The sequence below is a fragment of the Scyliorhinus torazame genome, chromosome 16, assembly GCF_047496885.1.
Source record: "Scyliorhinus torazame isolate Kashiwa2021f chromosome 16, sScyTor2.1, whole genome shotgun sequence".
Taxonomy (NCBI): Eukaryota; Metazoa; Chordata; class Chondrichthyes; order Carcharhiniformes; family Scyliorhinidae; genus Scyliorhinus; species Scyliorhinus torazame.
Window position 1 is genome coordinate 145,960,295 of NC_092722.1, and position 72,089 is coordinate 146,032,383.

General features: G+C 47.2%; 1 long non-coding RNA gene across 1 annotated transcript; it reads left to right on the plus strand.

The window, feature by feature from the left end:
• Positions 1 to 13,367: 13,367 nt before the first annotated feature.
• Positions 13,368 to 32,597, plus strand: LOC140392431 (uncharacterized). The gene is made up of 3 exons (XR_011935349.1): positions 13,368 to 13,516; positions 28,049 to 28,138; positions 31,115 to 32,597. It is a non-coding gene; the product is annotated as an uncharacterized lncRNA (long non-coding RNA).
• Positions 32,598 to 72,089: the final 39,492 nt, after the last annotated feature.

Consider the following 72,089-nt stretch of genomic DNA (forward strand, 5'->3'; position numbering starts at 1 on the left):
AACAGCGCTACGCGCAAATCGAAAAAGAATGCCTGGGCTTGTTAACTGAACTGGACAAGTTCCACGACTATGTGTATGGCCTGCCACGATTTACGGTCGAAACTGACCACCGCCCCCTGGTCAACATCATTAACAAAGACCTGAACGACATGACTCCTCGCCTCCAGCGCATCTTACTTAAACTCAGGAGGTACGATTTTGAACTGATCTACACTCCGGGGAAGGAACTCATCGTGGCGGACACTCTTTCCCGAGCAGTGAGCACACCACCAGATGCGGAGGGGTTCGTGCGTCAAATTGAGGCACACGTAACTCTGACAGCAGCAAATCTGCCAGCTGATGATCCTAGTCTGGCCCACATACGCGCAGAGACGGCGACTGACCCCCTTCTGCAGCGAGTGATGCGCCACATGACGGAAGGGTGGCTAAAAGGGCAGTGCCCCCAGTTTTATAATGTGCGAGATGATCTCACCAACATAGACGGGGTCCTTATGAAATCACACAGGATCGTTATTCCGCACAGCGTGCGCCAGATGATTCTTCATCAACTACACGAAGGCTACTTGGGCGTCGAAAAATGCAGACGAAGGGCCCGGAAGGCGGTATATTGGCCGGGTATTAATGAAGACATAGCCAACATGGTGCTCAACTGCACAACCTGTCAGAGGTTTCAGCCGGCGCAACCTCCGGAAACACTTCTACCACACGAGATGGTGACGTCCCCCTGGGCGAAGGTGGGTGTTGACCTATTTCACGCGCTCGGCAGAGATTACATTGTTATTATAGACTACTTCTCAAACTACCCGGAAGTCATGCCTCTCCATGATCTGACGTCGTCCGCAGTCATTGGGGCCTGCAAGGAAACATTTGCTCGCTATGGCATTCCAAGGACTGTCATGTCAGACAATGGACCTTGTTTTGCCAGCCGTGAATGGTCGTCCTTTGCCGCAGCATATGGTTTCACTCATGTGACGTCCAGCCCTCTGCATCCACAATCGAACGGGAAGGCTGAAAAGGGTGTCCACATCGCCAAGCGGCTCCTGTGCAAGGCGGCTGCTGCCGGATCGGACTTTAACCTTGCCTTGCTGGCCTATCGATCGGCCCCGTTATCCACGGGTCTCTCGCCAGCGCAGCTACTAATGGGTCGCTCCCTCAGGACGACGGTACCGTCCATCCTGGCACCAACGACAGACCATGAGGCGGTTCTTCGGAACATGCAACTGCAGCGTGATCGCCAGAAAAGTCGGTACGACACACGAGCGACGGACCTGCCCCCCCTGTCCTCCGGAGACAAAGTACGCGTCCATCAACCGTATGGTGGCTGGTCAGCACCGGCCGAAGTCCTCCGACAAGTGGCTCCCCGCTCGTTCCTGGTTCGCATGCCGGATGGTTCCGTGCGTCGCCGCAATCGGCGCGCCCTTCGCCGACTTCCACGCTCACAGCCACACAGCACGCACACGGCAGATCCTCAACAGGCTTCCGAGGATGACTTTGTGGAGCTGCCGCACATCACGCCCTTTCCGTCGCCGCCCATGGCCAGGCCTGCACAGCAGCCGGTGGTTCTTGATCCGCCCTTGAGGCGGTCAACCCGAACTCGTCGCAAGCCCATTAGACTGGACTTATAATACCGTTCATATGTTTAACAAGTTGCACAATTTTACATGATAACCTGTTGTTGTTTATCGTTCCAGAGGTCGTCTGACTGGACAACTGTTCAAGTTTTTTTTCTTCTTCTCTCGTTCGCATTTATGTTATGTTATGGTACAACTTGGCTCATGTGATGCACCCGACATCGCCCCATGTACATAGTTCCGTCATATGCACATGCTGCACACGACACACACACACTCCTAGATGCACTCACGACACGATCATATTTATCACCACGTAGGCACATATCTTTGTAAAAAAGGGGGGATGTCATGATATTCAAACACACACATCATGATGGACACACTAACAGGCAAATCAGAGTACACAACACCACAACCAATCACAGACAAGAACACCAACCATATAAAAAGCACGAGCACGACACCTGGTGGTCAGTAGGTCTGGGGAGAAGGGAACAAGAAAGAGCTGTTAAAACACCACAAGCAGGGAACCCCCCACGTGCAGAGTGCAAAGACCAAACTGTAAATAGTAAGTTTAAATAAAGAAGCGTTGTACCATATGCAACTGTGTTGGCTCATCTGTGTGTCAGAACACCCAACACCACATTCACGAAGAAAACAGCAGGGACACCACCCCTTCTCACTTTTTCACCGAAGCTGATGAAAAAAACAGCCTATCCACTGTCCTTTCATCGTCAACTGCATTGCATTGTGGACAGTGTATTATTCGGGCCAGTTGGCTTCCTAACAAGTTTAATTGCCCTTTAATCAGTTGTTTAAAATGGTGGACAGGCTGCCGATTTCAGTGCCTGCTCAAATTCTGTAAAATGGGAAACCAGCATCTTGACTTGAGGCATGCACAGGATTGCAACAGTCCCGATTTCCATACATAAAATTCACCTCCTAGTACCAAATCCCATTCCCGGCACAGAGAACAACATTGCGAAGACATGGAAATTTGGTCCTGTTGAACAAGCTGATCTCAGTTAGGGGCAACATTAACGGTGCTGCCAAGGACCTCGTTGCACCTGGGCTGGTGAGGAGAATAATCAGCCAATGATCATGGCCCCATTCATTGAATGACCCTTGCTGAAGTATATATGTTCTCTTTGTGTGACTACTGAATGAAGATAGTGGTTCAGCTGTGTGCTACCATGATGAAATAGTTTCTGAAGCAGTCAATCTAGGCTCACACATGAAGAATGTTGCTTAGGCAAGGTGCCATATGGTTACTGCTGAACATCAAATTATGTTTTTTCAAGGGTCACTGCTGTCAGGAGAGGGAAAAGCTATTGGCATTTTCTAATGTTTTTGACAGGAAAAGGTCGTAAATTCCATATAGGTTACTTTTCAAAGCTTATTTTTTTACTGTTTTTTAGAACTAGTAATCCTATATGCACTTTCCTAACAGAAATTTATACGGCCCATTTCAAAATATGCTGTGACTTTCTGTTCCATCATATCGGCCGATAAACTATTCCACAATTCTATCACCTATTACGTGTCCCTTTTTCATCTTTTAACTTTCAGTTGTGCTTACCATGCCTTGAAGTCTTTGCCTGACCTTTCGAGATTCAAGTAGTCTATAACTGGGAGAATGGTTAGTTCAGTTGGCTGGGCGGCTGGTTTGTGATGAAGAGCAATGCCAACAGCACTGGTTCAATTCCCATATCGGCTGAGGTTACCATGATGGCCCCACCGACTCAACCTTGTCCCTCACCTGAGGTGCGGTGACCTAAGGTTAAATCACCACCAGTCAGCTCTCTCTCTCTCTCTCTCTCAAAGCAGAGAGCAGCCTATGGTCTTCTGGGACTGTGGCGACTTTCACCACTGTAAAATCTGAAACTTCTATCAAGTCTCCACTTCATCCTTCTTGATGGAGCATTCCTCATATCTCAGGATATAATTTCAGTAATCAATCTCAGCTCAACTCTAGACTCCTTGACCAGAGTTCTACATTCTTCACCTTTACCAACGTCAGCATCACCTCCTTTGGCTTACATGTTGCATCCTTCTCCATACATTCTGGCATTTTATTTGCTTTCTTCACCACCTGTGAGCAATGAACCAACATTTTAACAATCCGGTAAAAAATGATTTACAGCATCTGCAGTGTTTAGCTTTAGTTTTAACAACCTATTCGCCAAAATACCAAGAATGTTTTCACAAGAACAAAGCAATTTAATGTGTAATCCACACACTCTCTTTCACTCTCCTATTCTCTGACTTTACACCTATCTATATTCAACTCCATCTGTCCAGTTCCCTCTGGATTACCACTCACATGGTGGTATCTTTGGCCATTGAACTTGATTTTATGTCATCTGCAAACACATTCTGTTGGCTAAATAATTTATAAAAATTCTATACTGCAGCCTCAACACTAACCTCTATGACACTCTGGCAACCCTCATTCCACCATCTCGCCTATCACACTTGGTTATCTATCCTTCAGCTATGTGTCAACCCAGTTCATTATTATAAATATTCCATGGGAAGCATGCAGCTGTAGTCTCTCTGTTATGAGAGCATTAATTGAAATCTCGATATTTATCGTCATTCGCCATATCTGTTACCTCCTCAAAGAGCGCTAACAAATTAGCCATGGCCTGTAAGTTCTGAACCAATGTTGACTATTTCTAATCAGACTCTGTCCCAGCAAAATATTCCTTACGTTATCCCTTATAAATGTCTAAAATCACATCCGGTGGCGTTATTTAGGGGATTACTGCATGAGGTGGCTCCCGCTAGGATACTGTTCTTTTAGTTCTTTTCGCCCAGTTTTGTGGAGTATTTCTGTTTAAAAATCCCCTTGTGTAATGGAATAATGTCAACATAGAGAAAATGCCCAGGAAGACCGGGGGGGGGGGGGGGGGGGAGCAGCTTCTGTGACTCTTTCCACTCCACTAACGGCCGAGCAGCAAAATTTTAGAAGCAATGGTGAGTAGTGCTGGTGGACCTCTGCAAGCCAATGGAAGAAGCCCTGGCTCCCATTTGGTTAGCGTTGGAGAAGACAATGAGACAGTAAATGTGTATGGCTCCGATATACAAGGCGTCAAGGTGCCTCAGAGACACAGCGACCAGTTTGCCTCTCTGGAAACGGAGATGTCTCTGATGGCTGAGGCAAATAAAGCGCTGAAGACCAAAGTGAATATGTAGATAAGGGACTCGATTGTGCAGATAAGGCAGTCTGGCTTCTGCACTGCTTAAAGTCAATGCGGATTTTGAAACATTTTATGGGAATCTCTATAGATCGGAGCCCCCGGCAGAGAGTTTGGCCATGCCTGATTTTTTGGATGGGTTATCCATCCCAGACGTGGAGAGGGAGAGGCTGGAATCCCCGTTGGGCCCAGAGGAAATTCAGAAATGTATTGGGTTGATGCAGCTCCTGGCCCTGGTGGCTTCCCCATTGAGTTTTATAAGAAGTTTGCAGAACAATAGATCCCTCTAATTTTTAAAAAATGTTTTCCAATTTTAAGGAGCAATTTAGCGTGGCCAATCCACCTACCCTGCACATCTTTTGGGTTGTGGGGGAGAGACCTACGCAGACACGGGGAGAATGTGAAGACTCCACACAGACAGTGACCCGGGACCGGGATCAAACCCGGGGCCTCAGCATCTTGAGGCAGTAGTGCTAACCACTGCGCCACCATGCCGCCCATATTATTTTATTTATAATGAAAAATGTTCAATAAAAATATTTTTAAAAAGTAATTATCTGAAACACTTTTGATATAATTCAACTAAAACCCACAGATCTGTAATTTGACGGTGTATTTCTTTCACCCTTTTAAATATGGCAATTACATTTACTAATTTTCAAATACTTTACCTAATTCCAATTAGTTTTGAAAGATATCAAGCAGAATCCCCCCCGAAATGGCAAGTGTCAGGTTCTGACTGGAAACCGGCATGTTTCAATCTAGAAACACAGCCAGGTTTTCTGACCAGATCTTCTGACACTCTATCAAAGAAAATTGGAGGGTGTGGTTCGCACCGTCACTCTGACGAGGCAGGGCCTGATAGACCTGGCAAGGCCAGCTCCACAGGAATCAGGGCGCCATCTTTAAAGAGGGCCCCAATCTGTAAAAAAAAAGAAACTCCCTTCCCCCCCCAACCTCTTCCCTCGGCCGTGGAGGACCCAGCCCCACAAACCTCTGGGCGACCCTCCCCCTACCACGGACATATCAAGGAGCACTCTCCCCTCTCTCCTCCACCCACACTGTTGTCGGTGGGCATCCCTCTACCCCCCACTACACATAAGATGAACCCCCTGTAGCGCACAATGACTTACGAGAGAGACGAGAAGTAATGAAGTCAATTCAGGCTTTATTAAGCGAGACTTGTCCCCAGCAGCTCAGCAACAGAATGAAGCTGCGGGGAGAAGCTCGGGTTCTTATACTCCGCCTTCAGGGCGGAGGCCAGGAGTCGGCAGCCAACCAGGACCCGGGATCTGTCAGCCAATAGCATCACGGCTTCACAGTCCCACATGACCCCTAATACATACCACCACATTCAACCCTTGTTAAAAAGGAACCCGGCGGGGTGATGGTTCGCATGGAGGTAGAGGTTTACAAGGCTGGCCCTGGAAGGAAAATTTCGGACATGTTACTATAGTTTTAGCCCTACACTGGGCTATGTACAAGTTTGTGAAAACTATTTACAATATTAGCAAAAAATCTTTTTTTGTTACAACAACATTCTTGGTGTCACGCGGATTCCACGAGTCGAGCGGGCGGTCTGGTCTTCCTCGTCGATCGCCTCAGCCCCGGTGGTGGTGCAGGTGCTTGTTCAGGCGTTGTCGTCTCCGGGAGCGTTTCGGTGTTTGTTCCTGTTTTACTCCTGGGCGGGCACGGGAGGAGGACCGATTCCCCCCGGGAAGGGGGCGGTCGCGGGGTGCGCCGGTGGCAGGGAGGGGATGATCGGTGTCAGGGGGGGTGGTGTGTTGCCGGCGGGCGCCAGGTCCCGCAGGGGGACCGTGTCCTGTCGGCCGTCGGGGTACGCCACGTAGGCGTACTGCGGGTTTACGTGGAGAAGGTGAACCCTCTCGACCAATGGGTCCGATTTGTGCGCCCGCACATGTTTCCGGAGCAAGATGGGTCCTGGGGCCGCCAGCCAGGTCGGCAGCGAGGTTCCGGAGGAGGACTTCCTGGGGAAGACAAGGAGGCGCTCATGAGGCGTTTGGTTAGTGGTGGTACACACCAGCGACCGGATGGAGTGGAGAGCGTCCGGGAGGACCTCCTGCCACCGGGAAACTGGGAGATCCCTGGACCATAGGGCCAGAAGGACGGTCTTCCAGACCGTGCCGTTCTCCCTCTCTACTTGCCCGTTCCCCCGGGGGTTGTAGCTGGTCGTCCTGCTCGAGGCTATGCCCTTGCTGAGCAGGAACTGGCGCAGCTCGTCACTCATGAAGGAGGACCCCCTGTCGCTATGGATATACGCGGGGCAACCGAACAGTGTGAATATGGTGCCAAGGGCTTTAATGACTGTGGCCGCTGTCATGTCGGGGCAGGGGATGGCGAAGGGGAAACGGGAGTACTCGTCCACCACGTTCAGGAAGTATGCGTTGCGGTCAGTGGAGGGGAGGGGCCCTTTGAAATCCAAACTGAGGCGTTCAAAGGGGCGGGAAGCCTTGATCAGGTGCGCTCTATCCGGCCTGAAAAAGTGCGGTTTGCACTCTGCGCAGATGTGGCAGTTCCTGGTGACTGTACGGACTTCCTCCACAGAGTAGGGGAGGTTGCGGGACTTTACGAAATGGTAGAATCGAGTGACCCCCGGGTGGCAGAGGTCCTCGTGGAGGGCTTGGAGGCGGTGTATTTGTGCGTTGGCACATGTGCCGCGGGATAGGGCATCGGACGGCTCGTTCAGCTTTCCAGGACGGTACAAGATCTCATAGTAGAAGGTGGAGAGCTCGATCCTCCACCTTAAGATCTTGTCATTTTAAATTTTGCCCCGCTGTGCATTATCGAACATGAAGGCTACCGACCATTGGTCGGTGAGGAGAGTGAATCTCCTGCCAGCCAGGTAATGCCTCCAATGTTGCACAGCTTCCACTATGGCTTGGGCTTCCTTTTCCACTGAGGAGTGGTGGATTTCTGAGGCGTGGAGGGTCCGGGAAAAAAAGGCCACGGGTCTGCCCGCTTGGTTAAGGGTGGCCGCCAGAGCTACGTCGGATGCGTCGCTCTCGACCTGGAAGGGGAGGGACTCATCAATGGCGCGCATTGTGGCCTTTGCGATATCCGCTTTGATGCGGCTGAAGGCCTGGCGAGCCCCTGTCGACAGGGGGAAGGTAGTGGACTGTATTAGCGGGCGGGCCTTGTCTGCATACTGGGGGACCCACTGGGCGTAATATGAAAAGAAACCCAGGCAACGTTTCAGGGCTTTGGAGCAGTGGGGGAGGGGAAATTCCATAAGGGGGCGCATGCGTTCGGGGTCGGGGCCTATTATCCCATTGCGCACTACGTATCCCAGGATGGCCAACCGGTTTGTGCTAAAAACGCACTTTTCCTCGTTGTATGTGAGGTTCAGGGCGTTAGCGGTCTGGAGGAACTTTTGGAGGTTGGCGTCACGGTCCTGCTGATCGTGGCCGCAGATGGTTACGTTGTCGTGATACGGGAACGTGGCCTGCAACCCGTGCTGGTCAACCATTCGGTCCATCTCCCGTTGGAAGACCGAGACCCCGTTTGTGACACCAAATGGGACCCTTAGGAAGTGGTATAGATGCCCGTCTGCCTCGAAGGCGGTGTACTTGCGGTCACCTGGGCGGATGGGGAGCTGGTGGTAGGCGGACCTGAGGTCCACGGTGGAGAAGACCTTATACTGGGCAATCCGATTGACCATGTCGGATATGCGGGGGAGAGGGTACGCATCTAGCTGCGTGTACCTGTTGATGGTCTGACTATAGTCTACGACCATCCTTTGCTTCTCCCCGGTCTTTACTACTACCACCTGGGCTCTCCAGGGACTATTGCTGGCCTGGATTATGCCTTCCTTCAGCAACCGCTGGACTTCAGACCGAATAAATATCCGGTCCTGGGCGCTGTACCGTCTGCTCCTAGTGGCGACGGGTTTGCAATCCAGGGTGAGGTTTGCAAACAAGGACGGAGGTTCAACCTTGAGAGTTGCGAGGCCGCAGATAGTGAGTGGGGGTATTGGGCCGCCGAATTGGAATGTTAGGCTCTGCAGGTTACACTGGAAATCTAATCCCAGTAATGTGGGCGCGCTGAGTTGGGGAAGGACGTAGAGCCTGTAGTTCTTAAACTCCCTCCCTTGCACCATTAGGTTCGCGATGCAGAACCCTTTGATCTCTACGGAGTGGGATCCTGCAGCTAGGGAAATCTTTTGCGTGCTTGGATGGATGGTCAGAAAACAGCGTCTTACCGTGTCTGGGTGAATAAAACTTTCAGTGCTCCCGGAGTCGATCAGGCATGGCGTCTCATATCCGTTGACCAGCACCGTTGTTGTCGTCGTCTGGAGCGTCCGGGGCTGCGATTGATCCATTGTCACCGAAGCCAGTCGTGATAGTAGTGTCGCGGCGTCTTCTTCGGACCGCGTGGAGCCGTCGATGCTGGGGTCCTTTGTTGTCAACCAAGATGGTGGCGTCCATGAATCGCACGCGGCCGGGGGTGGACAAAATGGCCACCCCCATGGATCGCACGTGGTCGTGGGTGGACAAAATGGCCGCCCCCATGAATCGCACGTGGCTGGGGGGTCACAAGATGGCGGCGCCCATCCTCCCCTCGTGGTGCCCGGGACTCAAAATGGCGGCACCAAAATGGTTGCACATGGGGCGCTGGGGGGGGGGGGTTGGGGAGCGTTTGTGATGTGCTGGGCTCGTTCTTCTCCGGGGATTGCGGCGACCCCCCGGGACTGGCACACTGCCGCGTAATGGCCCTTCTTGCCGCAGCTTTTACAAATAGCTGCGCGGGCCGGGCAGCACTGCCAGGGGTGTTTCGCTTGTCCGCAGAAATAGCAGCGGGCCCCCCCGGGATGGTGTGGTGCTTTAACCGCGCAAGCTTGCGATGGGGGGGTTTGTTGCGACGGGGGTCCACGGAGCCCAAGCGGCTGCCGCGTGGTCGGGGCCGTAGGCGCGGGCGTTTTGTGAGGCCACATCTAGGGAAGCTGCAAGGGCCCGTGCCTCTGAGAGTCCTAGCGACTCTCTTTCTAAAAGTCTTTGGCGGATTTGGGGAGAGTTCATACCTGCCACAAATGCATCGTGAATTAGCATGTCCGTGTGTTCGATCGCGTTCACCGGCGGGCAGCTGCAGCCCCGTCCCAAAATTAGCAGCACAGCGTAGAATTCTTCTAGCGATTCTCCGGGACTTTGCCGTCTCGTCGCGAGTTGGTGGCGCGCGTAGACCTGGTTAACGGGCCGAACGTAGATGCCCTTCAGCAATGCGAGCGCCGTCGGGAAATCCTCTGCGTCTTCTATGAGAGGGTAAATTTCCGGGCTTACCCTCGAATGCAGGACCTGCATTTTCTGGTCTTCTGTGATCCGGCCGGGGGCTGTTTGGAGGTAGCCTTCAAAGCATGCTTGCCAGTGTTTAAATACTGCTGCCGAGTTCGCTGCGTGGGGGCTGATCCGCAGGCATTCCGGAGCGATCCGGAGCTCCATAGTCTTTTAAGCTCGCTTAATAAATTGTAGCGCACAATGACTTACGAGAGAGACAAGAAGTGATGAAGTCGATTCAGGCTCTATTAAGCGAGACTTGTCCCCAGCAGCTCAGCAACAGAATGAAGCTGCGGGGAGAAGCTCGGGTTCTTATACTCCACCTTCAGGGCAGAGGCCAGGAGTCGGCAGCCAACCAGGACCCGGGATCTGTCAGCCAATAGCATCACGGCTTCACAGTCCCATATGACCCCTAATACATACCACCACACCCCCCTCCTCCAGTGGAGGAGGGTTATTCTCCTGATAGTGCCCACCTCAGTGCCCCCTGAGGCAATGCCCAGCCTTGGCCTTCAACCCCAGGGCCTCCAGGTACATCTGCACCACTTGCGTGGTCATTACGACTGGTTTACGTTTTTGAAAATGAGTAGTAATATTTGCTGGCATGACTTCACACTGCGAAGCAAAGCATTCCTCAGGGCTGGCCGCGCAACGTAAAGTCATTTATTTATATTTAAAGTGATGTAAATCCTCCCAAATTAGGTTCATGCCCTTTCTGGACTTGAATCTGATTACATCACCAGAGAGGGGTAGGGGAAATCTCAAACCAAGATGTCACCTGCGCAAATACCGTTATTGCCCTCCCGTGAAATTTAGCAGCCATGACATGGATTTGGGATTTGTGATCGCAGCTAATAGTCGCGCTAAATCCCACTCATCAACCACCAATGCCCTTGAAAGGAAATGATCAGTGTCTGAACCAGTCTACTTCTAAAATCTTTGTTCTATTCCTTCACTTGAGGTAACTAAAGTTTGCCAGCCTCCTCTTTCTCTCTCTGAACTTGGGCATCTTCTCCACCTTTCACAAAATGGTGATTTAATCATTCTGGTCCAGTTCTTTCTTCAGGTACCAGCTCTTCATTGTCACTGGTCAATAATTCAATGTCCCTTTGTAACCTTCATATATCCCTCATAATTGTAAAGTACACTTTGTTCTTGTCCTTTTATATTTTTGCCTGTAGCCTGGCATATTTTCGCTACCTATCTCATAATTTTTTGGCCTTTATCTATTTAATTTAATGGTTCTGCCCATTCAGTTCCTTCCCAGTGTGAAAATAATATGTGATTTCTTTATCACTCTTGCCTTCTATGACTTTTTTTTAAACCCATATCTGTTACTGTCCTGTGCGGTCCTTGACTTATTTCTCATTTCCTTATTTGCCACCAAACCCTTCGTGTTAAAATAATTCATCTTGTTTTACTCCTCTCAAAACATATTTCAACTTATCAAAGTGGGTTTTCCAAAAGGCAATGTTGCAGTAATTTTTTTATCTTCTCACTCTTAATTGCCATTTTAAAGTTAACAGTTTGATGATCGCTGAACCCCAAACATTTTCTTTAGCACCTGACCTATTGCTCCTTTCTCAGATGTTAGTAGCAAATCTAATATTGCCTTTTTCGTTATAGGTTAGATGTCATGGATAAGTCATTCAACCCTTTGAGTTTATGCTAATATTTAGCGAGATTATGGCTCATCCATATGAATTTGAATTTTTGTATTTTTAGAGAATAATATCTTGACCATATCTGCCTTGGTTCCATATCCATCAATCTCAGCTTTAAAAGTAGTTGAACTAGCAGCTCTATTTTTTGTGGTTCCACACTTCTACCATTCGTCGAATAAAAAGGTGTCTTCTAACTTCCCTCCTGAACGACCTGGCTCCGATTTTAAGGTTGTGTCTCTTTGCAATAGACTGCCAGCAGTAAAAAGTTCTCTCTCTATCTTCTTTCAAAATTCTAAAAACTCAATGAAATCACCCCTTAACCTTTTATAATCCAAAATATCTTCTAACCTAGCACCCGAGAGTCAGCTGTGGCAATCAAAATACCAGGTCAGAGGAGACTACCAAATGCAGATTAAGGGCTTACAGTAAATGCAACTCTGCAAGCTGATTTACAACACTGGCAGCAGGACAAAGGCATCCGTCATGACTCAGTGTTAGCACACTCCCTTTCAATCTGAAGGCTGTGGCTTCAAGACTTGAGTACAGAATCTAGGCTATCATTTTACTTCTGCACTATTGGAGGTGGGGTCTTTCAGATGAGACTGGGGGCCTACGCCGAAAGGCAACATATTGCAGTGCGATCGGTTAATCCCACTTCCGGGATCTACCTGGCTCACCACGTCTTGCGAGATCTAATGCGCTCCGACAAAACGTTGTGATGTTAATCCCACCCGCTCCGAGTGCCGGGAAACACCCGGCTAAACATGCTCACTACGGAACTCTATTCCCATTCGGGTAGATCGTGCCCTCTATCTCTCAGGTGGATATAACTGAACCAATTATATTCTTTTAACAAAAAGCAGCATTATTTTTCCTGGTGTCTTGACCAATATGCCTGAACCCACATCAGTAAAAACAGATCATTTGGTTGTTACGGCACTTCTGTCTCGACTCTTGCTTCATGCAAAATTTCTGCTGCGTTTCTTACATTATAACACTTCAAAAGTACTTTGTTGTGCTTTGGGACATCCTAAGATTTTGAAAGGTGCAATACAAATTAAAATCTTACATCCTTTCTAAAAGAAAAACACCAAATATTTCCAGACAACAAATATTTCCACTTGATGTGGAATCCAAACACTGTTGATTAACTTGGATCGTTACCTTTATTGTAAGACCTGAAGGTACATTCAGAGGGCTCTTCTGATTAGATGTTTTGGTCCGCCACCTCACCTGACTCCTGGGCACTAGACCAGAAAATGTCTCTGGCTTATGCCTCTTTATCACGCCCTTCTAGCGGTCACCTGGAAATGACTGCCCTGTAAAGTGAGGTCGCCTACACTCTCTTGCATTTAACATTCCAATTTCTCACCTTTGGCTCCTATTAAGAAACCCATTGATAACATAGTCTGTTCAGGTCCAGAGAATGCAAAGGTCAAAAATTCCCAATAGAGTTGTAAAAATGTCTTTTTTGCAGTACTGCGAGCTCAAGGTTGAGGTTGTTGTAAGGCTATAACAGGTTCTTGCACCATTTTGCAGAAATCTTTATGGTATGCTCCTTTTGTGGCAATGGACATTGTGTTCCCTGTCTGTATGTAGTGCCAAAGACAAGTTTCTACTGCATTGGCCTATATCTTCCAATCAGCGTTGGAACTGCTGCACCTGATCCTGATTAGACCAATAACTACCCACGTCCCGAGATACTTTTAAAAGGCCAGACTTCGGTACTGAAGAGCTTCCCCATTGCAGAAATTCCATGCAGAGAGCAGCAAAGAGAATCAGCGCAGAAGGTATGCTCCATTTTTACGACACTGCCTGATATAAGATAAGTTTAAATGTCTAGAATGAATGTTAGTAAATGGGTGAGTAGATGAATGAATGAATAGATAAGGTGGTCAGGTGGGTGAGCTAAGTGGACAAGGGTGAGTGATGTTTAATGGGGCGAATGGGTGAGGTAAGTGAGAATGGTGGTGAGTCAGGTAGTACTATAGTTAGGGAGGTGGGCTGGCAGGTGGATAGGGTTATAGGATGGTAATGTTGTAGGGAGGTAAAGTATGTAAGGTGGCAGATGAACTGGGTAGCAGTTGGGTAGGGTGGTGGAGTGGCAGATGGGTAGGGTGACTGGATGGAAGGTATGTAGGTCAGGGGATTCAGGTCAGGATGGATGTCAGTATGGGGGCAAGTCAAGTTGGGGTATTGTCAGATGGTGGGGGCGAGTCAGGTCTGGTCAGGTGGGTAGTTCGGTCGCCAGAGATTGTTGGATTGGGAGAGTCAAGTGTGTGGCGTGCGGTGAGTTCAGGGGGTCAGTGTGAGTGATTGGTAGTTCAGTTACCCAGTAGTTTGACGGGGACTCTTCTCACTAATATTTCCTGAGTAACTATCCAGATCAGTAAGTACGAGCTGTCTGAATCCTCCAACCCTAAATTAGAGTTGGAGACTTTCCATCGGGTCCGGGGAAATCCGAAGATCTGGCCCAATAGTTCTAAGTACTACCTTAAAAATGTGTGTACAATACATTATGCCAACTTGTGTTTTTGTTTTTATATCAATTATATTACCATTTGTTTATATTGATTTGTGTTTGCCATTAACTGGGCCAGTTTGTCAAAAATAAATCCCAATTTTTATAGAATCTAGTAACATAATTTATGATTATTTTCTCAACCTTTAAAGTGAATGAAATTCAAGTAATTTAGATCTTGACACCCAGTTCACTGATCTGCATTTATAAATAGAAGGGGCCTCAAGATTGACCTTTGGATTACCCCACTATTAAAGTGCTTTCTGGCTTGAAACAAAATTCAATTTTTGGCTCATTTCTGTTTTTTGTAAGCTAATTTTCTACTCAACACTTTGCCCCTTTTCTGTGGCTTTTTATCTTGCCCATTAATCTCCACAATGGAACTTTGTCAAAAGCAGTCTAGTAATCGAAGTAAAGCACATCCACTTTAGGAGCAATGCTTTCCCAAAACTTCAGCAAAGTGATCAAGTATGACCTGTGTTCCAGAGTACATGTTATCTGTCCTCTATCAAGCTGTACTTCTCCAGATGTATGCAAACGGATCAGTTTCAAAACTCTCCCATGACTGTTATTAAACTGACTGCTCCATGATTTTTAGGTCTTGGCCAGTTTTTAGTAATATGTATATTTTTGCCATACCTTTCCTATACCTAATGAATTTAGAACAATATCTTTTAAATTGCAATGCTTTTGTCCAGACTTTCTTTAAAACATCTACATTTTTAAAATAAATGTTTGTGTTGTATTCTACACACAATGGGCGGGATTCTGCGGGAATGGGTGGGGCGGGCAACCCCAGCGCGAAGGTGTGGCGTGAACCACTCTGGTGTCGGGCCGCCCCGAGGACCCTGGAGGCCAGGTCCCGCCAGTAAGTACCTGTTGTAATTTACGCCGGCGGGACAGACCTAAAAACGGGCGGCCACTCGGCCCATCGCGGGCTGGAGAATCACTGGGGGGGCCGCTGTCAGTGGCCGCCGACCGGTGTGGCGCGGTTCCTGCACCCGCCAAAACCCCAGCGCTGGAGAATTCGGCATCCTGCGGGAGCGGGATTCACACCGACCCCCGGCGTTTCTCCGACCTTGCGGGGGGGGGTCGGAGAATCCCGCCCACTATCTATATCCTCATGAACTATTTCTGGAACTCTGGCCCTGATTCATCCATGTACGTAGCTGTTCAGTATTTTACTATTGCTTTCTCCTCTGACATTTAGTTCATCGCTATTCGTTTTGAAAAAGCCAATGCTTTATTTCATCCTTCATCTTCTTGCATATGTATAATGTTACGTTCCCTGTGGAAACCAATAACTTTAGTAACCAAGAAATTGCACAATAAAAATTAAGATTTTTATTGTTACAAGCAAACTAAAAGCAACATTAGTTTCACATTACTTATCGTGGAACTAATGGTATAAACTACAGAAACATTACCAATTATTAACATCTTAAATTGACTGATGACCCAACACTACATATATATACTTTACAGCATGCTTTCTGCAGGATTAATGTCTTTATAGATCTACAGTCTATAGTCACTCCCAGATTCCAATGGGTTTGCTTCTCGCATTTTATCGAATCCTTACGCCCTGTACTTCCCTCAATTTTCAGAGAATTCCCAAACTGACTAGTAGCAGTCGGAGCTACTTTCTCCTGGCCATTCCACGCTAAATCTTCCAGAGTCTTTCGATTGCCATGGGACCAGAGACCTTCCTCCTTCTCGCATTTGCTGAGGACCTACAGTCTTGTCCTCTCTTCTGACCGTACCAACTGCAGCTTTTCTGTAAGATCTCTCTATCTCTCTCTATTTCTGTCCAAAAATACTGAAACAAAATGCCTGTCCACATACAGCCCAGTTGCTCCTGCCTTGCTTGTCAGCTGTGAACATTTTAAACTTCGCTCTCAGTAAGACTCAATCTACATGGTAACCAGACCACGCGGGCAGAATGCATAGAAAATCACATGATCCTCTTCAGTACTCGATTATACCTTAGAGACAATGTAAAACTTAATCATCTTGTAAAACCACGCACTCTGAGCATCTCCCCACAATGAATGAATAATTATTCCTGTTGTAATTTTTCCACAACGATACCAAAATATAACATTTGAGCACTTATAGTGACTAGCACATAATATTCTCCAATAACAACAGCAGAATACTGCGGATGCAATTGAAACATAAAATGCAGGATAAACTCAGCAGGTTTGACAGCAACTGTGGAGAGAGAAACAGAGTTAGATTTTTGAGTCCATGTGACTCTTCTTGAAGTTTTACACTACCTCCTTAGCTACTCTTGCATCGTGCCCAATAAAGGCATGTCATATTCCTAACTTTACACAAAAACTGAGCTTGTATGGAAGCTTCTGGAACTGTCCCTTATTTATTTAAAATGGATACTGATGAACTGTTAAGGAGTCATGTGACCTTTGCTGATTTAATACCGACTGTCAAGCTTCCAGAACGTTCTGCATTGAATAATCATGGCTGGGGGCCTCCCCCTTGAATGACGTGCCAAGAAGAATGTATCTGTGGAATTCACACTTGCCATTGTTTGAAGCTTTCTAGTAGACTCCTACATCCTATGTCTCCAGGTTTACAATTCAACAATGTAAAATTGGTGAGACCAGATATTCACAAGAGTGAAAGACCATGACCTAACCCCGGCTGTATAGCAATGGCCTTTAGACGAAAGCCACTCCGGGTGGACAATGCCCATTAACCATGTGACGGAAACTGGCTTCTGATACTGAGATCCTTTATTATCCCAAGTTCCAGAAGAGACTTGGGCAGACCGCAGAAGAACAGCAATTGTATAGAACGGTTGTGCCCATCTTTAACTTTAGAACCCATCAGTCATCAGCCAGTCTGAAACTAGCTGCAAGTCATAAAACACTCAAAGTAATTCACCTGAGAACCAACCTCTTAGATATCTGACTATAATAAACCTTGCAACCTGCTTCACAAGCCTGTCACTTCAACGTTGCGCTATCAAAATCCATTCAAGAAACCACCGGCCATATGGGTGATCAGAAATCATAAACCAGAGACTGAATTAACTGTAATCCGTAGAAGTACAGTATCTTTACCTGTATCCAATTGAGCGAGCGTGCACATGCGTATGTGACCAATTGTGTGACAATGCATTAATTTGGTGTAAATATGTGAGACTTAACAACCTTCCTTCATTAAAACTCATGAAAGCTTGGTACTGAATTGTTTAATTGAAATACACACTTCAATGGTAAGAAAGACACATAATTTTCCATGCGAAACATACTTATTATAGCAGTAAGGGATGAAATACAAAAGGCCACGTTGATGATGAGTCAAAAAGTCCTGATATTCTTTTTTTAGTCAGTTCACAAATTCTGTGAATTTGTTTTTATTTTCATTTTCTCGCTAAGCAGGAACTTTCTCCAATATTTCACTCGCAAAAGTAATTGCTTCATCATTTAGAAGTTTTAATTTGTGTTCAAGAACACAGGCCGGGATTCTGCAAAAACGCGGCTAAGTGTTGAGGCCGGCGTAAACACCGGAGTTTCACACGGGTGTCAACGGGCCTCTTGGCCTAGTGATTCTGAAGCCCACGGGGCACAGCGCCGATACTCGGCCCTGCACTGCCGGCCGTGGGTCAGCGCATGCATGCGCCGGCCAGCCGCGAGTCCGCACATGTGCGCGGCGGCCGCTTCCACGCCAGGCTCGCGCAACATGGCGGTGCCACACAGTGGGCCGGCACCGAAGAAGATGGGCCGTCCCGAATCGCGCATACCCACCGATCGGTAGCCCTCGATCGTGGGCCTGGAGAATTGCCGCGGGGATGTCTTTTAACGGCCCCTGACCGGCGCCGCATCGACCGCGCGCCAGAGAATCGCGTGCCAGCGTCGGACCCGATCGCAGGTCTGAGGCCCCCTCCGCCCCCATGCCGAGTGCAATTTCGGCGCGGAGGCTCGGAGAATCCCGGCCACAGTGTTTTCCTCATAGCTCCATTCGATTGTAAAGTGCGATTTTCCTTTGTGCCACCATCAGCTTTGAGTGCTGCTGTTATCTGCTTTGACAGTTGTTGCTCATGTTCTGCCAACAGGTTTAATTCAGACAGCTTCAATTTGTTCCATCTTATTTTAATTCTTTGTGGTCTACCGTAAATTCCAATGCCTCTTTAACCACAGCAATCTGATCTTTGATTCTTTGAACACACCCTTTAGTTGAAACAGTAATTTTCACAGCAGACTTACAGAGTTTCATGGATTTCTGTATGTAACTTGATTTTTCTTGTCTATTTTCAATTTCAACAGCGTGACTGGACTGGACTGCCCTGACATCAGGGAGACGGCAACATTTTATCTCCAGTGAGGTCATTTCCTAGCATAAAATCAACACCATTATTAGGGAACTTTGAAGTAATTCCCCCAACTACAATACTGGAAATTAACCCACATTTCAAATTATCTTTATGCAAAGGAGTAGCTGTACCTCCATTAATACCCTTAATCAATACTTTTTAAATAGCATACCCTCTTTAGGAAGTTTCCGTTCACCTACCGCCATCAGACATTGAGCTGACCCCGTATTTCTAAGATTATTAATTTGTTTTCCTGCTTTAACGGGCAACAATATGATGACTTCCCCATTGGACACAATAATCTTACGGTTCTCTATGCTCTGGTCTTTTCTGATAATAAGTACGTTCAAAGCTATTGGTTTGTCACAAGCTCCACCTACTGGTATAACATGTTCTGCTATCATCCATGCACACACACAAATGCTATGGTTTTGCCTTTCAATTTCCAACAATCTGCCTTCAGATGTCCTCTCTTATAATAAAAATAACATGTTGTTCCCGAGTATTTATTCTGCTGCCTGTTTTACTACCCTGAAGAATATATATCTTTTCATTTCTGCTATAGTCCTCAATTAACCAGTATTCTGCTCATTATCAGGACTCGTTTCTGTCTGGTGACTTGCAGAGGACACACAGCCTTCTCCTCTGTGGCTGACCACACCAGATGCACCCTTTGGTGAGACCTCGCTCTCTTTCACATGCTCTTTCTCTCTCCCCCTCTCTTTCTCTTGCTCAATTTCTGTCCAAAACCTCTGAGACAGGGACCGGGAATCTCCGACCCAGTGCCGGGTCGGAGAATCCCCGGGGGGCGCGCGAGAATCGCACCCCGACGCCGGCATCCCCAATCTCTGGCACCATTTGGGATCGGCGCCACGCCGGTCGGGGGCCATTGACAGCACCCCCACCCCCCCCCCCCCGGCGATTCTCCGGGCGCCGATGGGCCGAGTGGCTGACGGGTTTGGCCGAGTCTCGCCGGCATGGATTACTCAGCTCCCACACGGCGGGACTTGAAAGGTGAGTGTGCGGGGGCTGTCCTGGAGAGGGGGGGGATACGACCCCAGGGGGGAGCCCCCCCACGGTGGCCTGGCCCGCGATCAGGGCCTACCGATCGGCAGGCGGGCTGGTTCCGTGGGGCCTACTTTACTCCACACCGGGCCCTGTAGGGCTCCGCCATATTGCCCGGGGGGCTTGCGCGGAGAAGGGAACTCCCGTGCATGCGCAGAAATACGCCTGCCGTTCCGCGCATGCTTGGAAATGTGGCACAGTCCCACACATGCGCAGAAATATGCCGGCCTTTCCGGCGCATACGCGAGCTTGCGCCTGCTGGAGCTGTGGGCCTACTCCGGTGCCAACCTAGCCCCCGAGGATGGTGAGAATTCCTCACTTTCGGGAGCCGTTGACGCTGGAGTCGTTGGCGCCAGTTTTCACGCCAGCGTGCGGACATAACCCCATTATTAGAGAATCCCGCCCAAAATGTCTGTTCACAGTCGACCCAGACTTTGTTTTCAGATGTGAATATTTTGCACCCTGCATTCAATAAGCCTCAACCCTGGCCTCCAGTCTCCATGAAAATCAAGCCACATTGACTTGTTGTCAGGAAGAATACATTGCAGATTACATGACGCACTCACGAATTCATTTCATCTTCAATTAAAGAGAGTCAAAAACATAATTATCCAATGATACCTTACACTTGTAACAATTATGCATAAGATAAACAAATACTTGACATTATTTTGTGCAATTTGTTGTTTGTTCATTTATTCTGCTTACCTTGTTTTAGTAATTTTTTCACCTGTCCCCATGTTTGTTATTCTGCACCCCCCTTGCACTCTTGAAGTTACTACAGAATCACGTTGACTATTTTTTGCCACTTTTGCTTTACCGGATGAATCTTGATTGTAATTCCTCTTGCGTTTTAAGCCAATTTTTCAAAACTAACTTTGCATTCATTTCATGATTGCGGTTCTGAGGCCCCATAATTTTCTCCAACTATCCTTTCCAGCTATACTTGTGGGAATTTGAATTCCCATATGGCTACTGGATCCAAAATGTGCCACAGCTTAGCATAGATTTTTGCATCCTTCTTGGATAGCACTTGGGTTAGTACATTCCTGTAGCATTTAGTGTCATAGTGGGTGCTTAGCTATATTTTTAGCGCTTTGACTTCTAACCCAGTGCTGGAAGTTGAAGCCTCATTTCAACATTGTTTGATTCCTATTACTATCAGTAGGTTTTAATGGGGGATGGTAAAAGATCTTAGATGTGTCAAAAAGAAACTAGTACCATCCTGTTTGGGGTCATGGGTGGTCACCCTTTACAACCTTTCCAGTCCCACTGATTGTAAGATGATCCCTGTTGAGAATGTGAGGGTTTTTTTTTGCACCTAGGGAATGATGAGAAACTATACTGATAGACCTTTCCCACTTCCTGCTCATTTAAGGAACGCTCTTATAAAATCATGAGGAAATTCATTGCCATGTTCAATTTTATTCTTGTTCACACCCTACAGTCTCTCTGGATTCTTATCTCAGCCTAGAGCCTTAGCTATGACAGGTTGTTATTTGAAAGGCTATACAGAAAAGCACGATCTGAAACCGAATGTCTTGCTTGTTTGAGGTCCAAGATACATTTGAACTAGTATTTTGCTGACTGTTTCAACGGTTCAGCAACTGTTAATTTAGAATATGACACAGCATGATCATTTAAGATTTCTTCAATTTTCTTAATACTAATGCTGCAAATGGGAAGGTTATTGCAAATTTATGAGCACATAAACTTATAATTTACTTTATCTTTACTTCTACCACTCTTGTCTGCTTTCTCATCTATCTTTACTTCTCTCTTCCCATTCTGCTCCTGTCTCTCCACAGTGTGTACTCTCTCCTCCACAACATGATATTTTTCCATCCCAACTTGCTGTCTTATTCCCTGCTTCTCACATTTTCTCCTTCATTCCCCTCTCTTGTGCATTTTATCATAGAATTTACAGTGCAGAAGGAGGCCATTCGGCCCATCGAGTCTGCACCGGCTCTTGGAAAGAGCACCTACCCAAGGTCAACACCTCCACCCTATCCCCATAACCCAGTAACCCCACCCAACACTAAGGGCAATTTATCATGGTCAATCCACCTAACCTGCACATCATTGGACTGTGGGAGGAAACCGGAGCACCCGGAGGAAACTCACGCACACACGGGGAGGATGTGCAGACTCCACACAGACAGTGACTTTGCGGAGAAGACTTTGAGTCTCTTCTCCACCATGCGTGCATGCTCTCTACTGATCAACCACAAGCTCTTCTTCCATTTCTACGCGCTCCTTCTTAGACTTTCACAGTTCCGAAAATAGAATCAGTGAAGAAGGAGGCTATTCGGCCCATTGAGTCTACACCGACCCTCCGAAAGAGCACTCTACCTAGCCCCACTCCCCTGCCCTATCCCTGTAACCCCTGTAATTTATCATGGCAAATTCACATATCCCGCACATGTTGGACGGTGGGAGGAAACCGGAGCACCCGGAGGAAACCCACGCAGACACAGGGAGAATGTGCAAACTCCACAAACCAGTCACCCAAGACCAGAATTGAACCCGGTCCCTGGCGCTGTGAGGTAGCAGTGCTCACCGCTGTGCCACCGTTGATTTCTTCACTCGCTTTTTCTCTCTGCCACATTTGTGTTTTCTTGCTCAGTTAATCTCAGTCCCTCACATATTTGTTTGTACTCTTGTACATTCATTTTCTTATGCATTCCACTGTGCTACCGTGCTGCATTGGGACATGGTAGCACAGTGGTTAGCACTGTTGCTTCACAGTTCCGGGTCCCAGGTTCGATTCCCGGCTTGGATCACTGTCTGTGCTGAGTCTGCACGTTCTCCCCGTGTCTACGTGGGTTTCCTCCGGGTGCTCCGGTTTCCTCCCACAGTCCAAAGATGTGCAGGTTAGGTGGATTGGCTAAATTGCTCTTAGTGTCCAAAAACGGTTAGGTGGGGTTACTGGGTTGTGGGGATAGGGTGGAGGTGTGGGGTGTTCTTTACAAGGGTCTGTGCAGACTCGATGGGCTGAATGGCCTCCTTCTGCACTGTGAATTCTATGTCTGAGTTCCTTGTTTTGGCATTGTGCATTATCACTCTCTTTCACGCATATATTATCTGTCTTGGATGCCCTCTCAATCACAAGTTTCCTTCTGCACCCTATCATTCATTATTGTACTCCATCTCTCTGGAGCTATTATTTTGTGGTGCATCACGTTCTCACTCTTGAGCTTTTTATTTCACGTGCTCCCCGTCTTAAACACTCTCTTGTACATTCTCCCTCTACTCCTTTTCTCCCACTATTTATTTTTTCTTGCCCCTTGATTCTTTTACTGCCCCGGAGCTCTCTGTCCCCAAGTTTTGTACTTCCTCTGCTAGTCGCTGCTTCTTCCCCTTGTTCCCTCTTCCCCTTGCTCCCTCTTTCCCTTGCTACCTCTTGTCCCTCACCCTCCACCCACTCCACCTATCTGTCCATTCTCTCCACCGCCTCTGTCTACCCCATCCCTGACTCACGTTCTCCCCTTGTTCCCCCTTTCTGCCCCCTCTGTCTTCCTCCTGCTGTCCCCTCCTGACTGTCTCTATCTGCCCCCTTTCACTGCCTCTATCTCCATCCACTCTCTGTACCTCTCCCTCCGTTCTCTGCGCTTTGCTCTCTGACCTCCTCTCTCTGTCCCGCTCTCTCTGCCCCATCACTCTGCCTCTCTTCTCTCCACCCATCTCACTGCCCCCTCTCGCTGCTCCCTCTTACTGCTCCTTTTCACTGCCCCCTCTCAGCTTCTCTGTCTGAATCCCTTCTCTCTGCTTCATCTCTCTCTGACCCCACCTCTCTTATATCTGCCTCTGTCTCTCTCTCTCTCTCTCTCTCTCAGTCTACACTTTCTCAGCTGCTTTACTTTTTCTTTTTTTTTAAAATCTTTTTATTGGCATTTCTCAAATTTATAAACAGTTGTGTATATATATACATCACATTTTTCTCGCCTGCGCTAATTTCCTTTATTATACAGAGGTTTAGTTTGTCCTTCGTTTAACTGACCCTACGTGCCTTTCATTGCCCTCTGGATCGGTCCATGGTACCCCCCCCCCTAATCGGGTCCCGGTGCCTTCCCCACCTGCATGGAGCTGATGCGCTCCATGATTTCTCCCAGGTCTATTGGTGCTTCCAGCTCCGCCCATCTGTCTTCCCCCACAACTAGTAGTTCCAGTCCGTCTAGGAACAGTTTCATCCCCGCGTCCCCGTTGGGGAGCTCGGAGGTTTACAGTCCCCGGTAGAAGGTCTCAAGTGCCCGATTGACCTCCTTTGGTTCTGTTACCGGTCTGCCTCTGCTATCCTTTGCCTGCGCTATTTCCCTTGTGGCTGCCTGCTTTCCCAGCTGGTGAGCCAATAGGCGGCCAGCCTTGTCTCCGTGTGCGTAGAAGGTCCCCCGTGTCTGGCGAAGTTTGTACACTGCTTTCCTTGTGGATAGCAGGTTAAAGTCCATTTGCAGATTTTTCCTCTCCGCCAGCAGCCCTACGGTCGGGGGCTCGGAGTATTTTCTGTCGACTTCCAGGATGGAGTCCACCAGTTGTTGCCTGGCCACCCTCTCTTCCCTATCTCTGCTTGCCTTGTAGGCTATGATCTCTCCTCTAATCACGGCTTTCAGTGCCTCCCAGAATGTGGAGGGTGAGACCTCCCCGTTTTGGTTGTTCCTCACATAGTCGCCTATGGCCCGCGATGTTTTCTGGCAGAAGGCCTTGTCGGCCAGGAGGTCCGTGTCCAGCCTCCATGTGGGGCACTGGGCACTGCCTGTCTCCAACCTCACATCCATATAGTGTGGAGCGTGGTCAGAGGTAACGATCGCGGAGTACTCCGTTCCCGTGATCCCTGGAAGCACCGATTTCCCCACTGCAAAGAAGTCGATACGGGTGGATACCTTGTGTACTTGTGAGAAGTATAAAAATTCCTTCTCTCCCAGGTGCAGGAACCTCCATGGGTCCACCGCCCCCATCTGCTCCATAAATGCTCCTAGTTCCCTAGCCATGCCAGTCTTTTTCCCTGCCCTGGAGTTTGATCGGTCGGTCAGTGGGTCCTGTACACAGTTGAAGTCTCCCCCCATGATCAGTTGGTGTGTGTCGAGGTCGGAGATTTCTGCCATGGTCTTCTTTATGAATTCTGTGTCGTCCCAGTTGGGAGCGTACACATTTACCAGGACGACCGGTGCCCCTTCCAGGACACCGATGACCATGACATACCGTCCCCCTGGGTCCGTAACTGTCTTGGTTTCCATAAACCTCGTCCTCTTACTAATTAATATTGCTGCTCCCCTAGCCCTCGTCCCGTAGCATGAGTGGTATGTCTGTCCCACCCAGCCCTTCCTTACCAGCCGTAGGTCCTTCTCCCTCAGGTGCGTCTCTTGTAGGTATATTATGCCTGCTTTCAGGCTTCTTAGGTGGGTGAAGACTCTGGATCTTTTGACCAGGTCGTTGAGTCCCCTTACGTTCCAGGTAACAATCCTGGTGTTTTTTTTTTGATCCCCCGGTCCTGCGGGGTCACCCATACGTACCTGATGGATGCGCCCCTGACGTCCGGTGTTTCCCTTCGTTAGGGGGCCGTACAAAATGGCTGCGGTCACCGCACTCACCATGAGGTCGGGCCCCAGGGCTCCGGGGTTTCCTTTTGTCCAGGGAGCACCCACCATGGCCGCCAGCTGTGTGTACACCACGTGGCTGTGCCCCTGCACTCCAGGGTCTCCCTTTGTCCTGAAGCCCTCCCGAGTGGCTGTTTGTGGCACCATCTTAGTTCCTCGCCCTGCTCCATGCCTACCGAGGCGTGTGTTCATGCTGCTTAACTACCTCACCCTTCCCTTTGCTTCTCTTTTGTTCTGCGCTGTCCCCCCGACTCCTCTCCCCACCCCACCCTTAGTCCCTGTTCCTCTGTTCCCCTTCCCACCCCCCGTGTTCTTCCCCCCCTTCTGCCCTGCCCCCCACTTCCCTTTGTGCCAGGTGCTCCCTCTCCCCTGAGAAGCGCACCGCGGCCCTCCTTTCTTCCTGCCCTCCCGTGTTAGCCCTCCTCGCTAGCACGGTGGCCCCCCTCCCAGCACTTGCCCTGCTCTGGTCCTGTTTTACCTTCCTTTTGCTAGCCCTTGTCTCGGCCTCCTGTCCGCCTTTTTCACCCTCATTCACCTTGCTTCGCTCCCCCCCATTTGCATTGAGAGGTAGAACGAGCCTGGGAACGAGTGAGCACAGTCCCACACAGTGCACCAAACACGTGTGTACAGTTCGTGATCGTATTGTCTCTGTTTGCGGTTTGCCCACTGCTCTTTGTTCTGATTCTTCCTTTCTTTTCCATCCCCGTCGCTTTCATGATGGCCGTTGGGGCTGTCCCTCCCCCAGTTTGTTTGCTCCAATGAACTCCTCCGCTCCCGCTGGGGTGTTAAAAAACAGCTCCTTCCCCTCAAATGTTACCCAGAGTTTGGCTGGGAATAACATCCCAGATTTCACACTTTTGTAGAGTGCTGATTTGGCCCTGTTGAATTCAGCCCTTCTTTTGGCCAGGTCCGCCCCAATGTCCTGGTACGCCCTCATGGTCTTGTCTTCCCACGTGCTCGCTTTCGTCTGCCGGGCCCACTTTAAGATTTTTTCCCTGTCTTGGAACCTGTGCAGCTTCACAATAATAGCTCTGGGCTGCTCCCCGGCTTTGGGCCTGGGTCGGAGCGACCTATGGGCCCTGTCGATTTCTGGGGGGGTTTGGAAACTTCTCCCTTCCCACTAGCTTGCCCAGCATTTGGGTGACGTAGCCTGTTGGATCTCTGCCCTCCATCCCCTCTGGCAGACCCACTATTTTAACATTCTGCCGTCTGGACCTATTTTCCTGGTCCTCCACTTTCCCTCTTAGGCTCCCCTGGGTCGTTACCAGCCTTTTCACCTCGGTTTCCTGAGTTACCATCCTGTCGCACTGGTCCGAGGCGGCCCCCTCCAACTCCTGAATAGTTTTCTCCTGCACCTCCACCTTCCTTTCCAGGCCGTAGATGGTTCGCTGCACTTTTTCTGTTGTCTCCGCCAGCATCTCCTTCATCATTGTGTGGAGCTCCGTCCTGAGTGCCTCTCTCACGGCGTTTATCTCAGTTTTTATCTCCTCCTTTATGGCGTTTATTTCCGTTTTCAGCACGCTTCTCCATTCCTCCCCCTGTGCCGGGGGGGGGGGGGGGGGGGGGGGAGATGGTCGCCACGTCCTGTTCCTGCTCCGCTGCTCGGCTCGCCAGCTTTTCCGCTTCCTGATTCGCCTGAACCTCCGCCTTGCCCCATGGGGCCGTCTGCCTACGCGGCCGCAGCTCCTGCTTTTTTCCTTCTCCTTCGCTGCTGTTCCTTCTTCCATCTCGCTGTCCCCCCAATTTATTATTTGGAGGCATATTTATGTCTGTGCCTTTCTCTTTTTTCCTGGGTTTTGGTGCAAAAAAGAAATTCTTTTTTTTTCTTTGTTCCCCTGAAAGAAAGAAAAAACCCCAAGGGTTTTTTTAAAATCCTTTTCAAAACGATTTTTATTTAATAAACATGGATTTTTTATTTTGAAGTTTTTTTCCCTTTAAAAAAACTTTTTCTATTTTAAAGAAAAATTTGCAGGGGAGGAACAAGGAAGGTTGAATATAAGAAGTTCTTATTTTATTCTTGTGATCCTCTCCGTGCTCCGACTTTTAGGCTGTTTCTGAGCGATCCCCACTCCTCCTCCACGTGCAGCTCAACGGGACCAGTCTCTCCTTTTTTTTTCCTCTCCCTCTCCAGCTCCCTGGATCGGAGCTTTGGCGCCTGGGCAGGGCCGAATTCGCGGGGCCTAAAATTTTTTATTATTTTTTTGAAAATTCCCCGGGAACCCCTCCCCCCAAAAGCCGTGATTTTGTGGATGTGCGGGAGCGTCTTTGCTGTGGCCGCTCCGTTCGCGATCGCCGCCGGAAGTCAGCTGCTTTACTTTTTCTCTCTCCCACTCTGCCGGCCTTTCTCTCTTTCCCTCTCGCTCTTTCTTGTACTGCCCCACTCTCTTTGCCTTTCTGACTCCGCTTCCTCTCTCTTGTCACAATGTCCTCTTTCTCTCTGCTGCAATTTCTCCCTCAATCCTCTCTTTCTATCTGCCTCTCTCTCTCTGCCTCCCTGCCCCCCCATCACCCCACCACCTGCCCCCCCCCCCTCTTTCCAGCAGCCCACTCTAGTGCTCCCCTACCCCATCCCACAGAACTCTCATTATTGTTCCATTGCTAATACTCATGCCTTGGTTTATTGTGGAATGATGGGCTGGTGGAGTCTGAAATGAGTGGATGGTGGTTTGACACAACAGTAAATTTGCATTGCTGAAGCCAAGATGACGAAGGAGCCAAGCAATTTTAAAATAATGTGATGGTTCCCATCAGAGCCCAGTGTGTTACCAGATGCACAGCACAATTCTGTCATTCTTTTTCCATTCAGGAGATGCGTCATTTGTGCCAGAAAGCCAGTGGGTTTCCATGGAGGAAATGTGAAATGCGAAGGCTCTGTGATTTTTGGATGTGGTCAGAGGTAATGTAATGGCTGGGTGGATACTCCAGTTGGTCCTTAACATCCCTCCCCTCCCCTCTCAACCTGCCAGTGCCTCATTGGAAATTTCAGGTTCTTACACTCCCAAATATTTAAAAAAAACAAGAATTGAATGCAGTTTCTTGCCAATTTTCTCATAATTTCGGCAAGTGAGTTTTCTATCTTAGCAAATCACCATGTTCATTGAACGAGAGTTTTGAGTATGTGCATTTTTTTAAATTGGCATTCAGATAGAAAAAATATCACTTGAGCCGGATTAGTTTTCAGCTGCTGTGCAGGACCAAGAATTAAGTAAACTCATAAATACTAATAATTAGAGGTACATGACATTAAGTGCTACTTTGGTTAAATCCTTTAAGAATTAAATATTCCTTGTTGGAACTCTAGGGCATTTGTAGCTTTGCATCTATCCACTGCTTTTCTCCCAGAAGTTCTTGCACTTGGCTAAGAGCTTTTGCGTTGAGCCTCCAAATCCTAGAAAATTATTTTTGGCTGTTCGCTGATATTGTTAACGGTTCTTTCTTTTCATTTACTGAGCTTGTTCCCTTCAAATCTGCTGTTGTGACCTCTCTCAAAAGAAAACAACTTGGATCCCTTCATCCTTACTGAACTATAGCTACATCTCCAAACTCCCTTTCCTCTGTCCCCTCCCAAATCAATGGCCATTTTTCTAGGAGTTCCATGTTTAAATGCCTCCAAACAGATTTTTAATCTCACCACAGCATGGACACAACTTTTTACTAAAGTTCTGAATGATATCTTATTTGACTGTGCCAATGTAAGTTTTGCTCCTCATCCTTCTCGACCGCCTTGACACAGTTGACTGCATAATTTCCTCCAACGCCTCACTATCATTGAACAACATTCATTTGGTTCCATTATTATCTATTCACTCAGAGCCAGAGAATCACCTTCAATAGTTTATCATCCCGCTCCCGTGCCATTTCCTCTGGTGTGCCTCAAGGATTCACCTTGACCTCCTCCAGTTTCTCATTTACGTGTTGTCCTTGGCTACTCTTTGTCTGCTGGTATTCAAGGTAAAATATCTTACTGCACTGTGTTAACTGTTCCATTTCCCCCACTAACTAAACTTGTAATTGTCAGCATTTATGGCATTATTGGTTAATCATGGAACATAGGACAATAGGGAGCAGGAATAAGTCATTCTCGAGCCTGCTCTACCATTTAATTAGATCATGGCTGATCTTCTGCTTCAAATTAATTTACCCGCACTCGCCCCATATCACTTGATATCTTTAATGTCTAGAAATTGATCGATCTCTGCCTGGAGTATACTCAATGACTGAGCCCCTACACCCCTCTGGGGTAGAGAATTCCAAAGATTTACCACTTTCTGATTGAAGGAATTCCTCCTCATCTCAGCCCTAAATGGCCTACTGTTTATTCTGAGACTGTTTCCTGGTTCTAGACACCCCCTTCCCCCCAACCCAGCCACAGGAAATATGCTTTCTGCATCTACTTGTAGAGCCCTTTAAGAATTTTGTATTTTTCAATGAGATTATCTCTCATTCTTTCAAACTTGAGAGAATACAGGCCCAGTCTCCTCAGGCCCAGTATACAAAATAACCTACCCCAATGGTAAGTTTGCATGGTTTCATATAAACCAGCTCAAGGCTTACGGCTCACAGAATAACCACACACATCACATCCTGCTCGCAGCAGCAGACGAGCACGCCCTGCCCACAGATGACGTATTCCTACCCTCCCCGAACCACTCCAGCCCGTCCTCAGACACGACTTCAACTCCGCCCCCAGTAGCACGACTCCGCCTCTCCCTTCTCTCAACCAGCAGCGACAGTGATAGCGATCAAGGTGACGACAGCCACAGCACACCACGTTATGACTACACCCCTGCACCAGGCCCCACTCACAGCGAATCTGAGCGTGATTCTACCGACCCATTTGAGATCACTTGTATCAAAGTCCCTGACCCAGACCCACCACCCAACGATTACGGATTGAAGCATAGTAGCTCCAACCTCGACACACGATTCTGGCACCGAGACAATTCGTTCAGGCTCATCCGGAATGATGAGATGGACCCCAATTCGCCCCAAGCAGCTTTAGCACGGTTACTACAGGCAAGAGTTTGGCAGCTGGAAGAAGATGATGGCTTAAGAGTCTGACTCCCACCAAACGAATCCCTTTGCGACCCTATTCGCTATTGAGCAGTGAGGTGTCCAGATGATGCAGAAAAAGATACCGATGGAGAGATATGGTGTCCTTTCTGATGGAACCTGCACCATGTTTGTTGAATGTTTGTTCATTAGTGTTATCGTTAAGTGTTGTGTGTAAACTCGGAAAGTTTTTCACTTCACCCCCACGTCACCACTCCTTTAACGCCCCCCGGTTGTTAATGGAACAAGTTTGTCCCAGACAATAGTTCAGAGGAACTAGTTTGTTGACAGAACACGACTCTTAGTTGCTCTCCTAATTCAAGAGACAGCCCCCCACGACGACCACATTCTTACCCGTTCTTGCCGGTTGCTCAGCCAGTGGAGAAACGGCATTGGTCCCCGCCCTGCCTGAGGACCCCCCCTCTGGTCAGCTACGCTCGGGTAGAGCACATATGGCATCGAACACCGTCCTACCCGGGGATTCCACCCATTTCTTACCCGCCGCGGCCCAGACGCACCCCATTTTGGCTCATTACGTTAGAAATTCTTTTGTTTGGTTTTGAAACCCTTAGGTTGCTTCCCTGTGCTATTTATATCCTCAAACACTGGGATGGTAAATCACACAGGCTGCGAGACGGCTCGCAGAATGGCAGTATTTTTCTTAGATGTCTTGTCCAAACATTCGGTTTAAAAAAAATAAATAAATGAGGGAGTCACAGATGGGGACCAATTATAAAGGGAAATTGGCAATAAAGGACAGACAGACAGACAGACGAGATCTTAAACAAGATAATAACAGAAATTATGCTTGGGTTCACAGAACTCGGAAACCCAGGAACCCCAGAGGAAGACAAAGAAGAAGTCCGACAAAGATGAAGACAGCCTTCGTGTTCACATGGATCTTAGCGGGATCCCTTCAGTTGCGTGCGGACACTACCTCCCTGACCCCTACCACACAAACCGTAAATGGTTCTCACCCCTGCAATACATGGAACCCCGAGATAACTAGCCGAGCAACTGCTAGCAATACCCGGACCTGGTGTGATGGGTTTATCACCTGGTACTCACTCTCGTATGTAGTCGAAGCACTCTTAGTGCTGGCGATACTTTGCAGTGTCATGCAAACGTTTAGAGTCAGGAAATGGCGAAAGAGAGCAGATCGCTCTCACACCCCCGTATACAGATTTAGGTCCCCCATGTTCGGATTTCTCCAGACCCCCGAACCCATTGGGACGGATTAAAGAGCATCCATTTTGTTTAATGCATTCTATGAAATAAAGAGATGTAAACCTCTGTGTCTGACGGCCAGGCCAGAGAAATTTGTGTGCTGCTATTTTGTACAATTTAAGATGTATAGATTATTTTTGGATTGTTTGAATGAGGATAGCTTATTGAGAATAGTTAGCGGTTCCAGTTTTTTTTTCTGTAATTGATGTAATAATGTCATTGCGCCTCGTAGAATTTTATGATAATGAATCCATTTAAAATTATTTAGGTAAAATTGTGTTGCAGAGGATAGGACAGTGTAGAGCCTAAGTATGGGTGCCCCGGCTGGTCAGAGGATGAAGACGCCATAGTAATGTGATCCTTCACGCTTCGCGTTGAGGATCACAAGGAGGTAGTGTAGCCATCTGGGATGGCCAAGTCCCGATTACAAAATGGACACCCGCAAAGAATGCAGGGAAAATTGGACAATGCTAAGAAACAAGCAGGTGCAAGCTCTGTCTGTTGATTAGAACCTTAAACTCTCAGACAGGACTACCAAACAATCTACATATTAATGAGCCATCTCCAGGGACAAAAGGGAAACATTTAGATACACAATGTTAGGACAGACTCCCCGGCGCCAGAAGAAGCTAAGACAAAGCAGACTGACAGTCACCAGGACACGCCCAGCGATCAGGGAACCACCCCTCTATTGGAGGAAAATCGATACAGATGATTGGGAAAGACCCAATTAGTTGAGGCCAAGTTCAAGGCCCGCCCAAAAGCACGCAAAGCCCTTTTGAGTATAAAAGGTTTCCTCAAGGGAGAACGCTCTCCTTTGGCTTTGGCTCTCACCGAAGAGAGAGACCTGCCTAGCAGCTGCACCAGACCAAGTAAGTCCCAAGTCAATGCACGCTACGAGATAGACGCTCCTAGTTGCTACCCTGTAAACAGCTCAACCCAGCAGCCTCAGAACCGAGCAATGGCCATTGTTCCTCTGACTGAGTGGGCACCCGAAGCTAAATATAGGCTTTAGTAATATTGGTAGTTTAGTTTGTAGAGTTTATGCATGAGTAGATTTGACTGTGTGTAAATAAATGAGCATTGCTTTTGAACTTACTAACTGGTGTATCGAGTCATTGATCAGAATTCGGTTCTCAACCTTGTGCGGTGTTGAAAGATACCTGGCGACTCTTGAGCAAACGTGATTAAACAGAGCCAAATTAAGAGCCAACCAAAAGAGAGCAACAAGTACTACCCACATGATGATGCAAGAGAGAGTAACTTGACTAGGAGTTGAGGAGAAAACCCATTGCTTAGACTGAGTAACACCTGTAGTCTTGTACATCTGTTAGTTCTTTTCATCCAATAAGCTAGTTTCTGTTCAGCCATAGCTATGTTTCTGCAACTGTTCCTCAGTCAGTCACAAGCAACGGCAACAATGGTGGCGGAGCATTGAAAGGTCCGTTGCCATTGAGCATCACCTAAGAATTACAGGTTCCATTGACCAGATTTCGGTATTTAACAGTGCCTCAGTTTCAGAAGCTGTCAATGGAAAAACTATCAATATTCACAAATATTTATCACTAGGAATCTTAACCAATATCATCCTCACCTTTTCACCTAAGTTTCCATCCCGAAATACTTTCGGGCATGAGCAACTGATGTGATGGAAAAACCTACCTGAAAAATATAGGGGTACTTCATTTATATATTGCACTGAGGGAGTCTTGTCCTTGAATGCCGTTTCCAATCATTTTTTTGAACACGGTTGATTTTTTTTAAAGGTGTGCAGATTGTGAGGCTCCCTCTTAGCACAATGTGCTTTTGGCACGACAGTGCCTCGTGTATAATTTACATAATGGCAAGACCAATGATGATTATTTAATTGAGCAGGTATTGCAATTAAATGCCTCTAGCGAGATGAATGAGGTCTCTCGACCACATTACTGCCTTTTTAGGATCAATATGGTTTGTGTGCATGGGCAGAGATTATGTACCAAGAAGACTATAAATTTCTGAATATCAATTATTAAAAGAATGATCATATTTGTATAAAATTCTTCTGGAACTGAAACTGACATCGTTATCCTTGACTTTTGTGAAAGGACAAACATGGGTTGGATTAAAATATCACATATTGCAGTAAGGCACTTGGTGGAAGCCTGTTCTAAGGGCCTAACTGCAACATGCACAGAAAATAAACATGCAACAATCTATGCTGAGAGAAAAATCCCATGCAATTAAGTGGTTTATGCAAATGATAATATTCAGTCAAGTGGGCTGGGTTCAGAGAAACATGTTAAATTGGTATTTGAACGTCTTGTGCAATGAAGTGTTCCACAATTAAGCGGGTTGCTCATAAAACACTCGGGCTTCACCCTTGCAGTTTACTACATAATCTAATGTCTTCAATTGAATAGCTTTATTTATTGACTCCTACCTATCTAGCTATATAATATATTAGCTTTAATAAATCCTGATGAGTGGTGGGTTGCGACGTTTCATTTGCACACTGCTGTCGGCCATCATCAGAAAGATAGTTAAAACTAAAGTAAAAAAGCAAAAGTGTTGTAAAAATAAGAAAAAATAAAGCTTTCAATTTAATCTTGGGGTTCCGATTATGATTCTGAACTATATCAATATCCATTGTATTCATTGCTCAGCTTATGCTGTTGTCTAAACTCTTGGGCCTGGATTTGGGCTACTGGTTTGGGAGTGCAGAGTCAGGACATTTCACAGCTCTGTGAACCCAACCCAGGAGGAAGTGGCCCGGAGGTCATATTTCCATGCCACTATGGTGGGGGTTCCCTGAGAATCAGGCTGGATGAGCCTTGGAACAAATGCAGAGGATTCTGCATGCGGAGGTGTGCTGGGTGGAGGGCCTGCCTCAGTGTACCAGCACTATATGAAACATTTTAAAAGAACAAATGCATAAAACAGCCCTCAAGTCCTCACACCTCATACTCCCACATGCTCCTCATACTTTTCCCCTACTCCATGGTCCTTCATACCCTCCAGACCAAAATCTGCCCCCAACCACCTCTTCCCCAATTCCTTTATAGCCCTTGTGCCAACTTAATGCCAACATATGGCAGATCATGACCCCCATCCACCAGCATTGGCCCTCACACCACCCATGCCAACTCATGTCTAGCACAGGCAGACCTCAAGATCCATTCTGAGATTTCTATCACACTCGTTCATAAAAACTCTTACAAACAAGCATTGAAATTCATTATTCTACTTCAAAGAGTTCACAACCATTTGGAACTGTCAATCAAACCATGAAATGGCAGCAGCTTACTGTGATATTAAATGGTTGTGAGATCAGGCATCCAGCACAAATTGTGTAATGGTATCCCTAAAGTTTATGTCAACAGACACCGTAAAGGAGCAAGCAATTTTTTTTAACACTCCAGACAGTTTTCTCAGAGTTAAAGGGCAGGGTTTTTAAACGCCTTGAATGCTGGACAGTTCCCTTTGACAGTTCATCTTCTCACTTTTGACAGTTCCAATGAGCTTCACAGTCCCAATGTGTTTATGTACTTTTTACACATATTCATACCTACTTTTAGCAATGCTGAAGGACAGTTGACCTCCCCCAAAGGTGTCCTGGGATATCCAAATGGGTACTTTACCTCTTCAAGAGGGTACTGTGACTATCCAACTGAATCCACAAAGTTCAGACCTGCTCTCACTAGGTCTAATGCGCTCATGTTGGGTTTCAGATACCTCACACTAAAATCATACCAGGGTGGAGGCAGCTCCTTATATCTATGGGCAACTGTCCCTGCAAAACACCATGCATGAAACATGAGCTGACCCTATTTCTGGCTCTTCAGAAATGGTAGGTGCCATGTTTGGAGGTGGGACTTCTGATTTTCAAGCGTGTCCGCCATTTTTGCAATGACGGTCTATCGTTGTGAAAAATGAAGCCTTCTATTGGATGATGTGAATTAGTTTTGATCATATCCACAATGATGTTTGCAGGAGTTATATTCAACTTTTTAAAGAAAAATTGTACTGTGCAGTATCGAACATACATACATGCAAATTATGTGCAGGAGTAAGCCATTTGGTATCTTAAGCCTGCTCCACCATTCAATAGATAATTGAAGACCTGATCGTGGCACCAATTCCATATTCTCGCCTACCCCTATTAACCTATGACTCCCTTGTTATTCAAAAAAACCATTAACCTCTGACTTCAGTGACCATGCCTCCACCGCTATCTGAGGTTGAAGTTCTGTACTACCAAAAGACAACTAGGTGATACATTATATGTTAGGTATACTATAGTACATTTATAGCATGCTTTTCAAGGAGCAGTCGACGCCAAAAATGCACCAACATTTGTTCACAAAGTAAACTGTTAAAGTGTCCAATTATTTTTTAAATGAGGAGTTTTAGAGTCAGTGTTGAATTTTGATATTCATTGGATGTAGGCATTTCTAGCAGTGACAGTATTTAATGCCCACCCCAATTGCCCTTGAGAAGATGGTTGTGTGCCACCTTTTTTAACCACTGTCACCTGTTTGGTGTAGATATACCCATGTTTTTATTATATTGGGAGTTCCAGGATTTTGACCCAGCCATAATGAAAGAACAGCAATATATTTTCAAGTCAGCGTGCTGCGTGACCTGGAGGGCATCTTAAAGGAGGTGGTGTTTCATCTGCTGTTCTTGTCCTAGGTGGTCAAGATCGTGGGTTTGGAAGGTGTTGCAAAGGACCCTTAACAATTGCTGCAGTGTTGTAAATGGTTCACACCCCTGCCATCATGCGCCTGTTGTGGAGCGAACACCTACTGAAGGTGGTGGATGGGGTGCCAGTCAAGCAGATTGTTTTCTCTTGGATGGTAGCAAGCTACTTGGGTGGTGAATACACAAGCATTATTTACAGCAGAAACATTTTTGCACTGTTAATGATTACAAATGAAGATAGTTTAATAGATTGATCTTTTTCATTCCGTGAACATTTAGTATGCTAATGTTTTTCATATTTTGTCAGTAATCCTGTTGCTGATGCTGTTTTAAATCCCCCAGGCCAAGTCATTTTCTCTATAAAGGAATGCATGCCCTGATCTGTTAAGGTCCTAACCAGGGTCATGTCTTTGGTTTGATAAACCTGACTGTTGAAAATGTAATGAAATGAAAATCGCTTATTGTCACAAGTAGGCTTCAAATGAAGTTACTGTGAAAAGCCCCTAGTCGCCACATTCCGGTGCCTGTTCGGGAAGGCTGTTACGGGAATTGAACCGTGCTGCTGGCCTGCCTTGGTCTGCTTTCAAAGCCAGCGATTTAGCCCTGTGCTAAACAGCCCCTTGTGTACCATAATCAAGTGATGCATTGTGGTGAGGATTAGTGGGGAGCCTTTAAAAGCAAGCAGAGGCCAACTAAAAAAACAATAAGGTGGGAGAAGACAAAATCTGAGAGTAAGCTAGCTAGTAATATAAAAGAAGATTGCAAGAGTTTTTTAAAAAAATATATATAAAGAGAGAGGCAAGAGTGCACATTGGACCAATGGAAAAAGAGGCTGGAGAACTAGTAATAGGGAACAAGGAACTGAATAGGTACTTTGTATCAGTCTTCAAGGTGGAACACCAATGGCATACCAGAAATTCAAGAGAGTCGAGGCAGAGGTGAGTGGCCATCACTAAGGAGAAGGTTCTGGGGAAGCTGAAAGGTCTGAAGGTGGATAAATCACCTGGACTGGATGGGCTACACCCCAGTGGTCTGAAGGAGATAGCTGAGGAGATTGTGGTGGCATTGATGGTGATCTTTCAGGAATCACTGGAGTCAGGGAGGGTCCCAGACGACTGGAAAATGGCTAAGCCATACCCCTGTTTAAGTAGGGAGGGAGGCAGAAGATGGGAAATGATAGGCCGGTAGGTTAGCTGACTTAGGCCTTTGCTACAATTTTGGGGTCCATTTTTAAGGATCAGATTGCGGAGTACTTGGGATTGCGTGGTAAAATAGGGCTGAGTCAGCGCAGCTTTGTCAAGGGAAGATCATGCCTGACAAATCTGTTAGAATGCTTTGAGGAGGTAACGAGGAAGTTAGACAAATGAGGGCCAGTGGACATGATTTTTTAGATTTCGAGAAGGCCTTTGACAAGGTGCCATACAGAAGGCTGCTAAATAAGATAAGAGTCCATGGCATTAGGGGCAAGGTACTGAATTAGTTTGAGGATTGGTGGACTGGCAAAAGGCAGAGAGTGAGAATGAAGGGATCTTTTTCAGGATGGCAGCCGTGACTAGTGCTGTTCCATAGGAGTCATTGTTGGGACCAATTCACGATATACATTAATGATCTGGAAGAAGGAACTGAGGGCATTGTTGCTAGGTTTGCAGATGTTGCAAGGATATGTAGAGGGGGGTAGTGTTGAGGAAGCGGAAAGGCTGCAGAAGGACTTGGACAGGCTAGCAGAGTCTACTAAGAAGTGGCAGATGGAAAACTATATGGAAACGTGCGAGGTTATGCACATTGATAGGAAGAATAGAGGCACAGACTATTTTCTAAATGGAGAAAGGCTTCGGAAATCTGAAGCACAAAGGAACTTCGGAGTCCTAGTACAGGATTCTCTTAAGATTAACAAGCAATTTCAGTTGGCAGTTAGGAAGGCAAATGCAATGTTCACATTCGTTTTGAGAGGGCTTGAATCCAAGAGCACGGCTCTACTGTTGGGGCTGTATAAACAACGAACAAAGAAAATTACAGCACAGGAACAGGCCCTTCGATCCTCCCAGCCTGCTCCGATTCAGATCCTTTATCTAAACCTGTCACCTATTTTCCAAGGATCTACTTCCTCTGTTCCCCGCCCATTCATATATCTGTCTAGATGCATCTTAAATGATGCTATTGTGCCCACCACTACCACCTCCACTGGCAAAGTGTTCCAGGCACCCACCACCCTCTGGGTAAAAAACTTTCCACGCACATCTCCCTTAAACTTTCCCCCTCTCACCTTGAAATCGTGACCCCTTGTAATTGACACCCCCACTCTTGGAAAAAGCTTGTTGCTATCCACCCTGTCCATACCTCTCATAATTTTGTAGACCTCAATCAGGTCCCCCCCTCAACCTCCATCTTTCCAACGAAAACAATCCTAATCTACTCAACCTTTCTTCATAGCTAGCACCCTCCATACCAGGCAACATCCTGGTGAACCTCCTCTGCACTCTCTCTAAAGCATCCACATCCTTCTGGTAATGTGGGGACCAGAACTGCACGCAGTATTCCAAATGTGGCGGAACCAAAGTCCTATACAACTGTAACATGACCTGCCAACTTGTACTCAATACCCCGTCCGATGAAGGCAAGCATGCTGTATGCCTTCTTGACCACTCTATCGACCTGTGTTGCCACCTTCAGGGTACAATGGACCTGAACTCCCAGATCTCTCTGTACATCAATTTTCCCCAGGACTCTTCCATTGACCGTATAGTCCGCTCTTGAATTAGATCTTCCAAAATGCATCACCTCGCATTTGCCTGGATTGAACTCCATCTGCCATTTCTCTGCCCAACTCTCCAATCTATTTATATTTTGCTGTATTCTCTGGCAGTCCTCCTCGCTATCTGCAACTCCACCAATCCTAGTATCATCTGCAAACTTGCTAATCAGGCCACCTATACCTTCGTCCAGATCATTAATGTATATCACAAACAACAGTGGTCCGAGCATGGATCCCTGTGGAACACCACTAGTCACCTTTCTCCATTTTGAGACACTCCCTTCCACCACTACTCTCTGTCTCCTGTTGCCCAGCCAGTTCTTTATCCATCTAGCTAGTACACCCTGAACCCCATACAACTTCACTTTTTCCATCAATCTGCCATGGGAAACTTTATCAAACGCCTTACTGAAGTCCATGTATATGACATCTACAGCCCTTCCCTCATCAATTAACGTTGTTACTTCCTCAAAGAATTCTATTAGCTTTGTAAGACATGACCTTCCCTGCCTATGCTGCCTATCACTGATAAGTCTATTTTCTTCCAAATGTGAATAGATCCTATCCCTCCGTATCTTCTCCAGCAGTTTGCCTACCACTGACGTCAAGCTCACATGTCTATAATTCGCTGGATTATCCCTGCTACCCTTCTTAAACAAAGGGACAACATTAGCAATTCTCCAGTCCTCCAGGACCTCACCCATGCTCAAGGATGCTGCAAAGATATCTGTTAAGGCCCCAGCTATTTCTTCCCTCGCTTCCCTCAGTAACCTGGATAGATCCCATCCGGACCTGGGGACTTGTCCACCTTAATGCCTTTTAGAATACCCAAAACGTCCCCCTTTCTTATGCCGACTTGACCTAGAGTATTTAAACATCCATCCTTAGCCTCAACATCCGTCATGTCCCTCTCCTTGGTGAATACCGATGCAAAGTACTCATTAAGAGTCTCACCCATTTCCTCTGACTCCACGCATAAATTCCCTCTTTTGTCTTTGAGTGGGCCAATCCTTTCTCTAGTTACCCTCTTGCTCCTTATGTACAAATAAAAGGCTTTGGGATTTTCCTTAACCCTGTTAGCCAAAGATATTTCATGACCCCTTTTAGCCCTCTTTATTGCACGTTTGAGATTTGTCCTACTTTCCCGATATTCCTCCAAAGCTTCATCAGATTTAAGTCGCCTAGATCTTATGTATGCTTCCTTTTTCATCTTAACTAGTCTCACAATTCCACCCGTCATCCATGGTTCCCTAATCTTGCCATTTCTATCCCTCATTTTCACAGGGACATGTCTGTCCTGCACTCTAATCAACCTTTCCTTAAAAGACTCCCACATTTCAAATGTGGATTTACCGTTAAAGAGCTTCTCCCAATCCACATTCCCTAGCTCCTGCCGAATTTTGTTATACTTGGCCTTTCCCCAATTCAGCACTCTTTCTTTAGGCCCACTCTCGTCTTTGTCCATGAGTATTCTAAAACTTACGGCATTGTGATCGCTATTCCAGTAATCACTGACTGAAACTTCAACCACCTAGCCGGGATCATTCCCCAATACCAGGTCCAGTATGGCCCCTTCCCAAATTGGACTATTTACATTCTGCTCGAAAAAGTTCTCCTGGATGCTCCTTACAAATTCTGCTCCATCTACGCCTCCAATGCTACATGAGTCCCATTCAATGCTGGGGAAGTTAAAATCTCCCATCATGACCACCCTATTGCTCCTACATTTTTCTATAATCTGTCTACATATTTGTACCTCTACTTCACGCTCGCTTTTGGGAGGCCTGTAGTAAAGTCCCAACAATGTTACTGCACCCTTCCTATTTCTTAGCTCTACCCATATTGCCCCAGTGCTCGAATCCTCCATCGTGCCTTCCTTAATCATAGCTGTGATATCATCTCTGACCAGTAATGCAACTCCTCCACCCCTTTTACCTCCCTCTCTATCCCTCCTGAAGCATCTATACCCTGGGATATTTAGTTGCCAGTCTTGCCCTTCCCTCAACCAAGTCTCCGTAATACCAATAACATCATATACCCAGGTACTAATCCAAGCCCTAAGTTCACCTGCCTTACCTGCTACACTTCTCGCATTGAAACAAATGCACCTCAGACCACCTGTCCCTTTGCGTTCATCATCTCTTCCCTGTCTACTCTTCCCCTTAGTCACATTGAGTTTATTATCTAGTACCTTACTGGCTTTAGTTGCTGCCTCTTTACTGACCTCTAACTTCCTAATCTGGTGCCCATTACTCTGCCACATTAGTTTAAAACCTCCAGCAGTGTTAGCAAAAGCACCCCCTAGGACATTGGTTCCAGTCCTGCCCAGGTGTAGACCATCCGATTTGTAATGGTCCCACCGCCCCCAGAACCGGTTTCAATTGTCCCAAAAATCTGAATCCCTCCCTCCTGCACCATCTCTCAAACCACGTATTCATTCTGACTATTCTTGAATTTCTACTCTGACTGTCTCGTGGCACTGGTAGCAATCCTGAGATTACGACCTTTGAGGTCCTACTATTTAACTTATCTCCTAACTCCCTAAATTCTGATTGTAGGACCTCATCCCGTTTTTTACCTATATCGTTTTTCACCCTCCCCCTTCAGTATGTCCTGCAGCCGATCTGAGACATCCCTGACCCGTGCACCCAGGAGGCAACATACCATTCGGGAGTCTCGTTTTCGACCACAGAAATGCCTGTCTACTCCCCTTACGATTGAATCCCCTATGACTATAGCCCTGCCAGTCTTTTTCCCGCCCTTCTGTGCAGCAGAGCCAGCTACGGTACCATGAGCCTGGCTACTACTGCCTTCCCCTGGTGAGTCATCTCCCCCAACAGTATCCAAAACGGTATACCTGTTTTGGAGGGAGATGACCGCAGGGGACATCTGCACTGCCTTCCTGCTCTTTCTCTGCCTTTTGGTCACCCATTCCCTGTCTCCCTCACCAACCCTAATCTGTGGTGTGACCAACTCACTGAACGTGCTATCCACGACCTGCTCAGCATCGCGGATGCGCCAAAGTGAGTCCATCAGCAGCTCCAGAGCCGTCATACGGTCTAACAGGAGCTGCAGCTGGACACACTTCCCGCACATGAAGGAGTCAGGGGCATCGGCCGCGTCCCTGAACTCCCACATTGAGCACGAGGAGCATAGCACGGGTCTGGGATCTCCTGCCAATTTTACACTTTCCCTTAACTGATTACAAATATAATATCAAATAATGAATAAGTGAAAGGAATAAGGATTTTACTTACCAATCACAATACTTACCGACCCACGAAGAGTTAAATTTCTCCCAGCTACTTACCTTCCGGACAGACCCCTGGCCACTGCTCCCGCTGAAAATCTGAAGGCCGCTTCTCCTGCAAGGTAAGTTTTTAAAGGGTAAACTTACCTTCCCGACAGACCCCTGGGCACTGCTCCGGCCGAAAATCTGAAATTATAACTTGCAGATAAAAGAAAAAGAAAAACAAAGAGAAAAGAGAGAGCTTACCTGATATTCACTCACCCCCTTAGGTTAGAGGAGGTGGAAGGGTAGGAGACACTACAAGTGTAGTGTCTCGTGTTTAGCAACCGCCCAACTTAAATAGAGGTAAAAATCAAACACTTAAGCACCTACCTGATTCCCAAGCTGCACTCGCTGCACTCCGGCTCCCTCTCTCTCTCTCCCACACCGAAAAATGAAGGCCGCTGGAACCTGGGGGCAAGTTTAAACACCTACCTGAATCCCAAGCTGCACTCGCTGCGCTCCGGCTCCCTCTCTCTCTCCCGCTCCCGGAAAAAGCTCTGGTCAGACCCCATTTGGAAGATTGTGAGCACTCCGGCTCCCTCTCTCTCTCTCCCACACCGAAAAATGAAGGCCGCTGGAACCTGGGGGCAAGTTTAAACACCTACCTGAATCCCAAGCTGCACTCGCTGCGCTCCGGCTCCCTCTCTCTCTCCCGCTCCCGGAAAAAGCTCTGGTCAGACCCCATTTGGAAGATTGTGAGCAGATTTGTGCCCTGTAGCTCAGGAAAGGTGTGCCAAATTTGGAGGGAGTCCAGAAGAGGTTCACGAGAATGATCCTGGGAATGAAAGGCTTGTCATATGAGGAGCAGTTGAGGACTCTGGGTCTGTACTCAATTGAGTTTAGAAGAATGAGCTAGGATCTCATTGAAACGTATGGAATACTGAGAGGCCTAGATAGAGCGGATCCGAGAGAAGCGTTTCCACTATAGGGAGACTAAACCCCGAGGGCACAGCCTCAGACCCAAGGGACGATTCTTTAAAACTGAGATGAGGGAGAATTTCTTTAGCCAGAGGATGGTGAATCTGTGGAACTCATTGCAGCAGAAGGCTGTGGAGGCCAAGTCACTGAGTTTCTTTAAGACATAGATAGATAGGTTCCTGATTAATAAAGGGATCAGGGGTTATGGGGAGAAGGCAGGATATTGGGGATGAAAAACATATTCGCCATGATCGATTGGTGGAGCAGACTCGATGGGCCAAGTGTCCGAACTCTGCTCCTGCACCTTAATAGTCTTATTGCTGTCCTTTTTTTTAACAGAGCAAAGCAGTAACATTTTTTAACCTAAGGATCCACCTTTGGTTCAATTCTAATGTAATATCACTAGAAAAGAACAATTTGCAAATAAATCTCGATGATTTGTCGTAAAGTTGGAGCATCCTGCTTTACAGAGACATTCAGAAATAGCTACTACTTTTGGTCGCATAAATGCATTCCCAGTATAAGAGAGACAGGTAGAAGACATTGTTATATTTGCACAGTAACCACTGGAGGGCTCTTTTAAATTAAGTTTTTTTTCTCCATTATCCAGTTGAAAATAAAACTACATTTGGTGCATTTTTTTCAAATCATGGGGATGATTTAATCAAGTGAACAGAACTACAGACTACCTTTCTTTTTAGCTGTACTAAGGGCTGCTCAGTCTTTCTGTAACTTGACATTTGTTTTTCATCATGGCCAAAAGGTCACCAACTCGAAGGTTGTCAACTTCTATGGTTTTTATACATAATTTCCACATTGCTTTCAAAATATAATTAGGCTTTTATGCATTTAAATATTTTAAATAATTAACTTGAATAAAACATAACTGAATTATGAAATTCTTTTCAGTAGGCCTCTTGCATACTTATATAGTATTAGTCACACAGCTATAAAAATTATCTGTGTAACATTACACTACTCTGGCTCATTTGCGCAAACAAATGCAGTTGAATATACAGACAACTCCTAGTCCTTATGCTCAGAGTCATTTTCAAGTATTTCTTCATAAATTCACACAAGCTCATTCATCATCATCATCTTCATCACATGTTCTCTGCCCGAAGGCAAGTCCTTGGCTCATAATCTCCTTCAAGTCTCCCAGTCCTGTGCCAGTCTTTTCATTGTCCAATAACTTGCTTCAGTTTTCTGAATTGCTATTTCAGCATTGATATTCTCAACCTCCCTCTTCCAATTTTTCCTTGACATCCTCCCTCCACAACATCTGCTTCTCGATTGTTTCCTCTTAAGATGTGCCTTGCCCGGGCTCTCTGTCTTTACTTAATTATGCTCAGCAAATGTCTTTGTTCCTTCATTCCCCTCAGCATTTCATCATTTGTTACTTTACTGTCAAGTCCAAGTCTCACATCTGTACAAAACAACATTCCATGTCAAGCTCTTTATAAGTCACTTTTGAATTGCTGATTGAGTTTTCCAGTTAACAACTGTGTCTTCTCACTGAATTCAGCCTTTTCTATTGCTATTCCTGTTTTTATTTCTTTGCTGCATCTTTCATCTGCAGGTACTGTACTCCTAAATACTTGAATTCTTTCATCTTTTTTTTTTCCTTTCATGCATATATGACTATCTTTTGGGTGAATTTGCGTTGGTGACTTTGATTTTGCTGATGTCCACTTTCATTCCACAGTTCATGCCTGCTGTTTCTTTCTAACTACTAGTTCTTGTAATCCTTCTGAGCTTGCTGCAAGTCATCTCCAAATCTAACAGATGTTGTCATTCGCCATCCAATCTTAATGCCAAATTCTGTGTCCTCAAAAGCGTTGTACTAATTGTTTTTACAGAAACACTGAAGAGTTCAGTTGATACACAGCATCCTTGTCAACTACTTTTCCAATTACACATGGTTCTAATACCTATTATCTACTCTCACAGTTGCTGTTTGTCCTATGTACAGATTTTCTATGATTGTCTATCTCTCCAGTCTACTCAGCACTGTCAAAACCTTCGCCCAGTCAACCAACTGAATGCTTTTACAAAATCTGCAAAACGAACAGCTACTGCCTGACAAAACTCTAGACTGCGTTACTCATTCTGATTGTTTTTTGCACTTTTTCCTCCTTGAAGTCCAAATTGATCATCTCCAATGTAGTTCTCTGCCTTCCCGCTCTTTGTTACAATTCCCAACGCAACCTCCAATGCATGGGCAATCAGACGAATTGTATGAACCAGTGCTAGACACGAAAGCTGCTAACTGCGAATGAAGTCTGATAAAACAATGCTAATTCAACTAAAGGCACAACCAGTGACCTTTACTATCATTCAAATATATGTGCCCACAAGTGAACATCCAGATGAGGACAGTGATGATGCAGATTGTCATAATATCCACTCATGTATAGACTGAGATGCAGACAGGCAGTGATTGACACACAGGATAACCAATGAACACACACGACACGTAACAACCAATCACCAGACAGGGCACCACCACTAGAAAGTACACAGGGCATTAAAACTCTCCCTCTCTCTACAGGACACAGCTACTGAGATAGTAAGAGTGCACAAGCCAGTGAGCACTATCACCATGAGGTAGAGAGTTAGTCTGGTCAAGCCAGTAGAAGGTTATCAGTTAGATTGATCGAGTGTCAACTCACAGCAGACTATGTACAGCAATCAGGAAGTTCAATAAAACAGTGTTGGACCATCCCCTGTGTCAGAAGCCTGTTTCTAGTTTCACTGCATCCAGTTGCAGTCAATGTTGAACCAACTTACTTAACACATCATGGTACCAGGGTGCTATTAATCCTAACAAACCTACCTCGAGTGGATCTGCAAAGATCAGCAAGCAGGCATCCAGCGGCATGGAAAGAATCCAGCCTCCTTCGCAACTCTGGATCTCCGGCAACCTCGGCGCCAACTGGAAAGTCTTCAAACAAAAGTTCCTCCTGTACATCGAGGCCTCCGATCTCGAGGCAGCATCGGATGCCAGAAAGATCGCGCTGTTCCTGTCGACTGCGGGGGATCACGCCATCCACATCTATAACTCGCTTATGTTCGCCGATGGCGAAGACGAGACAAAGTTCAAGACAGTTCTGCTGAAATTCGACAGCCACTGCGACATTGAGGTGATTGAGAGCTTTGAACGGTACATCTTCCAACAGAGGCTTCAGGGTGAGGATGAACCTTTTCAGTCCTTCTTGACCCAGCTCTGCATCATAGCGCAGTCATGTAATTATGACTCGACGACTGATTCCATGATCCGGGATCAGATCGTTTTTGGGGTCCAGTCCGACTCCCTGCGGGAGCAGCTCCTCAAAATCAAACAGTTTACCCTCCGTCGCCATCGAAACGTGCGTTGTCCATGAGCATGCCAGAAATCGCTACTCCTGCATCAGGGCGGCAGAAACTGCAAAACTGGCCTCCCACGAGACAGAAAGGGTGCAAGGCCTGAGCATCGAGGAGAGTGGCCGTTTTGCGTGCTTTTCTCGGGTCCCCACGCATGCGCGCCACGACCGTGTGGACGATGGGGCCGAAGACCCTGAGGCGCATGCATGAACGTCGGCCGACTGCACTGCACATGCGCGATGGCGCACAGTACGTGCTGACGTCAGCGTCATGACGTGTCCGAATTGTGGCTCCGCTCATTTAAAGCGGCAATGTCCAGCCAAAGGCAGGCGATGTCTACAGTGTGGAAAGCCTGGCCACTATGCTGCCTTCTCCAGCTTCGCTCCACCGAACAACAGCCAGCGATCCCAGCTACAGCGCAGACGTGTGTGCTGCGTACAACAAGGCATGCAGGATTCTGATCCAGACAGCCCAATGGACCCGGATGCTGACTGCCTCGAGTCTCCATATCGGGTGGGCATCATCACCACACGTGAGTTGGTCTCTACTGTGCCTGCCAACCGCCTTTCGATCCTCAGTGTGGATCCTGACAACGAGTGGTGTGCCGTCACCACGGTCAACCAGTCTCGCATACGATTTAAATTGGACACTGGCGCGTCTGCGAACCTCATATCACAGTTGGACCTCAACAGCATCCGAGACCAACCTAGCATTCTTCCACCAGCCTGCCAGCTCCTTGACTACAATGGTAATGCCACAGCTTCCAGTGGGTCGTGTCAGCTAGGCGTTTCTCACAAGGCAATCAAGGCGACGTTGAGATTCACGATCGTCCGGCCTGACAAGGCATCCCTGCTCGGTGCTCGCGCATGCAAACTCCTAAATCTGGTACAGCGAGTTCATGCCATGTCCTTGACACAGGCGACGGCCTCGCCCAATGCGAATCTCCAGGCTGAGATAGATGACATTCTCACACAATACTACAGTGTGTTTGATATGATGGGCACGCTCCCATATCACTACAAGATATTGCTCAAGCTGAATGCCACCCCAGTCATCCATGCACCACGCCGGGTGACGGCTCCTCTCAAGGATCGTCTGAAAACGCAGCTATGGGAGCACCAAGACCAGGGCATCATCTCAAAGGTCACGGATGCCACAGACTGGGTCAGCTCCATTGTCTGTGTCAAGAAACCCTCTAGCAAACTCCGCATTTGCATTGATCCCAAAGACCTGAATCGCAACACCATGCGAGAGCATTACCCGATCCCGAAGCATGAAGAATTGACCTGTGAGATGGCTCACGTCAAATTCTTTCCCAAGCTGGATGCCTCCCGTGGCTTCTGGCAAATTCAGCTGGACAGGTCCAGTCGGAAGCTGTGCACTTTTAACACTCCGTTCGGCAGGTATTGCTACAACCGCAACGGCTTTTGGTATCATATCAGCTTCCGAAGTATTTCATCGCATAATGGAGCAAATGATGGAGGGTATCGAGGGGGTGCGAGTCTATGTGGACCACGTGATCATCTGGTCCACGACGCCCGAGGATCACATAGTTCGCCTCAAACAGGTTTTTCAGAGGATTCATTAAAATAACCTCCAGCTCAACAGGGTCAAATGCTGATTTGGGCGGTCCGCTATCAAGTTTTTAGGTGACCACATTTCACAGCAAGGTGTGCAACCTGACGACGACAAGGTGCTGGCAATCAATGCCATGAAAACACCAGAGGACAAAAAGGCGGTCCTCCGCTTCCTTGGGATGGTAAATTTTCTCGGAAAATTCATTCCCAACATGGCATCCTACACCACGGCCCTCCGGCATCTCGTTAAAAAGTCGACAGTGTTCCAGTGGCTTCCCGCACATCAAGCGGAGTGGCTTGAGCTGAAGGCGAAGCTCACCACAACCCCAGTACTGGCGTTCTTTGACCCAACCAAGGATACCAAGATATCCACAGACGGTAGCCAGGACGTGCTCCTCCAGCATGACGATTCCTCGTCCTGGGCTCCAGTGGCATATGCCTCCAGGGCCATGACTCCGACTGAACAACGGTATGCCCAGATTGAAAAGGAGTGTCTGGGTCTCCTGACAGGAATCGTCAAGTTTCATGACTACGTATACGGTCTGCCGAAGTTCACGGTGGAAACAGACCACAGGCCTTCAGTCCACATAATCCAGAAGGATTTAAATGACATGACACCTCGGCTGTAGCGAATTCTTCTTCGTCTCCGCCGATATGACTTCAAACTCATCTATACACCGGGCAAGGAGCTGATTGTCGCGGATGCCCTATCCCGATCCATCACAATGCCGTGTGGACCGGGCGACTTCATTCGCGACATCGAGGCACAGGTGCAGTTGTGTGCCAGCAACCTCCCAGCCACTGATGAACGAGTTGTCCAAATACGCGAAGAAACTGCCAAAGATCCCCTACTGCAGCATGTGATGCAACTCCATGCCCATGGCTGGCAAAAGGGGCAGTGCCCCCAGTTCTTCAACGTTAAGGACGAAGGGATCCTTCTTAAACTAGATAGAATCGTCATTCCCCAAAGCATGCAAGCCATGGTGCTCAGACAGATCCATGAGGGTCACCTTGGGGTCGAAAAATGTCAACGCAGAGCTCGGCAGGCAGTCTACTGGCCTGGCATCAGCCAGGACATTGCCAACACGATCCTCAACTGCACAACAGTTTCAACCAGCTCAGCCCAAGGAAACACTGCAACAGCACGAGATCATGACTTCTCTGTGGTCCAAGGTGGGGATAGACCTCTTTCACTTAAATGGGCGTGATTACGTGCTCTTGGTCGACTACTTCTCCAGCTACCCGGAAGTGGCGAAACTGTCGGACCTCATGTCCAAGTCAGTGAGTAAAGCCTGCAAAGAGACGTTTGCCAGGCACGGGATACCACTCATTGTAATGAGTGACAACGGTCCATGTTTCTACAGCCAAGGGTGGTCCGACTTTGCACGATCCTACCACTTCAGTCACACCACATCCAGTCCCCATTACCCGCAATCAAACGGGAAGGCCGAAAAAGGGGTCCATATTGTCAAGCGGTTGCTGTGCAAGGCTGCAGACTCAGCCTCGGACTTCAACCTGGGGCTGTTCGCATACAGGGCAACACCTCTGTCGACTGCTCATGAACCGCAACCTGAGGACGACTGTTCCAGCCATCCATGTTCCAGACCTTGACCACCTCATGGTGCTGCAGAAAGTGCAACGATCCAGGGACCAGCAGAAGATCACGTATGATGCTCATGCCAAGGATCTACCTGCGCGGGCACCAGACGATATTGTTCGCGTCCAGTTGCCTGAGGGAGGTTGGTCAGCCCCAGCTATTGTCGTCAGGCAGGCTACCCCCAGGTCCTTCGTTGTCCAAATGGCTGATGGCTCCATTCTACGGCGCAAAGAATGGAGCTACGAATCGTTCCCTGCCCACCGCCTGGCCGCACTTCTCCGCATGTCATCATGCCTCCTCCGGACATCTTGCACCACGAGGCCACCGATCTGGCAGCGATCCCGCCTCTCCATGAGGCCACCGACATGGCAGCAATCCCGCCTGACCAAGTGCCGGCGTCCCCCCCTCCACCTCTTGAGGCGATCGACAAGAATTTGTCGCCCGCCACAAAGACTGAATCTATAAACATAAATCTTGTAAATTTTGTTCAGTTTGCTCTGCATCTGCACGAGAGACACCTCCCCATGTACATATGTTCATTCACTCACCACTTGTATATAATCATGCTGATCGCCAGGTTCCAAAATTTGCTTCAAAAAGGAAGATGTCATAATATCCACTCATGAGATGCAGACAGGCAGTGATTGACACACAGGATAACCAATGAACACACACGACACATAACAACCAATCACCAGACAGGGCACCACCACTATGAAGCACACGGCATTAAGACTCTCCCTCTCTCTACAAGACACAGCTACTGAGATAGTAAGAGTGCACAAGCCAGTGAGCACTATCACCATGAGGTAGAGAGTTAGTCTGGTCAAGCCAGTAGGAGGTTATCAGTTAGATTGATAGAGTGTCCACCCACAGCAGACTATGTACAGCAATCAGGAAGTTCAATAAAACAGTGTTGGACCATCTCCTGTGTCTGAAGCCTATTTCTAGTTTCACTGCATCCAGTTGCAGTCAACGTTGAACCTACTTACTTAACAAATCACAGATAATAAAATTGAAGAACTACTTGAACAGGAGAGTGGATGGAGCTACAGGAAATGGAAACCATATTGTTGGAGAAGGACGAGATGACCAAGAAGTAGGACCATATAAACATTGGAAAAAGAAATGAGTAAGTGAGGCCAAAAGCTCATTGTGCAGCACTAAAATAGATTTCTGATCACAAGTTGTTCCAGGCGCTTTTGTGGGTGGAAATAACTCATGTTACATTATACTTGGACCGAGGATGCTGCACATTGTTTAGGGATATGTTCGCATCATGGGGTATGTTAGCTTCATGGACCAATCTCACAAGACATAACCCTTTTATAAAGACATGTTTACAGTTTGTGCTGCTGACAGCATGTGAGTCAAGAGCTAATAACTAGACAAAGGAGAAGTAGTGTGGATGATTCCAAAATATTAAATATTTTGAGTAGTAACAGCAAAGCATACAAACTCTGAAAATAATTTGACAGACCAGCTGATTGAAGGGTGTCAGTTAATAGTCATAAGCTTTAATCAACCTGTTATCTCCTTTTCTTCATACAAGTGATTGATTACATCTTTCACAAGTGCAGCTTAAGGTTTCTACTACTGGTTTGAGGTTTATTGGTTGGCATATATTCTAAAAGATGTAAAACCAGTATTCCCTTTGCTGCTTTCTTGGAAATACTTGAAACAAATCTCTCAGCATATATGTTGGTTGATACTAAACATGTGTAGTTCAGAATTTGATACACATTGCCAAATCAACATTGCTTGATCTACCATTGCTATGAAGGTAACGGGCATGATTTAACGGGTCTGTTGGCCGTGAGCACAAATCCCATAATGGCCCCAAAATATCATGAGAGGCCAAAAATAGGATATGCGCTGGCGAGGTTTCCGATCGCGATCTCCCGGGGCCATCTGATGACGCAATCAGGTTCATGCCCCGGAAGAATGGCACAGTGGCAAACATTGCTGCCTCACAGCGCCAGGGAGCCGGGTTGATTTCCACCTTTGGACCGTCTACGTCGAGTTTGCGCATTCTCCCTGTGTCTGCGTGGGTTTGCTCCGAATGTTCCGGTTTCATCCCACAGTCCAAAGATGTGGTTAGGTGGATTGTCCATGCTAAAAAATTGCAAAGGTTAGGTGGGGTTATGGGATTGCGGGGGAGTAGGCCTAGGTAGGGTGCTCTTTCGGAGGGTCGGTGCAGGATCGATGGGTCAAATGACCTCCTTCTGTACTGTAGGGATTCTATGAAGGACCTGATTGAATAAATTTGAATGCAATCTAATTAGCGAAATTAAAGTAGAACCTTTAGACCTCATTGAATCGTTCCACCCACTAGCATGATGTCATGCAGGGGAGAGAGCTCTCTCTCTCTCTCACTCTCTGGGTGCCCTTCATGGACCACATGTGCCGCAGGAGACTCCCCAAACAGCTAGACAGTGCGGTTACATTCTTGCCAAATTGGCAAAGTGGAGGAGGAGGACACCCTCTTCCTGTGGCCATGAAGTTCACAGCAACCTTCAACCTGAATGCCATAGGATCGTTCCAGGCCTAAATGGGTGACCGGTGTGGCATTTCGCAGTCATCAGCCCACAAATGAGCTTTGAGGTCACGATGCACTCTGTGCCAGGACATCAGACTACATCAGGACGAACGTGCTGCAGGATTCTGCACCGTAGCTTGTCTTCCACAGGTGAAGAGAGAGGGCCATCGATGGCACTCATGCGATTCTACACGCCCCATGGCATCAGGAAGTCCAGTTGATTAACAGAAAGGGTTCCACTCCCTTAATGTCCTGATGGTCTTGACAACCAGATAAGGATCATGCACGTATTTCCCAGTGGGGCGTAGATGATAGCTTCATCCTTGGGCGATCTCAAATCCCTCGGATATTCGACCTCACCGCAGGCTGCAGGGATGGCTCATTGGGGACAAAGGATACCCGCTGAGGTTCTGGCTGATGATGGCAGTGCGAAGGCCTGAGACTGATGCAGAGTCTTGTTACAAAAAGGCTCACAATGCGATCGGTTTGTGATTGAGTGGCTATCAGGCTGCTTAAGATGCGCTTCTGCTACCTTGACATGTCCGGTGGGACCCTGCAGTATAGTCTGTTGCATTAGGTACAGTTTGTTCCATAACACTAGAGGGGGATTAGGGGCGAGGGTCGAGGGTTCACTGATAAATGCTAGAGTCCTTCCAGGATGTATGTCACTCTCGATTGAAGTGAGCTTAACCATTTCCCTTACATTGAGGGCCTGTGAAAAAAGGTGTGTCCAGATGGGGTGAAGACCTATCCTAATGGGAGAAGGGTCAAAGAGAGTGAGGCCTTAGGTCTGTGAACTACAAGACGTTTTAATAAGGTGACAACTGCAATTGTGACATTTCATTATGACCCCCAACTATCTGCCTAACTTCACCTGTGCCCAATCTGTGGCCCTGCAAGTCGTTATACCTGCGAACCCCCCCACTATGTCTGTGTATTCCCAGGATGCACATCAGAAGTGGAGGCTGCTTGCTGCCTTCAACACCCTGTTGCCCGAGATGTCCTTTGTGGGCATCCTCTGGAAGGCCCCGGCCTCCTTTCGGATGGCACCGATGTTGCCACATCATCCGATTCTACCCGCTACCTCTGAGATGTGCCCGTATCAGGAAGGGTGAAATTCAGATGTGCTGGCTGTGGCGATATACCTGTGAATAATATTGTGTATAGTTAGCAATGCGACCTCCAACCAGCTGGTGGCGTCAGACATCGGTCATGTGACATTGGGCTCTCGCCAGTTGGTAGTAAGGCGTACAACAGGACAGTCGCACATAGGGTAGCTCCAGGAGAGTTCACAAAACTCAATTAGTAACTTAGTCTGTATAGTATACTGTTTGTTATCTTTCCACGTGTTCATCAATAAATCATCATCCCTGTTAAGTCACCAGCAGTTCTGTGAGCATTATTGCAACGGGAAGGTCACAGAACACAACATGGTAACAGTAGAAACAAAACCGCCGTAGAATGAAAAAGGGAAGATTGTTCCATCGGCCTGGTGAACTACAGCCATTGGTGACTCAACGCAACAAACGACGATGAAGTTCGAGATGGAAGTTTTAAAGGCACCCCTCCAGTTTCAAGTCTCGGGTAACATAGAGAAAAACTGGTGCGTTTTCAAACAGCAGTTTAAACTCTGTGCCTCAGCCCTTGGCCTGCAGGCACAGCCTGACGAAAGGCGCATTGCGTAGCTGCTCACGGTGACAGGAGTTGGAGGTCATAATGAAATGTCACAATTGCAGTTGACACCTTATTAAAACTTCTTGTAGTTCACAGACCTAAGGCCTCACTCTCTTTGCCCCTCCTCCCACTAGGATAGGTCTTCACCCCATCTGGACACACCTTTTTTCACAGGCCCTCAATGTAAGCCAAACGGTTCAGCTCACTTAAATCGAGAGTAACATACATCCCAGAAGGACTCTGGCATTAACCACAAGCAATCAAAATCTACAATACATAGAACATAGAACAGTACAGCACAGTACAGGCCCTTCGGCACACGACGTTGTGCCGACCATTTATCCTAATCTAAGATCAACCTAACCTACACCCCTTAAATTTACTGCTGTCCATGTACCTGTCCAAGAGTCGCTTAAATGTGGCGAATGACTCTTGACTCCACCACTTCCGCTGGCAGTGCATTCCACGCACCCACCACTCTGTGTAAAGAACCGACCCCTATATCTTCCTCCAATCACCTTAAAATGATGTCCCCTCATGACAGCCATGTCCACACTGGGAAAAGGTGTCTGGCTGTCCACTCTATCCATGCCTCTCATCACCTTGTACACCTTTATCAAGGCTCATCGCTTCCTCCTTTGCTCCAGTGAGAAAGGCCCTAGCTCCCTCAACCTTTCTTCATAAGACATGCCCTCCAGTCCAGGCAGCATCCTGGGAAATCTCTGCTGCACCCTCTCCAAAGCATCCTTCCTATAATGAGGTGACCAGAACTGGACACAATATTTTAAGTGTGATCCAACCAGGGTTTTATAAAGCTGCAGCAAAATCTCGCGGCTCTTAAACTCAATCCCCCTGTTAATGAAAGCCAACTACCATTCGCCTTCTTAACAACCCTATCAACCTGGGTGGCAACTTTGAGGGATCTATGTACGTGGACCCCAAGATCCCTCTGCACACTTCCAAAAATCCTGCCTTTAACACTGTATTGAGCATTCAAATACGACCTTCCAAAATGAATCACTTCACATTTATCTAGGTTGAACTCCATCTGCCACTTCTCAGCCCAGCTCCTCATCCTGTCAATGTCCTGATGTAACCTGCAACAGCCCTCGACACTATCTACAACTCCACCAACCTTCATTTCATCGGCAAACTTACTAACCCACCCTTCCACTTCTACATCCAAGTAATTTATAAAAACCACAAAGAGCAGAGGTCCCAGAATAGATCCCTGCAGGACACCACTGGTCACCAATCTCCAGGCGGAATACCTTCCATTCACTACCACTCGCTGTCTTCTTTCAGCCAGCGAATTCTGTATCCAGGCAGCCAATTTTCCATGTATCCCATGCCCCCTGGCTTTCTGAGTGAGCCTTACGTGTGGAACCTTATCAAATGCGTTACTCAAATCCATATACATCACAACCATGGCCGACCTTCATCAATGTGTTTTGTCACATCCTCAAAGAATTCAATGAAGCTTGTGAGGCATGACCTGCCCCTCACAAAGCCATGCTGACTATCTTTAATCAAACTATGTTTTTCTAAATAATCATAAATCCTATCTCTCAGAATCCTTCCCAGTATTTTGCTCACCACAGACGTAAGATTGACTGGTCTGTAATTCTCAGGGATTTCTCTATTTCCTTTCTTGAACAGGGGAACAACATTTGCCTCCCTCCAATTATCCGATACTACTACAGTGGAGAGTGAGGAAGCAAAGATCATCGCCAACGGCGCAGAAATCTGGCCCTTGCTTCCCGTAGCAAACTTGGGTATAACCCATCTGGCCCAGGGGACTTATCTATCCTGATGCTTTTCAAAATTTCAAGCACTTCCTCCTTCTCAGTATCAACCTACTCGAGCCGATTAACCTAGTTCACGCTGTTCTCACGAGAACAAGGTTCTACTCTCTAGTGAATACTGAAGCAAAATATTCATTTAGGGCCTCCCCTACCTCCTCAGACTCTAGGCACAAGTTCCCTCCACTATCCCAGATCGGCTCTACTCTCACTCTGATCATCCTCTTCTTTCTCACATAAGTGTAGAACGCCTTGGGGTTTTCCCTAATCCTTCCCACCAGGGCTTTTTCAGGTCCCCTTCCAACTCTCCAAAGTCCATTTTTATGTTCCTTCCTGGTGACCTTGTAACGCTCTAGAGCCATGCCAGAACCTTGCTCAACCTTACATAAACTTCCTTCTTCTTCTTGACGAGAAACTCCTCTTGTCATCCAAGGCTCCTTCACCTTACCATTCCTTCCTTGTCTCAGTGGGACAAAACTATCCAGCACTCACAGCAAGTGCTCCTTAAACAACCACCACATTACTGTTGTGACCCTGCCTGAGTACATCTGTTCCCAATTTATGCTCCTCAGCTCCTGGCTAATAGCAGTATAATTTCCCCTCCCCAATTAAATACCTTCCCATACTGTCTGTTCCCATCCCTCTCCATGACTATGGTAAAGATCAAGGTGTTGTGGTCACTGTTACTGAAATGCTATCCCACCGAGACATCTGACACCTGGCCTGGTGTCACTTTTGATAGCGAAGAGGAAAGCAAGAGCTACGTTGAGGTGATAAAGTACTTTGATCGGCATTGCTCTCTGAAAAAGAATGAAACATTTGAAAGATATAGTTTTCATACGCATATCCAGAAACCAGGTGAATCTTTTGACAGCTTTTGTAACCGACTTGAGGCTCACTGCAAAGTCCTGTAATTTCAGTCATCTAAAATCATCGATGATACGTGACCAAATAGCATTTGGCATATCGAATGATAAGCTCCGTGAGAGATTGAAGAAGAAGATCTGAAATTGAAAAGTGCAATTAGGATTTACCATGCCAGTACCAGGGGCTAGTTTAACACAGTGGGCTAAACAGCTGGCTTGTAAGGCAGAACAAGGCCAGAAGCACAGGTTCAATTCCTGTACCAGCCTCCTTGAACAGGCACCGGAATGTGGCGACTAGAGGCTTTTCACAGTAACTTCATTGAAGCCTACTTGTGACAATAAGCAATTATTATTATTACCATCAGCACTGTGACACAGTTCAATAAGAAACGTGGTCTCAGTGTGAGCAGCCATTTTAAGCGGCCGACAGGAACCACCATCTTATGCCAGACATTGGCGATGTCACATCATACTCTCGCCAGTTGGTAGTAAGGCAAACAACAGGACAATCACACATAGGGTAGTTCCAGGAGAGTTTACGAAACTCAATTAGTAACTTAGTCTGTATAGTATTCTGTTTGTTATCTTTCAACGTTGTCATCGATAAATCATCATTCTAGTTAAGTCACCAGCAGTTCTTTGTGCATCACTGCAATGGCAAGGTCGCGGAAAACAACACTGCTTGGAAGATGCAGGCTGTGCTCCAGCAGATCCTCCTTCCACTGGAAGCTTGTGGGCCCTGGGTTCCTCCATGAGACGGAGGGCAGCTGGAGTGAGCTCCAGAAGCCTCAACGTCATCTGCTGCTGCCAGTCTTGGAGGCCCGCCAGAGTCTGCACCATGGTGTCAAACCCCTCAGCCATGGTCCTCCGGGACTGAGCCATGCTTCGGAGTTCTCCAGACATGGCTCTGACGTCTTGCCCCAGGCTTTCCACTGGACGCCACCCTGGCAGTGCTAGCTTTGGTTCCAGGCAGTGCTCCAAACATCTCCTGTGACTGAAGGCTTTGAGACTCCTCCATTCAATCTTGCAGTTGCAGGAATGTTGCTGACACCCCCTCAAGTATTCCCGGCTCTGCCTTTGTACTTCAAGCAGCTGAGGGACGAATATGTCCAAGGGCATAGCGCCTGGCTGGGGCATAGGTGAGTCCTGGGATTCAGCAGACCTCCAACTGTCCGTTCCCTGGGACATTCTTGCTTCCACCTGATGTGCATCAGTAGCAATGAGATGCTCACCAGATAGTGACCCAGAAGCCTATCTGCTAAGTTCGGCCACTTAGGTGCTCGTCTCCGCAATGGTGGTGGTGCAAGTGATAGCTATGACACGTCACTCGTATCCTGTCCGACATCTCCTCCGAGGTGCTGTTGAGGGTGGCTGGATGGCGGGGAGTGGGGGGAGCATACAGCTGGTTGATGCCAAGGCTCATCAGTTGATGTTCATACAAAGCAAGGGACATGGTTTTCGTACATGGACTGGTCAAGGGTTTGGACAACTAAAAATATCGCTTGAGATTGGTCATCTGGATGAATGTTCAGTGGCTTCTCATTTTCTGCCGCAGGCCAAATTCGCTTTAGGCACAGGCCCACTCTGCTCCTCCCCTGTGAACTCCATGGGCTTCTCCTCGAAATGAGTCAGGATTCTTAGGTCAGGCAGTCCACTGCCTGTCTATTCTCTCTCTCTCCACGTTGTGGGCTATCTTCTGCAGGTATACAAAAGGGGATAATGTGACACCTGGTGGGGCAGAGGTCAAAGTTTTGGAGGTGTGATGCTAGGGAGCATGGAAGTTTAAATAACAGAGCTTTAACGTTATCTCTTACATGGCTGTTCTCTCTCCATTAGCCACGCTCAAATTTATGACATCACTTCCGGTGAATACATGAATAAAACAGAGTTTCCCGAGATGTTATAAGAATTAATGAAAATACATGACATTTCCTCCCCCCTTAAATTGAACGTCCCCAACAAGTTCAACATGAACAACAGTCAATGAGTCAGTTGGTCTGGAGATCATCGCTCTCAGAATGGGTTGACGGCGAACTTCTGGTGTCTTCTTCACATTGGTGGTAACCTCTGGTGCTTCCGTCTTTGCACTTATGTAATTGGTGTTTGGTTCAATCGGAGTTGATGTAGGAACTAGATGTTGTCCCTCAGTCTGCTCAGAAGGTGAGGTGTTACTTTCCTCAACAGTGTCTGTTCGTGTTGGGGTTGTAGGATGTCATGACTTTGTCGGGTTGAACCTGGATTTTGTGTTGGCTCCGATTCCGTTCTTCCAGCCAGCAAGTGTGAACGTTTCTTCCAGATAACGCCATCTCTGGTCTGGGCAGTATAAGGGACAGGTCCTGTCTGTGCAAAGATTATGGCAGGAACCTATTTCCTATCGTGGAGTAATTCCTAGCCAAATCTCCTTGTCCTTGGTGGAAAACTCTATGCTTTGCTTGCTTTTCCGTCATTCGTTTGTACTTGCTGTTGCTGTTGGACAAACACTTTAGTTTTTGGAGTTTCCAACAGATCGAACACAGTACGTATTGCCTTTTCATCATTATTAATGCAGGAGAGATCTTGGTCATAGAATATGCAGTATTCCTATATACCAGTAAGAACTTGTTTCAGCATTTGATCAGTGAGCCTTGATCCCTGATTACTCTCGAGCATGTTTCATAGTTTGGATGAAAGGTTCTGCTCGTCCATGAGTAGCAGGGTGGTACAGTGTGGACTTAACATGTTGAAAGCCATTCTCTTGCAAGAAACTTGCAAATTCTTGTGAGACAAACTCCGTTATTCAGAGAATCAACTAAACACTTCTCTGAGCTTCTCAAAAGTCTTCTCTGATCAGGTAAATTTCATCACAGCGACCTTTGGCCACTTGGTATGAGCATTAACCGTTACCAAGAACATATGTCCTTCAAAAGGTGCTGCAAAATCCACATACGTGTGTTGCCAAGTCTCTTCAGGCTATTCCCATGGTTGTAGCGGTGCTAAGGCTGGCAGGTTTCTTCCCTTCACACAGCAGGAACATGTTCTATCTTTCCCTTCAATTTCCATGTCCAGTCCAGGCCACCAGAAATAACTTCTCGCAATTTCCATCATGTGTACAACTCAGCAATGGCCCTCATATAGCTTCTTTAACACCTGTTCCTCCAATAATGGCAGAATAATCACTCTGAGCCCCCATAGAAAACATCCTGACGGCTCCAATCTCCTGGAGTATTAGGGTTTCAGGTTAGGTGCAAGTTCTGAAGTCTTCCCTCGTAATACCATATCCATCAGTTCTGAGACTATCAGATCATTCCGAGTATGTTTCCTCACTTGTTTAGAAGAGACTGGTGTGTTGTCTACTTGTTCAAATTAGAAGATATTCCCATTTGAGCAGTCTGATGAACTACCTGGCAGTGGTAATCTTGAAAGTCCATCTGCATCACCATGTAGAATTGACTGTCGGTACTTAATGGTGTAATAATAATAAACTTTATTATTGTTAAGTATGCACAGACAAAAGCAATGCCCATCTTTGCATTCTATTTATAGCAAGTGACAGAATTCCCATGTGTGGTCCAAAAATAGTAGTTAATGGACGATGGTCCGTCAACAATGTGAGCTTTCTCTTGTACAGGAAGTGACTGAATTTCTTTACTCCAAAAATAATCCCTAATCCATTTCTATCTGGGCATAGTTACTTTCGGCTTTGCTCAAGGTTCTAGAAACAAAAGCAATGGGTCTTTCTTCACTCGATGGCATGGTGTGCTATGGTAAGCTACAAGGAGATGCATCACAAGCTAACTGTAAGAGTAACGTAGGATCAAAGAACGTGACAACTTCAAATTTAAGTAATGCTTTTTTGGCTTGCACAAGTGTTATTGCATTGATCTGACCACTTCCACTTCTTGTTCTGGCAAATAAGGTTTTGTCATGGTTTCAGATTTGTTGCATAATTTGGGAAAAATCTTCCATAGTAGTTCACAATCCCCAGAAGGAATGTAACAGGTTAATTTTCTGAGGTGCAGGTGCCTCCATCATGGCCTCAACCTTCGAAGAGGATTTGTGAAGGCTAATTACATGTTCCAAATACTTAGCGGAGGATTGGAAGAACTCACACTATGAACTCTCAGACCATAATATCCCAATCTCAGCGAGTGGTATGCAGCTATCGAAAGTGTTCCCCTTCATCTCTTCCAGTAACTAGGATGTCATCCAGATAGCACTGGATTCTGCTCAGTCCACTCAGGGTCTGATTCACAGTGCAGGGACTGAGGCAATATGTATGCCTGGTCAGCCCTCAATAATAGCTAAGATACTGAACCAGATGTGTAACGTTTTTTAAGTTTTAAGACTGCGGAGAAAGATCGATTTGTTCCAGGTGTGATAATATAAGAAATAGAGCTTTATAAACAAATTTTATGAAAAGAAAAGAAAACAATATTTAAATTTTTACTTCACAGTTCTAACACTAACAGATTACATGCAGTTTTTTACCCTTAACACTAGTTCCCATCAAACAACACTTTGCATGAAAATACAGCTCTCGTTCCGCTTACACACCTCTGTGGCTTTTTTCATGCCCTCTTCGGTGGCTGCTTATATCATTTTTCTCTTTGCCGGTTCCAAATTGATTCTCTTTCTCTAAGCTCCACCCAGTCCTTCAAAGGTCCTCCTCTGGAATGTCCAGACTGGAACTTATCAACTGTAATTGGGCTGCTTGATTGCCCACTCCCCTTTACACAAAAGGCCAGAGCTATGCCATTCATATGCAACTAACCTTCCATTGATGGACAAATGGATCATCAGACTCTGTAATAGGCCATGCACGAATGTCCTGAAAGACAATGGATACCGGGTGAATCACCTTATGTATTCTCTAATGAGTTAAGTCTGAATGGGACCATGTGACTCAGCCAGGTGTGAGCGTACCCCTTTTGAGCCCAGGCTAACAGGATTTTCCTTCAGTCTGTTTAATGCCTAAATTGCCTTCTACACCATGAACCCCCATTCCTGGACCCAAGTTCCTATCTCCTACGTCTTGACAATACTAAATTGTCATCTTCGGTACAGGTACAAGCCTTTGTGTCAGAATTGTCAGACGTTCCTGTGACTTCTTGTCCACATTCATCTGTAAGTAAGCTTGGCTCAGATCAATTTTGCTGAAATGTTGGCCTCCTGCCAATCCCACAAACAAATCATCAATGTGAGGTAATCGGTATTGTTCAGCATATATGGTGACCTTGAAGTCCCTGTAAATCCTTACGGATTTATCTTTCCTGAATACTGGAACTATTGGAGTGGCCTATTCATTGATGCCCACAGGTTCCAAGTCTCCTGACTTCACAAGTCACTCTAAGTCAGCCTCCACCTTTGGCCTCATAGCTTATGGTACAGACCTTGCCTTCAAGGATTTTGCTTGGCTTCCTTCTTTTATTTTCAGTTTAACTGTATTTTCTTTCATGCTCTATAATTCACCATTGGACATAACAGTGTGCTTCTTTAAAATTTACATGAGGACAGATTTTCTATTGGTCATCATGTTGGTTTTGGCCTAGTGCAGCCAAATCTTCTCCAGCCATGTTCTACCCATCAATGCTGGATAGTTACTACATGTAGAAGCAAATCTGCCGTTTGCCCATTAGGTTGCACAGTAACTTCAATGCGGCCCTTAAGTGGAACCACTTCTTCTATGTATGTCTTCAGCACTATACAGCAAAGCTTAATTTGAGCTAATAAGGATTAAGGCAAATACATAACCAAGGACTTGTGTGGGCACTGAACTTAAGCAGGGATGTGTTCTGATGAGGAGTGCGGGTATTGGGAGTGGAGTTTGAGGATGATGCTGGGAGGTTGGTACTGAGAATCTGCGAGGTGGCAGAATGTGGGTTCAAGGTGGCATTCTGAGGTGTGTCAAGGGGAGACAGGGCACTTACCCTTGTGAGTCGTGAAGGTTCATTTATTTTCCTACATTGAACCCGCCCCCCCTCTTGATCAGGCTGCTGGCACAGACCAGTTCTGCCACCATCTCCCAGGTGGGATTGGTAACCTTGCTGGAGGGTCTCCTTTCAACCCATGGGTAAATTGTGGCCTGCCCCTCCTCCACGATATCTAGAAATTGAGCGAAGGTCCCCTCCGAAATTGTGGGATGTGGCCTTCTAGCTGCCACTCTCCTGCTTGAATGAGATCAAGTACTGTGGAGATATTTAAATGCTGTGCCCCCTTGACTGAAGTGCTCAGATGACCCTGGGCGGGCAAATCAAACGCTTTGTGCCTCAGGCGCAGTGTTTTTTAGGTGGAGAAATTTTTTTTCTGAGTGCCTTAAGATTGCAATCGTGAAATGGCTGGATTTGCATCGATTTTCACGCCAGAAATGACACTTTGCCATTTTGGGGGAGAAAGTTCACCCAGCATTTGTCCTATTCTTGCCTTGCATCTTACAAGTCATCAGTGGTCATAAATATCATTCCATTGGGAAGCTTGTGCGTTATGTGCTTATTGTTTTAATGATAAATGATGTGTGGCAAAAAGAAGCACAGTTGGAGAATTTCAGACTGAGTCAAAAGTTTGAATTCTTTTTCTCTTTGACTTTGTGTTTATCTCTGAAACAGAAACAATCATAATATTAGTCCAATTAGGCTGTAAAATTGACTCTAAGGTACACACTTAACTATATCATTCAACATCGTCTGTGGTTAGGTCTCATGCTTATGCCTGGAAGGCAATCAAATAAAGTCTGTAATAGTAAGATTCCTAAAAAATTAATATAGCTCCTGATACAGCATAAAAATACAAGCAGTTGGTTCAATATTTGTCTATTTTTTACATGTTGCTGCAGGGTAGTCTAAGATGTTGAAGAAATGTTTGCCTAAATATCTGGAATGAATGCAAAGAGTCAGATTTTCATAGTTTTGGATCGTGGATTCAGAAGACCCACCTCCATTTCCAGTTGAAACCATTTTTGCTTTTAGAGGAATAAATCCTGAATCTGGTGATCCATTTCAAGTTTTCTCTCTCTCTCTCCAGCAGTCCGTTGAAGTGGGGAGGATGCTTGCCGTAGAGCCCTTGGCAAGAGGTTGCGCAAAGAGTATTTTAATATAGGAAGGCAGTTGTGCTGCAGCTACTGCACAGCTACAATACAGTTCTGATGGACTAGGAAACTTTCCCCTTCTTGCAGCCTGCCATAGACATAGAGGAAGGATGTTCAGGTTGACAATCAACATGCTTAACCACCCCCATTTAAAATTAGTTGAAACAGACTCCATTTGGATGTTGCAAGACCCTTACCCCGCAAAGTGGGAGTCACAAATTAGAATCATAGAAGAATCATAGAAGTTTACAGCATGGAAACAGGCCCTTCGGCCCAACCAGTCCATGCCGCCCAGTTTTTTACCATTAAGCTAGTCCCAGTTGCCCGCACTTGGCCCATAACCCTCTATACCCATCTTACCCATGTAACCATCTAAATGCTTTTTGAAAGACACAATTGTACCCGCTTCTACTACTACCTCTGGCAGCCCATTCCAGACACTCACTACCCTCTGAGTGAAGAAATTGCCCCTCTGGGCCCTTCTGAATCTCTCCCCTCTCACCTTAAACCTATGCCCTCTAGTTTTAGACTCCCCTACCTTTGGGAAAAGATGTTGACTATCTACCTTATCTATGCCCCTCATTATTTTATAGACCTCTATAAGATCACCCCTAAGCCTCCTACGCTCCAGGGAAAAAAGTCCCAGTCTATCTAGCCTCTCCTTATAACTCAAACCATCAAGTCCCGGCAACATCCTAGTAAATCTTTTCTGCACTCTTTCTAGTTTAATAATATCCTTTCTATAATAGGGTGACCAGAACTGCACACAGTATTCCAAGTGTGGCCGTACCAATGTCTTGTACAACTTCAACAAGACGTCCCAACTCCTATATTCAATGTTCTGACCAATGAAACCAAGCATGCCGAATGCCTTCTTCACCACCCTGTCCACCTGCGACTCCACCTTCAAGGAGCTATGAACCTGTACTCCTAGATCTGACATCTACTCCAAATTGTTGGAGTAGATGTAAACACTCTTGAAGGGTAACTAAGGTCTGTATAACTGACATGATCTAAAGTCATTTAAACTCCTGGGGCGAAATTCTCCGACCCCCCCGCCGGGTCGGAGAATCGTCGGGGGCTGGCGTGAATCCCGCCCCTGCCGGTTGCCGAAGTCTCTGGCACCCGAGATTCGGCGGAGGCGGGAATCGCACCGCGCCGGTTGGAGGGGCCGCCCCCGCTCGATTCTCCGGCCGGGATGGGCCGAAGTCCCGCCGCTAAAATGCCTGTCCCACCGGCGTAAATTAAACCACCTACCTTACCGGCGGGACAAGGCGGCGCGGGTGGGCTCCGGGGTCCTGGGGGGGGCGTGGGGCGATCTGGCCCCGGGGTGGTGCCCCCACGATGGCCTGGCCCGCGATCGGGGCCCACCGATCCGCGGGCGGGCCTGTGCCGTGGGGGCACTCTTTCCCTTCCGCCTCCACCACGGTCTCCACCATGGCGGAGGCAGAAGAGACTCCCTCCACTGCGCATGCGTGGGAAACTGTCAGCGGCCGCTGATGCTCCCGCGCATGCGCCGCCCGGTGATGTCATTTCCGCGCCAGCTGACGGGGCACCAAAGGCCTTTTCCGCCAGCTGGCGGGGCGGAAATTCCTCCGGCACCGACCTAGCCTCTCAGCGCCCTTTGGGGCGGCGCGATGCCGTCTGATTTGCGCCGTTTTGGGCGCCAGTCGGCGGACATCGCGCCGTTTCCGGAGAATTTCGACCCTGCTCTTTAAAATGTAAAGAAAAACTGATTGAAGCTATTAGAGAGTTTAAAAAAAAACTCTGCTTGACTACTTTGATAGATAGATATATAGGGATTAGAAAAAAATAGCATCTGTTTGTGCAGTGTCAATACAGCTCTTTGTTGACTATCCCCAAGAGAATTTATTATGAATTTTTGGCTGAACTTCAAAATAATTATCTCAGCAGTGTGTTCTAAGTTCACAGTTTGATTGACAGCTTAAAGAGGCTTTTTAATTATTAATTTAAGAGATGTGGGCTTTGCTGGCTGGACCAACATTCATTTCTCATCCCAAAGGACCCTTGAGAAGGAAGTGCTGTAGTCAATGTGGTGTAGGCATACCCACAGTGCTGTTCATTATGGAGTTCCAGGATTTTGAGCCAGCAGCCGTGAGGGAACAGCAGTATATCTCCAAGTCAGGGTGGTGAATGGCTTGGAGGGGAACTTCCAGGTGTTCCCATGTGTCTATTGCCCTTGTCCTTCTAGATAGTAGTGATTGTGGGTTTGGAAAGTGCGACCTAGTGAGCCTTGGTTAGTTCCAGAAATATATCTTGTAGATGGTACACACACACGGCTGCTGCAGTGCATCAGTGGTGGAGGAGGTAAACATTTGTGGAAGAGATGGCAATCAAGCAGACTAAAGGAATGGTGTCAAGCTTCGAGTACTGTTGGAGCTGCACCCATCCAAGCAAGCGTTGAATATTCCATCACACTGCTGACTTGTGCCTTGTACATGGTGGACAGGATTTGGGGAGTCAGAAGGTGAATTACCTGCTGTGCGACTCCTAACCTCTGACCTACTCTTGTCGCCACAGTATTTATATGGCTAGTCCAGTTGAATTTCTGGTCAATGGTAAGCCTGAGGGGGTTGATTGTGTGGGATTCAGCAATGCCATTGAATGCCACGGGGTGATGGTTAGATTCTGTCTTGTTGGAGATGGCCATTGCCTGGCACTTGTGTGGTGTGAATATTACTTGCCATTTGTCAGCCAAACTGGATATTGTCCAGGTTTTGTTGCATTTGAACATGAAAAGCTTCAGTATCTGATGAGTTGTCAGGAGTGTTGAACATCATGCAATCACCAGTGAACATCCCAATATCTGACCTTATGATGGAAAAAAGATCATTGATGACACAACTGAAGATGGTTGGGCCGAGGACACCCCATGAGAAACTCCTGCAATGATGTCCTGGAAATGAGATGACTGACCTCCACCAACCACAGCCATCTTCCTTTGTGCTAGGTAAGAGTGGAGAATTTTGTCCCTAATTTCCATTGACAATTTTTGTCGGGGCTACTTAATGCCACACTCAGTAAAATGTAGCCTTGATAACAAGGGCAGTCACTCTCAACTGAAAGGGTTAGCTTTCTTTGATGTGGTTAGTAAAATAGATGTTTGCTTTTATAAGAAAATAACCACCATGGAGATTTAAAACTTTGAATGGATTTTATGAATGGGAGTTTTTATTCACTATCAAATGTGTAGGAGTGAGAGCTGTGTTGGCTCGTTAGAAGTTTACTTTTTCACCTCTGAGTTCTGCCCATGTTGGTACTAAGTGAGTGGCTATGGAGTTGGCATTGGAATGTGAGCATCCATGAGTTGGGTGAGGTGTATGTGTTGGCACTCAATTTGCATGGAGGGTATGTGGTGGACCACAGTATTATATTGTACATACTGTTCTTACTTATGGTACTTACTGTTCTTACTGTTTGTTACATGTCTGGGTTTCTTCCTGCTGGCTCCGCCTCTCGGGCTCAAGTATAAAGGTGGCTAACCTCCAGCCCTGCCCTCATTCTGGGACCGGCTGCCAGTAGGTGTCTTTTATCTGATTAAAGCCACAGTTTACTCTTCCGACTCTCATCTGTCGTCATTGATGGTACATCAATTTAATCAGCTAAAATTTTAAGATGGATCCATCGCTCAAGCCTGATCGCCTGGAGCTGGACCCCCAAGCAGCTGATGCCACTGCCACGTTTGAACACTGGCTAAGCTGCTTCGAATCTTACATTGATTCCTCTGCCGCCGCCGTCGCTGAGACCCACAAGCTGCGAGTCCTCAACTCCCTGTTGAGCCCTCAAGTTTTCCTTCTGATCAGAGATGCTACCTCGTTCGAGGATGCAATAAAGCTGTTGATGGGGCAGTATGTTCACAAAGTCAACGAGGTGTACGCTAGGCATCTCCTTGCCACGAGGCGACAGCGCCCCGGAGAATCGCAAGCTGAATTTCTGCGCGCCTTGCGGGTACTCGGCCGGAACTGCAGTTGTAAGGTGGTATCGGCTGTCAAGCACATTGAATTGCTGATCCGGGACACCTATGTCGCAGCCATAAAATCTAATTACATCCGCCAGCGCCTACTAGAAGGGGGTACACTCGACCTCCAAGACACAGTACAACTCTCGGACTCGTTGGAAGTGGCCTTCCATAACACGGATGCCTACACCTCCGTCCACGCCATCGTGGGCCTCGTGGGCGCCGCCATCACCCGACCCAGGGCCGCCGCAAGCCTGTGCCGCGCAGCGACCCGCCAACACCGGAGGCCCGAAATGTTACTTCTGTGGCCAGCGTTAGCACCCCAGACAATGCTGCCCAGCGAGGAGCGCGATCTGCAATGGGTGCAGAAAGAAGGGCCACTTCTCTAAAGTCTGCCAGGCCCCACCTGTTTCTAAACCCAGCAGCGCTTCGTGTAGCCCGCGGGGACCACCCCCATATTCCACATCATCCGCCACGTGCGACCCGTGGGGGCCACCATCTTCAACGCCACCCACCACGTGCGACCCGTGGGGGCCGCCATCTTGGAATCATCCCGCCGCCTCCCGGAACCCCTGCTCACCAGATCGTATGCTGGCCTCCGCTCCCCTCGATCAGCCCACCCACCTTCTGAAGCTCGGCTCCATCACCCTCGACCAATCTCGACCTCATTACCTCACTAAATCCATGATGGCCGTCCGGATCAACGGCCACTAGACACCCTGCCTCTTTGACTCCGGGAGCACGGAGAGTTTCATTCACCCAGATATGGTACGGCGCTGCTCCCTCCCAATTTTACCCGTGACCCAGATAATCTCCCTGGCTTCCGAATCCCATTCCGTGGAAGTCCATGGGTACTGTGTCGCAATTCTTACAGTACGGGGCGTTGAGTACAAAAATGTCAAGCTCTACGTCCTCCCCCAACTCTGCGCTGCCCTACTACTAGGTCTAGATTTCCAGTGCCACCTCAAAAGTCTTACCTTGGAGTTCGATGACCCCTGCCCCCTCTCAACCCTTAAGCCTCTCGACCCTTAAGGTCGCCCCACCCCCGCCCTTTGCTAACCTCACCCCGGACTGTAAGCCCGTCGCCACTAGGAGCAGACGATACAGTGCTCGGGACAAGGCCTTTATCAGGTCGGAGGTCCAGCGACTCCTGCGGGAAGGTATCATAGAGGCCAGTACTAGCCCCTGGAGAGCCCAAGTGGTGGTCATCAGAACTGGGGAGAAGCACCGGATGGTCATCGACTACAGTCAGACCATCAACCGGTACACACAGCTCGATGCATACCCTCTCCCCCGCATATCTGACATGGTCAATCAGATTGCGCAGTACCGAGTCTTCTCCACTATTGACTTGAAGTCCGCGTACCACCAGCTCACTATCCGCCCGGAGGACCGCCAATGCACTGCCTTCGAGGAAGATGGCCGGCTCTACCACTTCCTCGGGGTTCCATTCGGCGTCGCCAATGGGGTCTCGGTCTTCCAGCGAGAAATGGACCGAATGTTTGACCAGTATGGGCTGCGGGCCACGTTCCCGTATCTGGATAATGTCACCATCTGCGGCCATGACCAGAAGGACCATGACGCTAACCTCCAATATTTCCTCCACACCGCCAAGCTCCTTAACCTAACATACAATAAGGAGAAATGCGTTTTCCGCACAACCCGCTTAGCCATCCTTGGCTATGTTGTGGAAAACGGAGTCCTAGGGCCCGATCCCTACCGCATGCGCCCCCCCTCCTGGAACTTCCACTCCCCCACTGCCCCAAGGCCCTGAAGAGATGCCTGGGGTTCTTTTCATATTATGCCGAGTGGGTCCCCAATTAGGCAGACAAGGCTTGCCCACTCATTAAATTCACCATTATTCACACTCCCGCACCGAAGTGGCCGCGCCGTCGTGAACGCCGTCGAGGTTCATGACGGCGCAAAACGGCCCTGGTCCCGACCAATTCAGGCCCTGACAATGGGCTGGGAACGGGGCCGCGTCACCTACACGCACCAGGCCTTGTCGCCCGCGTAAAAGCGACGCCGCTTAGATGATGCGGCTGGCGCCGCATAACGGGCGTCATCCGCGCATGCGCGGGTTGGCCGGCACCAACCCGCGCATGCGTGGTTGCCGTCCTCTCTAAGTCCGCCCCGCAAGAAGGTGGCGGACGGATCTTGCGGGGCCGCGGAAGGAAGGAGGTCCTCCTTCAGAGGGGATGGCCCAACGATCGGTGGGCACCGATCGCAGGCCACCCCATATTTCAGGTAAAGCCTGGTGCAGGATCCCCCCTCGACCCCCCGCAGGCCGCCCCCCCCCCAGCGTTCACGCACTGCTCACGACTGCAGCGACCAGGTGTGGACGGCGCCGGGGGAACCTGCCGTTTTGGCCTGGCCGCTCGGCCCATCCGGGCCTCAGAAGAGTGGGGGTGCCGGAGAATCGCCATTTTCAGTGTCTCTGGCGATTCTCCAGCCTGCGGCCCGCGAAACTCGACCGGGCCGTTCCCGCCGCTTGGTTGAATCGCGGGAGGGCATCGGACCGGCATTCCCGGAAATGTTGGCGGCCCAGGCGATTCTCTCAACCGGTGTGGGAGTGGAGAATCGCGCCCACTGTTCTTACTTATGGTACTTACTGTTCTTACTGTTTGTTACATGTCTGGGTTTGTCCCTGCTGGCTCCGTCCCTCGGGCTCAAATATAAAGGTGGCTAACCTCCAGCCCTGCCCTCATTCTGGGACCGGCTGCCAGCAGGTGTCTTTTACCTGATTAAAGCAGTTTGCTCTTCTGACTCTCGTCTGTCGTCATTGATGGTACATCAGGGCATAAGGGGGCATTGAGGATGATGAGCTTTGCGTTTGCAAGCGCATTTGAGGGGCCATGAGATGGTGGGAAGTTGGGAGGATGTGAGGGGTGAGGTCTAGGGACGAGAGGGCCTAACAGCTGGGGAAAAGTCCACTTTAGATAAATGCATAATTCTAACTGAAATAAATATTTTCAATATATTTCAATATATTGACCACTTTCAATCATTCTTATTTTATATGATTTCTGTTTGAGACCCATCTATTTAATGTAATATTCAAAAGCTCTACAATTATTCACGTTTAACAATTGTTCACGTTTAACAGTCAGTGTACTAAATATATGAAATGTAATTCCCAAAAAGCAGTATATTTAAGAATTCTCTTTTGCATAATAAAGCAGTTTTACGAATATTTTATGTTGCTTTTGCTTGGGTTCAATCATTGAATCATTTAATGCCCTGAAAGAAACAGCTGGAAATTGACCATTTCTATCCCCAGTGAATAGAATTCCAAATAATACACTGATCTCTAATCACACTTTTCTCACAAACCAGTTAGGTTTAACAACATTCAACTCTGGATTACAATTAAGATGCATTGGTTTCTATTTTCCAGCAGTATTAAAGTTTCTTTTAGAACTTCATACTGGTCTGTACTAACTCTAGAAGGGACCCTGATTCAAACCACTCTAAACTTCAAAAGTCTCAAAATAAAAATCTCCTAGCAGTAAAAGTGACCATGAAACTTTTGTTTAGCATATATGCCCAACTGATTCACTCATATTTTTCTTTAGGAAAGCAAACTTGCTATCTTTACCCGATCTGGCCTCTATGTGAGTCCGATCCCACACCAATGTGATTGACTCTTAATTTTCTCCAGAAGTGCCGGACACTCTATTCAGTTGTATCAAAGCTAGAAAGTTAGGGATTGAACATAAATGCCAGCCTATCCAATGATGCTCACATATTGAGCATGATTTTTAAAAAAAATTACTTTAATACACTATTGTGTATACTCCAGCAACAGTGCCAATTCGGGTTTGCAAAGTGTTCAGGGGATCTTTTGGTTCTCCTAGACACTTTATGTAAATTTATCTGGAGCTAATGTCAATTTGCTGCTGCAGAGTGAGTTCTGTACATTTGTGTAAGCATGTATGTAAAGAACCTGGAGATCTGACAGTCTGAATAACAGTGTAAGGACTGCTAGCAGCAGATACTGCAGCTATTCGTCTCAGATGGTAGAACCCAGGTTTTATTGTCCACACCCCTTTAATTCAATGTTCTGAGTTTCACCACTATTAAGAGGCAATGAGACGTGAATGAATATTTCACAAAGAAAGGGAGGAAAAATTGGAGGAATATATTATCGCCCCTGTTCTACTTTGCACTGACGAACAGGTGGTTTCAAAGTATTATTGGTCGGGGCCTGATTTTGGTTGACATCTGACCTCTTAGCTGCAGAAAATATATAAAAGGGGAAACTCAGGAGAAAATCAAAGGAAGTATTATGGGGCAAAAGTCAAACAAATTAAAATTAGCATATTTTAGAAAAGATAAAGTTTGTATTATCAGGGATGTTTTTAAGTGTCATCCATCTACCATTACATTTATGCAGGTCCTCATTTTATTGGTCAACAATTTACCTGTAGGACCCAGCAGGGTATCTATACTATGGAGTCGTATTA